We start from the raw sequence: 61,959 nt of genomic DNA on the forward strand, positions 1-61,959 counted from the left end.
TTTATCTCTTTATATCCTTACAAAACTTCCTAGCTATATAAATGTGGGGCTGGTCTTGTTGGTTATGTGGGTGTAATCCAAAATGTGCTACGGTCAGCACAGCTCCCCTGCTGCCACCCTGCTAGACCGCTCTGGGTGGGGCCATGACCGATAGCTGTGTGGGGGACCTTTTACCACAGATCCTAACCATTCTTATTCTTGGCATTTTTTTTTTTTCAGAGACCACCACCATACATGTGGCTTCTAACCAGACCGGTGAAATTAACAACAGCACCATGAAGCCATTATTAACTTCAGTACTGTCAAGAAATAGCACAGTTATCACTGTGAAACCTGCAACTATTGCTAAAATATCAACACCAGGAACCTCACCACACGTGACTTCTACTCCCTCAAAGTCTACTCCCAAAGCAAGTGCTTCCCCAAATTCAACCCAGACGTCAGCGTCCATGAATACCACAGCCCACAGTAGCTTTATGACATCTGTAATGAGTATGTATTAGTTACCTTTTTCTGTGCTGTGAGTTAGCTAGTAAATGCCACATTAAAGCCAGCTTTCCTTTCTACAAAAAATAGAAACTGTGAGCCCAAATTTTCCCTAACCCACATTCCAGCATTCTTACATAGAAATTCAGACTTCAGAATATGCAATGCTTTAAAATAAAGCACAGATATCTGTTTTATCTTCTAGATACAGCAACTGCTCGTCCTGACAAAGGCAAAGGATCGAAGTTTGATACTGGAAGTTTTGTTGGTGGTATAGTGTTAACATTGGGAGTTTTATCTATTCTCTACGTTGGATGCAAAATGTACTATTCAAGAAGAGGCATTCGGTATCGAACAATGTAAGTTTGACCATCCTACATAGTTTACATAGTTAGGCCAGTGTTCATCTCAAGGACAGACGTACGTTGTGTTTATGTGCACACTTGTGATTCTTACAAATGAACATATAACTACCTATAAACACGTTTGTACTTTACCTGGATCAAACACTACTTTACCAACATTTAGCAAATCCCTTTTGTTGGCTTTTCCCACTAATCATAAGAAATGACATGCCAGGTCTCCTCAACCTAGCGACCTAGGGGGTCTGCCCTGTACATGTACTTTTTTTTTTTTTTTTTTTGCTTTTTATGACAAGGACACAAAGAGACACAAAAGATTTCATCTGCTTGATTTTCCCTATAAGTAAACCCTATAAGTGTGGTGGTCTGTGGCTATAATGCTAGCTCTTTAAAGTAGCCTAACTTCCCCATTTTAACATTTCTGGGCTGTTTTTCCTGGTGTACATGACCAGGTCATAACATGTGCCCTGAGTACAGCCGAAACAGAGATTGGACTGTGGGCCTGTTTGGCAAACCCACTACTATATACTGGATATGCATGAAACTTAATGCTGAGCAATGGTATTGATTGTGAAAATACCATTTTCTATGTTACCTTTCTTACAAATAATAATTTTACAATAATTTAATTTTTTTCTATATTACAGCGATGAACATGATGCTATCATTTAAAGTACTCCACTGTCCAAGGAAAGAAGAGAGACTACAGCCCTATCAATTAGTTTGGTTTATATTTGCTTAAAATATTATTTTCTTAGAAATAGTATAAACAAGCCATGCACAAGATGAACAATGTATTTCATTAATATCTTGAAATTTCTCACTACTAAAGTTAAAGGGTGTGGTCTGGGTAGTTAAATGAAAATTTGGAGCTAACAGGTAATTTATCCAATGATTATACTTACTTTAGTAAGTCATAGCAGGACTAGTCCTACCTTTTGGGGTATGCGCATGGGAGTGAGTAGTCACAGTTGTCACGGAGGGGCAGGCTCCATGCGTACAGCTTGAGGAGCCTGTCACAGCACTCAGGATTTTCACTATCTCCGTTGCTCACATCAAGAACTTTCCTGTCATTCGAGCTGGGTGTATTCTAATTCATGCCTCAGGGTCCATAATTGAGCTGACCAGCTCTAACGCTCAATCTAAGGCAGCATCAGCATTTGGGGGTTTAAAGTTGATCTAGAAACAGAACTTGCACTCCAAATACAGCCTGAACGCCACCGTGCTTTTGTGCTAAAGGCTACCAGAGCACTGGAGCAGGTGGACTTTACTAACCATTTCTTTTCAGCTGTCAGTGTTGATGTTTCTTCCTTTGTGCATAACGTAGGCAAGCTACAGCTCTCGAGCTTCTCAAAAGATAACAGCAGCAGGAACCATAAGCAGACTGCTGCTGTCACACCATTGGAAACTGCTTTTCACAACCACGTGTCAATTTGAGATTTAGTGAACATTTTTAGGCAATGTAGAACTGAGCTGCTTTAATGAAAAGCAAACACCATTTTGTTTTGAAGCCCCATTATATTATTTCCAAGTCAGTGTTTAGAAGTCTATTGACAGCAGAATGCTGTCTTTTCTAAATCAGGGAATGTGAAGCTCCCAAGGCTACTGAACCCACAGGGTAGAAATGCTGTATTTTTTTACACTGTCAACTTATTCAGATTTGAGAAAACGACTTTTATATACTAAAGAGTATTTTGGTAAATTCTGGCTTCTTTATCCCTCTGAAAAGGAGCTCCTGGCGTTTGCAGGGAAATGGTGTTAGATCACCACAGAAGCCACACTCTCTGCGGCATTGTTAAGACTATAGTTTATATTCAGGTCAAACTCAGGGTCAACAAAGGAAGTAGTTACAAAACACTTATATTTCTATTGTCGAGGGCCAAAGTAAATTACAGCAATTTCTTAAAGTGTAGAAATAAGCCAAAAATGTCCTAATGACATACACCTGTGTTACAGTTAAAAAATGTGTTTCTTTTGTAATCTGCTTCTGGTTTTCTTAAGATGAAGATTCCTAAGAAATGTTGTGTGTATATATAAACATAATCATTTCTACTTGCTGTACATGATAGCCAACTGACATGGTAAAATGTGGAATGCTCAGACCTATATTAACACACAGAGAATGGAGGAAATGGAGTTAGATTAGTTTCAGATGAGGGCTGGTGGGAAGTTGATCCTTTCCATTTGGCTTGCAACCACTGCTTTCTTTTCTTTGCAAAATACAGTTTGGGACCCTGTGGCAGTGAGGCCCTTTTAAATTTAACTTGTCTTTGCTACATCCTCGGTCCTTGAGTACCAAGAAGAGCTTGTTGAATACTTGTTTCTTTAGCACTTTGTAGATACAGCCTACTATCTTAAAGCACTGCCATTTTTGCCTCTTACATCTATATTGATTTGGAGATTAAAAGTAATGTACTTATGTCTTTTATACTTTGTTACTTTCAAATACGAGGACTTTTGTTGAAGGGATCTCTTTTTAATCTGTAAAAATTGAGCATGTTTCCCAAGCGTAAGTTTGTCTTCCGAGTCTGGCTTGAGTAAATGCTTACCTTTTCCAACTTTTCTAGAGACTGTGTTTGTTGAGATCAAACAGTCCTCAATGTAGACGTGGCCCCTGGCAGAGCTACTTGGGCTTTACATTTTACTTGGGTAAACCCATAGGAGGAATAATTCAGATGTAGACAAGTGAGAGTTGGCAACATATTTTATGGTGTGACAATTTTGTATCTTCAAAAGAAAGACTAAAGCAGACTGTAATTACCCATTTTTCTATTATAATGGCCAATTTTGGTATTTCATTGTTACTCAGATCTATTTTTAGAATAAAATTTGGTCTCCATTCAAAGTTGTTAAGTGTTTTGAATGTGCACAGAAGTGCCTGTGTTGTTGCTCCAGTACATGATTCTGTTACAGGTACAGTTAAGGGCTGCTTTTACAATAAGGCCAGACTCTGATGGTTCAACAGAAATGTCCATTCCTTGGCACAGGCTTTGTAAATTTGCCAGTGGGTTCTCTCGTTTCTTCAGTATTGTTGGGTTCCATTTCTTTGCATCAAGTTAGCAGCCATCCACTACCACAAGAGGCCTGCCACCTCCACAGACACACCACATACCACAAAGCAGCCACTTACTTTACTCCAGGAACCAGAGACGCCATCTCTCCCAATCTTGCATAACCTCAAAACTGACCTCTGCCCATGTGCCCATACTCCAAGCCTAAACTCTGAGGCTGCACTGTACCCGCCTGTGCTGCAGGCATGAGCAACTCCCACAGAGCAGGCCTGCTGTTCCACAGACCCTCAGGCCAGGCAGACATTTAAAGCACCAGCTCAGCCTTCAGTGAGACTTAGACCTTGCTTCAGAGCTTGGCTCCAAGGCCTAGACATCCAACACCAATGCTACTGTCTTAGAAGGCCTCATGCCTGGGGCCCTGGGGCCACTGTGTAATGTGCCTGTGATACTAATACTAGCTCATTCATCACCAGAGAGAACTTCGACCTCACCTTTGCCCGTAGCCACCATAGCCATGTGCATGCTACCTGCCCTGTCCCCAATTCTTGGCTGCTTCACAAGTGCTGGAACCTAGGTACTCAAAAATTATCGACAGTGCCCCATCTTGAGAACTGTGCTTCATTCTCTGGATCCAGAGCACTCCACACACACCACCCTTCATATCCTAGTGATGTCACGTGCCTGCGAGCTGGACCCAGTGCTTAAAACGTCTTAGGTACGACCTCCTGTGCAAAGTGAATCCAGCAGACATCGCAAGTGAAGATCCACAAAGCCCCCAGCTACTGACAGTACTCCAGTACTCTGAGGACCCCTACAATGTCTGCCAAAACTGACCCAAGCTGCCAGCTACAGAGAATAAACTGTCCCTCACCAGACCATTGTACTTCTTGCCAGTTCCTGTTCATCCCCCAGTGTAAGTCCTTTGCCCCAAAGCCATCCTATAAAAGAGTAACACTAAATGCACAAAAACCAACTAGAAATATGACAAAGGAAACATGAATACCAAACAGCTACTTCTCAGGGGCTAGAGAGCTCCTAACCCTAAATGCACAAAAATAATTCAGGGTAACTAGTCTAAGGAAGATCAGAAGATAATAAACCGCTCAAAATTAAGTGACAAACTGCAATATGATGTGTTAAGTCAGCTTTACTGCAATAAAATAAATAATTGGTCTACATATAAAAGGCTCTTTTTTTAATTTTTTTTTTTTTACCTAAGTTATGTTAGGGGTAGGCTTCATCCATGATTGGTTGGTTACTTGCCTACTTTGGAGCCTAAAGCAAAGCATCATGGGAACATATAATAGAAGAAGCTGTTTCTGTGGTATCTGTGGGGAACTATCCAGGACTCCCTAAGATACCCAATTCCACCTCAGGTCATCACTAGATAATTATAATATCTAATAAAATGCAAACCGTTGAGATTTGAAAATAGCCACTGGTGACCACGTAGACACCAGTCTCGGAATAAAAGTTTATTGGATGCTGAACAAAGACTGACCAGTCAGAGACAGTGGACCTGTGAGCCAAGTAATGCTGTTTCCAGAGGAAGTTTTTAAAGGGAAAACCCACAACCAAGCAGGAAGAATAAGTTCTATTTCAGGTATAACATGTCTAGCCAAGCAAGAAGAATCAATTTTTGTTTCAAGTACATTGTATCTAAGTAGCTAGACAAAGCATTTGAAGCTGATTGACCCAGGGTATAGGGTAGAGGAGATTGGGGACTTTCCAGTTCCCCACCATTCTGAGAAAAAAGAACTTAGCAGGATATTGCAGTTTTGTTTAAGTAGAACATATATTAATTCAAGCAGAACATTCAACAAGTAATGAATTGTAAGTAAAAGGCTCTTCAAGTTCACTTTATGGAGACTTAAGACAAAAATGGCTTCAGTTGCCAGTCTGGTGGAACACGCCTTTGATCCCAGCACTCTGGAAGCAGAGGCAGGCAGATCTACAAAGTGAGTCCTGAACAGACAGCTCTTGTTAAACAGAGACACCCTGTCTTAAAAAAACAAAAATGAAACAAAAAAGGCTTCAGTTGTGCTTAAAAACAAAGCAGGTGTCAACAGAGGAGCTACAGTTACGCTAAAAACAAAAGAAGGTCTTATCACAGGGGCTATAGTTGTGCAAAATGTTAAAGCAGGCCTCAACAACTCTATATAACCAGTCTAAGCCACAGATAAGGACAACTTAAAGTCATCAAAGGAAAAAAATGTGAAAAAATGAAATCCTATGCAGTTTAAGAGCTAGCATCACAAGTGAAAATGCTGAATACAATATTAAAGGAAGAAAAAAATACTTAAAAGAAATAGCTAGAAACATCCCAAATCTGGAAAATGATTCTTAAAAATCCAGGTACAGAAAGATCCTAAGTTGCAAATCACATTTGATCCAAAGTGACATTACAATCAGATTGCCAAACACTGACAGGATCCTGAATGCAATGAGAGAAAGATGTACAATACCACAAAAAAGACTCTAATTTTGCCATCAAGACATCAGTGGGAAGCTGACATGCTAGAAGAGCGGGGTGATATGATCTAATCAAAGGTCTGAGGGAAAAACAAAAACACAACTAAATGGCAAAGCTGTCCTTCAGAGAGTGATAGAGACTTGCCAAAACAAAAGTGTGGGTAGTGTTCATTATTACATTATTAGGAGGGAGCTTTTCCAAGAAGCTGTGTGAGTCATTTGTTTTTAGAATTGGACGTTAGACAAAGCATTTAAGATGACAGCTGCACTAATTTGTTAACAGGTGTATGACATGAAAGGATAAATTATGACACAAGTAATAAAAATGGGAAGGAGCTATGGTGAAAGTAGAGTCTTTTATATAATCTGTCAAGGTTATTACCTAAAAGAAATAACCACAAAGAAACAATGGGTACATAAAAGATGAATAATAAAGCATATTACTAGTGCTGATACAGAAGATTACCTACCCAGCCACACAGGGAGACTGCAAGAGACAAAGGATTTGCAGGATCTAAATAATTAACACAATTCCTGCCTGTCCATATAATTTCAGTATATCCTGGAGAACAGAAGTGTTTCTGAGTCTGGACATTAGAATATTTGCATATGCAAATGAGGCATCTTAGGGATGGAACCTAACTGCTTATTATATACCTTAAGCACTAACTAAAAGATAGCTTCTATGATCTTTGTAGGGTGTCTTTATTTTGAGTGAACATATCACATGAAGTTGGGTATTAAAATTTCCTCATGTCACTCAGGAATTTCACAGGTTTTGAAGCATTTCAGGTGTTAAGAGTAGGGATAATGAACTTTTAAAATAGTTAATAGCTTAAATATAAACAAACTAAATCCTTTAATCAAACTGACTGGGCTGGGAAGACACTCAGTGGCACAGTGATCATTGTGTAAGCACCAAGACCCGAGTTTGGGTTCCCAGCATCGACAGAACTCAGGGTGGCAGTGCACATCCAGATCCCCATTGCTGGGAAGCAGAAACAGACCCAGACCCCTGGGGCTCCCTGGCTAATCTACCCAGAAGGATTTGAAGTGGGTGAATCCATTTGTCAAACCTCTGAGGGAGGAAAACTCACCTGTGATCCAGGTCTTGAGGAGGGAAGACACACCTTAAATCCAGCTTGTGAGGCAGGAGACAAAGGTTTTTGATCTGGATCTTGAGGTAGAAAGACACTAATGTAGGCCACACCTTCTGCTGGAAGTCTATGTAAGGACTTGGAAGAAGCTCTTGTTCTTCGCCTGCTTGCCCTCACCTTGCTGGCATATCCATTCCTTCACTGGTACTGGACCCTATATCTTTGGGATCCCAGCATATGCAGAAGACCACCTGAGACACCTAGCCTTGTGGGACAGAGCAACTTCTAGATTCTTGGACTTTTCATTGACTACTAGTCATTGTTGGATTAGCTGAACTGCAGCCTGTAAGTCATTCCAATAAATTCTCCTTACATATATTCATTCCATGCATTCTGTGACCCTGACTTATACAGGATGGAAAAGGGTATTTGTATATGCAAAAAAAAAAAAAAAAGGTACAGAAAAGGCTACATTTAGATGAATCAAACTATGTTAAAAACTGAAATGAAACAAGGTCAGTATATGGGTCAGTCTGTCAAGGGGATGACGTGTGTAAAACACGTAAATGTGTGCTGTACATACCTAACGGTGGAGATACTCAGTATCATACCCTCAATAATGACAAGTCAGGAAGTTAGCAGGGACTTAAACTACATAGTAAATGTGTTGTTGTAAATAAAATGGTGTTGGGCTATATAGTGTTTATTATTTGCCCTGTAATTGTTACGGCATTATTATTTAACCCGCTGTCACAATCATTAAGACACAGACACCTGTTAGATTTTATAATTGCCTTACTTACTTTGGGATGGGCAGTTCCACCTATGCTGTCACCATTCACCTCCTAGCCCCCATCTAAAGCCATCCACCTTTACCATTCCTGTTGGGCCCACCTTCCATCCATAATCCTATAAATGCTTGCATTCCTCATCTGGAATTTTCCATGCCATTATTGGAACCCTTCCTCCCCACCCACGTGGTTCCTTCTACACAATAACCTATTGTGGTGTCCTTCTTGCTCCTCTCTTCTACCCATCTGTTTCCTATGATTCTCCTGAACCAAAAGCCGGGGAACTTAGCCAAGCCTACCCCATTCTGCCCTGCCCAGGTACAGGCCTTTTAATCAACCAATCAGGAATAATGTCTTAGGCAGGATAGAGCAGTAACCAGCTCTGGAGGGCCAGTAATTAGCATCAAAACACAAGCATCAGACCAACCCCCAACATGAAAGAAAAAGAGAAATGAAATGAAAGGTCATGACTGCACCTAGGTAGGGTGGGAGAGAAAATTTATTACAGATATGTGTGAGAACACAGAGTCAGAGACATCTGGAAGAATCCATAGTGGACATGACCAGACTCAGCTGGGCCATTCGGGGAGAAGAGAAGAGATAGGGAGAGGGGACCAGGTGCAGCAGCCAGGAGGCCAAAGGCACAAAGGAAACAGGTAAACAAAACAGTTGGATAGAATATATATATGGAAAAGCAGCCCAGCCCATGCATTGGAGAGGGTGGGGTGTGCCAGCCAGGAGGGCCCTGTAACAGGCAGGGACTGAGGGATACAAGGAGAATCTGGTAGCCAGTGTCTATTTGGATGTCAAATAGGCACCTCAGCCATTTGTTCTGAATTTGAGCCTTACACTTAGTAGACTAAAAAGGCCTAAATTATAATAACAAAGCAGTCCTAGACGTGTATAGCAGTACTAGTGGTGATCTGAATAAAAATGGCCCCCGGAGGTGTGGCCTTTGAGTGGATATGGCTTTGTTGGAGGAAGATGCATGGCTAGGGGCTTTGAGGTGGAAACACAAGGCAGTTCACTTCCTGCTGCCTGCCAATTTAGATTTAGAACAATCAGCTCCTTCTCCAGCACCATGTCTGCCTGCATGCTGCCATGCTTTCTGCCACAACAATAATGGACCAAACTATAAGCCGACCCCAATTAAATGCCTCCCCTTATAAAGAGTTGACAAGAGCCAGGCTCGGTGCCTGCAATCCCAGCACTAACGGAGGAAGAGGCAGGCAGATCTCTGTGAGTTCAAGGTCAGCCTGGTCTACATAGCGAGTCCAGGACAGCCAAGGATAGAAGCTCTGTCTCAAACAACCAAAAAAACACAAAACAAAAGAGTTGCCATAGTCATGTTGTGTCTTGAAAGCAACAAAACCCTAAGACAGTACCTATATGTAAAAAACAAAACAAAAATCAGGATGTAAAATAACACAAAAATAGGAGAAAAGGTGTACAAATCATACATGTGATAAGAAGTTAATATTTAAATGTGTAAGGAACTCAACAATCACAAAATCTTTAAAAATGAGCAAAATAAATAGAACAAACTTTTTTTTTAAAGAATGCATACATACAAATGCCCAAAACATACCTGAAAAAGCCTGCTGTGCATAACTAACCATCAGAGAAAGGTACATTAAAACCACAGTAATGGGCAGGAGAGATGGCTCAGCAATTAAGAGCATTGGCTGCCCTTCCAGAGGACCTAGGTTCAATTCCCAGCACCCACATGGCAGCTCACCTGTCTGTTAACTCCTGTTTTAGGGCATCTGGTACTCTCTCACAGATGTGCATGCAGTCAAAACACCAATGCGCATAAAATAAATTTCTAAAATTATTTAAAAAGAACACTGTGAAATCCCACCTCACCTGTTACAGTGGTCATCAAATGAAAGGCAGGGTAAAGGTTCAGGCGGACTCATTGCAATGCTGTCACTGGGAAAGATATCAGCACAGCTGTCTGTTGTGGAAAACAGTAGAGGGGCACCTTAGAAAATTGAAAACAAGAACCATATGCTCCTTCAACCTCACTGAAGGTCAACACCTGAAGAAATGAAGTCAATGTGTTAAGATCTCTATATTGATAATGTGCCAAAGCGCCAACTGTAACCACATACGTCTAAGTGATGCTGTTGGGAAAGGCACACATGTGGAAAAGCAGGTACAGGAACTCTGGGCTTCCAACTTCACCCCATATCACACCTAATGCTGCTCTTCTAGTCAGGATTCTCCAAAGCGTGAAAACTTACAGAATGAAAACACCTAGAAAGGGGGTTTCTTAGACGGGCTTATAGGATGTGCTCTGCAGAGTGCAATAATGGCTGTCTCACACCGGCAGTGGCAGTCCACAGGCTGGGTGTCTTAGCGGCTCCAGTCTGGTGCTGAAGGCCTGGAGGGTTCCTGGAGAGCCACTGATTGTCAGTGGACAGTGGAACTCTGAACAAGTTGCTCCTAATAGCCATAGCAACAGGACAAATGAGCTCACCGGGCAGAGTGAGGGGGCGCAGATAAAAGCCAGATTCTTTAATCCTTGACCGTTTCATGTGACGGTACAGCTCACATTTAGAGTGTGCCTTTCTGCTTCAGATAATCTGACCTAAAAAAAAAATCCCTCTTAGGAGTACCCAGGAGTTTGTCTTGTCAAGTGGACAACCAAGATGAGCCGTCACAACTCTTTAAGATTTATTGTATCTTTTGAAGGAGTCATTGAGGGGCCTGGAGAGATTCTTAGTGGTTAGAGGTCCCAAGTTCCCAGCCACCATGGTGAGATCACAGCTCCCCGTAACGTAACTCCAGCTCCGTTTCTCTTCAGAGAAAAGCAGGCCTCCCATATCAAGTTGCAGTAAGACAAGGCACCTCCCCTTATTTCACCCCAGTATGAGGGAGAAAGTCCTGAACATGGGCAAAAGAATCAGTCCCTGTTCCAACTGTTAGGAGTTCCACAAGAAAACCAAGCTATACAACTATAACATATGTGTGGAGGGCCTAGGTTCCATGCAGGCTCCCAGGTTGTCGGTTCAGTCTTTGTGAGGCCCTATGAGCCCAGGTTAGTTGACTCTGGGTTTTCTTGTGGTGTCATTATCCCTTTTGGTTCCTATGCCCCTTCCTTCCCTTTGCAGGATTCCCTGAACCCCCACCTAATGTCTGGTTGTGGATCTCTGCATCTGCCTCATCAGTAGCAGCATAAGGCCTCTCTGATGACAACTGGGTGAGGCACCATGCTATAAATATAGCAGAATAGCATTAAGAATCATCTCAGTGCCTTTTTTTTTTTTTTTTTTTTTTTTTTTAACCAGTCGTGTTTGGTTCTATCAAAGGTCTCTGGGCTATCCAGTCTCTGGGTTCTGGCCCTCCAGGTAGTGTCACGGTGGGCTCCCTCTTGTGGCATGAGTCTCAAGCTGCACCAGTCACCATTTGGGCGCTCCCACAATCTCTGCACTCCCTTTACCCCTACACATCTTGTAGGCAGGACAGTTTGTAGGTGAAAGGTTTTGTGGCTGGGTTGGTGTCCCAATCCCTCCAGTGGAAGTCTTGCTTGGTAATACTGAAGATGGCCAGTCAAGCTCCATATTCCCCACTGCTAAAAGTCTTAGAGTCACCCTCCTAGATTCCTGGGAGTTCAGTTGTCTCTTCCAGCACTCTCGTATCCTGGTCCCTCGTATCCTGTCCCACATCCCCATCCACCCTTGATGTCTATGCTATTTCCCCTTACCAGGGAGAGTCCTATGTAACCCATAGTTATGTTTTTTTATTCCACAATCCATCACTCTTAAGACGCCACTTATCCAAAGTATGGGAGAACATGAAGAATGTCCACCAACGGGTCTTCCTTACAGTACCTTTTCCAAATGTGTACTTCTGAGGCTCACACTTCTTTATACTGCCACCAAAACATGTCACAAGCAAGGATGCACAAGCAGGTAAAGAATACAACTGTCTTCTATGCCAGGCATAAAGCTTTGCTAAAATAAGCTTTTAGCAAACTCACTTAAACATTCTTATTAACATTCTTATTAATGGTTGTATTAGTTTAATGAATTGATATTTAAAATTTTTAATTTCTAAGTGAATTTCAAAGTATGCAGGCAGTATGTTTTAAAATATTTAGGGGAGAAGGGGCACTGTGGAGGACAAAAGACAACTTAGAGGAGTTGGTTCTCTCCTTCTAGGGAGTGAACTCAAGACACTAAGCTCAGTGGCAAGTGTCTTTAGCCATGACCAAGGCAAGTTGTAGGAGGAAGGGTTTATTTGAGCTTAAAAGAATATGTCACCAACATTGCTGGGAAGCCTAGCAGCAGGCAGGCATGACAGCTGCAACAGCTAGCACTGACATCCTGAACCGAAAGCAGGAAGGAGATAGGAAAGCCAGAATGGCATGAGGCTTTGCAATTTCAAAGCCTACACCCAGTGAATGTACTCCCTCCTGCAAGACCACACCTCCTAAACCTACCATCAATGGGGGACCAAATATCCAAATGCCGGAGACAAGGGATATCTTATTCAAACTAGCACACTATGTAAAGATAAGAGACCTGACCCCACAAACCTGTCTTCTGACCTTCACGAATGCTGTGGTACACGTGTGTATACACACACACACACACACACACACACGTGCGCGCAGTGTTGAGTCACTAGTACTGATTGGCTCTAAAGCACCTAAGACAGACATAGCAGAGCTCCAGACTGGGTGACTCACTCAAGTTTGTTCTCCCACAGTCTGAAATAAAGGTGTTAGGGGCTTTGTTGTCCTGAAGCCTCTGTCCTTGCCTTACAGGTGGCAGGTTTTTCACTGGCTCTCTTCATGTGGCTTCTTAGAGTATACACACTAGAGCTTACCTGCACAATCTTGTTCTCCTTGATTACCCTTTAAGAGATTTATCTCCAAATACATCTGCATTCTCAGCTACTACTGTATCAGAACCCAGCACCAAAGTTCAACCCCAAGAACCACTCGGTTGCTTATAGCACCTACCACTGTGTTTGGCACATCACGGGTCCTCAATGCATACTAGCCAGCAGTAAGCAAAGGGCCAAATGGAAGGAGCACGGCAAGTCCTAAAAAGACTACCTTTTAAGAGAAGGGCACGTTTTTGTTTTTTAATTGCAGTCTGAGATGAAAGTCAGATGGCCTGGCACACTATCTCTTCATCTTGGGGCAAGCTCTAACTGGGCTCCTTTGGCTGACAAACTTCTAATTTTACTCCCTACCAAGCTGAAAGCCTCATTCATTAATAAGTCCAGGATGAAGATTAAAAAGTTTGGAATGTTTTAGACCAACTATGTATCCACAGTGTAAAAAAATATTTTTTTATATTCCCTCCATGGCAATAGGAACAGACCTTCCCTTGCTAATAGGATTTGAACCTAGGCAGTGCCATACACATGCGTGTATCCTGACAGAGCTGAGCATCTGCGGCTCTTAAAGAGAACCAGAGTTCCTAACTCTGGGAAGACCTTTAATCCAGAACCTTGATCCACCTCTATCTGGGCTGCACCTTCTGCTGGAAACCTATGTAAACAACATGGAAGAAGCAAGCTTTGGCTTTCTCTCTTTGCCTCTCAGCAAGTCCACTCCTTCACTGCCATTACAGCCTATTAGTGTCTACTGAAGAACAGCTGAGACATCCAGCCTTGTGAACTAAGCAACTAATAGATTCTTGGAATTTCCATTCATAGCCACCCATTGTTGGGTTAGCTGGACTACAGCCTATAAATCATTCTTAAATATCCCCTCACTATACATATACAGATTTGTTCTGTAAATTCTGTTACTCTGGAGAATCCTAATACAGAGAGCTTTGTTCATTTCATTATCTATCCCTGGCTTCTCAAAACTCACTACGTAGAACAGGCCATCTTTGCTGTCTTGGTTAGCATTTCTATTGCTATGATAAAACACCATAACCAAAAGCACCTTGGGAAGAAAAGGGTTAGTTTCAGTTTACATCTCTCAGGTCACACTCCACCACCAAGGGAAATCAGGGCAGGAACCTGCAAAAGCAAGAGCTGAAGCAGAAGCCATGGAGTTATGCTTGTCATGGTTAACTTAAAGGTAGCATCTAATAATGTTTATTATTAGCCCTATAGTTATTACAGTGGTATATCTAACTCGCTATCACAATCAGTAAAAGACAGACACCTGACAGATTTTAGAACAGCCTTAATCTTACCTGGGGCAAGGCAGATATTAACCCTCTAAACTACCTTTACCTCCCAGCCCCATACCGGGCTACCTCTTATCCATAATTCCTTAAGTACTTGCTTATTCTCTCACCTGGGCCAATTCTTCCATCCATGCCACGTGCTTCTTTCCATGCTAACCCATGGCAGCTCTCTCTGCTTCCTCCTGTACTTGACTCTTTCCTAAGACCCTTCTGTCCCCAAAGCCTGACAACCTTAGCCAGGCCTCCCACCTTTTGCTCTGCCTACGTGGTGGCCTTTTAATCATCCAATCAGGAATAATAGGGAACATTGCTTCTCATCACCTGGGTACCAGAGATCTTCAACATTAGTAACAATACCCATTGCAGGGCGGTAACAAGACCTTAACGCCCTGAAATCAGCATTTGAACACACAGCACCAGACCAAACCCCAACCAGTGCTATTCACTGGGTTGCTCCCCATGGTTTACTTAGCTTGTTGTCTTGTACCATCCCGGACAACTTGTTCAGCGTTGGCAACCACCTTTAATGGGGTAGGCCCTTCCACAATCATGAATCAAAAAAAAAAAAAAAAAAAAGAAAAGAAAAAAAAAGATGCCCCACAGACATGCCTATGAACTATCTTATTTGTTTTCTCATTAAGATTCCCCCTTTTTAACCCAGCATGGTAGCACAGGCCTTTAATCCCAAGCACTCAGGAGGCACAAGCAAGTAGATCTCTGAGTTCAAGGCTAGCCTTGTCTATAGAGCAAGTTCCAGGACAGCCAGTGCTACACAGAGAAACCCTGTCTCACAAAAACCAAAACAAAACAAAAAAGATTCCTTCTTCCAAAGTATGTCTAAATTTGTATTACCAAAAACCAACTAACAGAGATCCACCTGCCTCTGCTGAGACTACAGGTGTGCAACACCGTCATGCTCAGCTTTTTTTTCCTTTTAAATACACTTCAAACCTTCACAAGTCTAACAGACCTACATCTGGGACAGGCCATACATGGTTTGGTCCACAAAGGCACTTATCACTGCCTGTGTCCTACCCTCCAATCCTTTCAGCACCTATACACCAGGCAAGTAAACTGTTTCTTGAAAATTCTCACGCAGATTTATCAGAATTTTTTGATAGTCTTCACCCAATACTTTATTTACAAAGCATATACAGCTTGTTATTTAAGGGAATTCTCATGAATCCCATTATTAGAAACACTTTTTAATAACTTGTTTCATGAATTCATTTTTTTTAACCTAAAAGCAAGTGAGTGCAATGACGACTTATGAAAATTACTTTTAAATCAGGGTGGAAAACACACTATGATAACGCAAGCCTTTAAAAATCACTTTATTAATATGTTTCTCACAAACAGGAGAAATACTATTTACCAGTAAGAGAAAAATCCTATTTTCCACAGGGAAAAAGCACCAAGAAGCACAGGGAGCCCTAACTGCCAAGTGCCAGGGCCACCGATTTCCAGGACTTCTGAGCTCCACGTCACCTGAATCCACGCTTCCCCAAACTCCAAACCCAGTAACTCCTGAATAATACAAAGCAAGCACCACCACTCCTGCTACATACACACTCCCTAAGCTTACCAGCACAGATCTTCCCTTGCAGTCGCTTAAGATTAAATATACAATACTACCTTTAATGATGCAACATTACTAATTGTGAAGAAGAGCAGAGCCTGAATGCACTAGCTGAATCAGTAATTCGTCCTCTGTTCAGATGGCTTCTGGAGTCCAACAATACTTGAAGATCGTTCATTTAAGAGAGAAACGTGCGCACCGTGCCCTTGATCGTACCCCTGCAGATGGGGCACTTCCTCAGGGAGGGCGCACACTCCTGGCAGACCACCAGATGACCACAAGGAATGAACACAATAGAAACCTCTCTGTCCATACACACTTTGCAAGTTCGTTCTTCTTGCAATCTCCGCAACTGTTCTTCCAAAGATAAGCCTAAGAACAAGGGAGCACTAGTGAGATTCAGCCTTTAGAAAGTTAATAGAAATAATGCTGAAGTATGAACTCTAATTTACCTGAAACATCTTCTGTTGGAACATACTTCATATTCCTTTCCACTAAAGAAAAGAAAGCACACAAAAAACATCACTCTATCAATACAAAACTTTTTAGCCTAATATTTTTATACAGATTTTTGCTGTATTTCACAAAGAACAGTATCTAGACAATAAAATACATCAGTTTTTTCTTGGAATAGATAAAATGTAAAGATTGCAGTTTTTTTAACTGGATTTATTCTGCTTGCTCAACAGAGATGAACAAAACCCTGTGAGTATCTAAATAATTTTCCCAAAAAACTTACCAAATAAGTTTTCATACAATGTGGAGTCAATCTCCTTCAGGCAGTTTTTGAAGATGATGGCTGCAGCATTCCCCTTGACTAAAACAGTGTCAATCAGCTCTCTTGCTTGTAAGGGTGTCTGTGTTTTCTGTCTGATAATATCATGTTCCTGTTTAGTAATTACACTGGCCTCAAGAAGATTATCCAGGATAGGAAGGACACATGTCAACTGTTGAAAGAGGGCCATTCTATTCTTCCGAATTAGTGACAAGTCACCTTCATTTAAAAACAAGCAAGAAAAAAGTTCCATTACGTTTCAAATGCCCCCAACTACACCCACCAACCCAAAGCACAAATTAGGCACTAAACTGAGCTTAAAGAAGGAAAATGACTTGGTTGCACCTCAATGCTGGCATCTGAATCTTCCAAATTAAAACTCTGATATATCACAACAGCTCATACAAAAAATCTGAAGTCTATCACTGACAGACTCGCCTTCCAATTGTTGACAACAAGCAGAAAACTTTAGAGAGCAGTAAAACACATGTCCTCTCCTTCTTTCTTATGCCCCACCATGGAATTAAAAATTATTATTTGTACTATATTACTTTACTTGTTATAAGTACAGGCATACAAATTGTCACATTCAAAATGTCAATTAAATATAACACAACTATCTTCCAGCTAGGGAGCCTCAGGAAAATGAGAGTGGTTTGTGAAAGGCCACAAAATGAGTTGTTAAACCAGAGTATAAACTACTTAAGGTTTTTGGTTTGTTATTTATAGAGACAGGATCATGTATCCAGGTTCCATGTATGGCCAAGGGTGGCTCTGACCCTCCTGATTCCACCTCCCTCACAAGTGCTGAGATTACAGGCATGAACTGCTATGCCCAGTTTAGCAGTAGTGACGACGGGCTTTGGGAACACCAGTAATCATCCTACCAATCAAGCTCCATCCTCAGCCTCTCTTTCTGAGACTCCATACCTTCTACAGAACTACAGTGCTCAAGAGCTTAAGCTGTAAGTCAAGATAGATTCCACTTGGCTCCCAGACAAGTCTAGCCACTTAACAGCCATGTGTTCCCCTGCTATACACCTCAGCTTCCGAATCTGAAATAGTACCTTCCTTAAAGAATTAAGTAAAATGCACATAAAGCACTTAGCACAATACCTGGCACACAGCCAGCTCCCTTTATAATTTTATACATCTAATTTTACAGTAGTTTTAAAGAATGAATCCATCTTGTTCATTACCTCACTTCAGCGGTAATGAACATGCTCCTTGAGGATGATCAGCACTTTCCCATTACTTACCTCTGCTGTTTACAGACTTAAATACATGTAAGTATTTGTGGAGGATGTAATTATTTAGAAGACTTGTTCTAGGAGGTGAAGATGTAATAAAATCTACACAAATATCAAAATCATTTGTCTACTGTTCTTGGGTTAGGCAAAGGACCACAGTCTAGGATGCCAAGTTGAATTTTTGGTATAACAATCACCTACCAAGGAATTATTGGGCAAAATATCATATTAGAAACTATATTTGAAGGAACTTTATTAATAAGTAGATCCTTGCTATGCACCCTAGGTTGACCCTGAACTTGGTATATCCCTGCCTTACTCTCCTCAATGCCGGGACTGTAGGAATTAGACATGTTCCACTACAACCAGCTCTGACTCAGTTTTTAAATCCTAGAAATTGGAGTTACAAGTAGTTGTGAGACACCAGACTCTATGTGGGCAATGGGAACAAAACTTGGGTGCTTCACAAGAGCAGCAAAAACTCTTAAACCCGTGAGCTATCTCTCAAACCCTTTAAATCATACTTTTCAACATTTTAGCTATGTATAAAGAAGAACTCCAATATAGCTCAAGAAAAGACTTCACTGTAAATCTGGGTAGTGGCACATATATGTAATCCCAACACTTTGGAGATGGCAGCAGGAACCTCAGGGGAGTTCAAGGACTGCACTAGCTACACATCAAACTTGAAGCTAGCCAGGGATGGGTAAAGAGACAATTTAAAAATGCCTGGAGGAACAGGGATGTTACCAGTAATTTATGGGTGTGAGGGAAGGTTGTTGCCATGTAACATGTGCCTGAAAAGCTTTGGCCACCAGCACCACTATACCTGACGCCATTTCTTCAGTTTGTCTTTCGTTCTCCTCCTCTCTTCTTTCATCTTCAGCATTAAGAAGTGCTGAGACAATATCATTCACGGTCCTGTAGTTCTCACCAGTGGCCAGGATTTGATGCTGAACTGTCTGTTTCACCAGGCTTCTGCTGAAGCCCATTTCCAAAGCTGCTTTAACCACAGGCGTGTTCATCATGACTGCATCTTCCGAACTTTCAACAGGTCCAAAATGCACAACTGTTTGTAAACAAATTTGCTAATATTAAACTCCACAAATTTAAAATTGAAAAACAATGACTATGGCACCTTTACTTTCATATCCTGATAAGGGAGATACAGTATAAAGGCAGGTGCCTTTATACCATATGCATAAATTAAGCTAAATTAAATTCAATAAAAATTAAACTTTGAACAATTAGTGCACTCACTATTCATCCATAAAAACAAACAAAGAACAAACCTTCCATCAGCTGGGCACAGTGGCACACGCCTGTAATCCTAGCACTCAGAAAAAACAGGGATGGGCGGATCTCTGTGAATTCAAGGCCAGCCTGGTCTACAAATTGAGTCCAGGAAAGCCAAGGGTACACAGAGAAACTCTGAATCAAAAAACCAAAGGAAGGAAGGAAGAAAAAATTTACTTCCTGTAGTGCACACATCTTAGACATACTGAATAAAAAGATTCTCTTGGCAATAAGCTTAGGAATCGGATTTAAAATTCTACCTGTGTCTGTGGGATGGCTCAGTGATAAAGGCACCTACTGCCAAGTCTGACAACCTAAGTTCAATTCACAGGATCCATTAGATCCTAAGAATTAGAAGAGAACCAACTCCCTAAGTTGTCCTCCTTTTTAAAATGATTTACTTACTTTTATGGCACTGGTGTTTTGCCTGCATCTGTGTGTGTAAGGGTATTGGATCCCCTGAAACTGGAGCCACAGACAGCTGTGAACTGCCATGGAGGTATTGGGAATTGAACCAGGGTCCTCTGGAAGAGCAGCCCAGACTCCTGACTGCTGAGCCATCTCTCTAGTACAAAGTTGTCCTCTTAACCTCCACTCACTCACTGTGGCTTGTGTACCCACATAGACACAATAATTTTTTTTCTCTCAGAAATCAAGATGGCTCATGGTCAAAGTGTTTGCTATACAAGCCCCTACCCAAGTACAATTCCTGAAACCCACAGGAGGACTTCTAAAATAACTTTCTCTATGTCTGTCTCTTTTTCTTTCACTCACATGCATACACACAAATAATAAAATAAAAATTAATTTTTAAAAGATCTGCCCAAAGCAAAGCTGGGGGTGGTAATGCATGTCTTTAATCCCAGCACTCAGGGAAGCTGAGGCAAGTGGATCTTTGTGAGTTCGAGACCAGCCTGGTCTATAAAGCGAGTCCAGGACAGGCAAGGCTACACAGAGAAACCCTGTCTCGAAAAACAACAAAACAAAACAAAAAGGAGGGGGGCCTTACATAAAGGACTTGCATACATGAAGCACTTGAGTTGGATCTACACCAGTGGAGCTGTATCAGACTTAAATGAATGATGTCCAAACAGTGCATAAGTGACAGAAAATAATAAGGAAGCACAAAAATATAATGAAAGCATAGTTAAATACACAAAAGAAATGTTATTCTGAAGAGAGAAATGATGAGGATGAAAACATTAGGTGTAAAGTAGGAGTCAGGAAGCCAGAGGGAAGTTAGGAAGACTGTGTTGACAGGGTCACTGCAAGCTGGTACATCACATCAGGGCAAGTCACACCACATCACATCAACTCTTTACTGCCGCCTGCTGGAAAATGACACAATAAACACAAAAAAAGTGTTTTGTGTACTTAAAAGTATGACTGATAAAATACCAAAACAGCCTTGATCCCTGACACCTCTTCCAGACAATAACATTTAAAAATAAGTAAGACCCTAAAACTGAAATGATAAAGCAAGCCGTGGGAATGTCTGAAAGTGAACAGCAAGAATAGCCTTAAGCAGGACTAAAGCTTGACATGGTCAAGAAATAAAGATGGTGGTAGACAGCCAGGACAGTAGCTTTGCAACAGGTGCCTCTGTCACCCTACGTTTGCCAGAACACTCTAGGAGGATCTTGAGCAGAGGCTATTTCAAAGGTGACTGGTGACACTGCAGAGAAGGACTAGGGGTGGCTGCGATCAGGCAGCACTGGAGGACCCAGCACCACAGCCTGGACTAGGCTGGCAGCGGGTAGATGGTGAGTGTCAGGACATGCCACGGAGGCAGAACAGACTGCTCAGGAAATAGCCCAGCTCGTTCTGTAGCTGGGTATTATGAATGGAGATGGGAAAGGACAAAAGGACATCTCAGGAACCAAGCAGAGGAAACTAGTGTTTTGGCATGTCCACCGAGACAGCTCTTCTGGCCAAAAATGGAAGCATCTTTGAGATTTAAACATTAAGACACAACATTCCAGCCAGGTGTGGTAGCACATGCCTTTAAGCCAGTGCTCAGGGAAGCAGAGGCAGACTGATATGAGTTTGAGGCCAGCCTGGTCTACAAAGGGAGTAACAGGACAGCCAAGGCTACACAGAAAAACCCTATCTTGAAGGAGAAAAAAAAAAAGATTTGACATTCCAGCCTGGAATCCACGTGACATGACCAGAGCATAAAGTAAACTTCACCTAGTAGCCTACCACTTAGAAATATGAAGAAGGAGCTAGCAAAGGAGACTGTTCAAAACCATCCTAAGAGTGGTGTCAGAGAAGCCAACCCAAGGGGGTGGGCTGAGGACAAAGCTCAGTGTGGTGGAGTGTGCTTAGAATCCCAGCACTGGGAAGTGAAAGCCAGCCAGGATATACCATGAGATACTGCCAAAAGTGCCATTCAACTGTATCCAACGCCAGCTACCAGGAATAGATTTCATACAGCAGTTGTCAGCAACCATGACAGAAGGGTACTCTTACCTCTTGTCACTACCAAAGTATCAGTGACAGATTAGCAGTAGGGGACATAATTCAGAGGACAAACCCAGTCACAGTGGTTTATACCTGTAATACAGCACTCAGAGGCCGAGGCCAGAGCATCCAAAGTTCAAAGCCAGCCTGGGGTATATATATTATGAAACCCTGTATCAAAAAATAAATGAATAAATTTAAAAAAAAATGAATAAAAGAAAAGGGGGAAAAAAAGAAGAAGAACAGAGAAGAGACTACATGGGGACCAGCGGTTTGGAAGAGAAGACTTAAGAGTCCTCTATTTTGTCCATGAAGTACATGAATTAGGAAAACTGTGGAAGAGCTAGAATGCAACAGTCATTCTGAAGACAGGCAAAGTGATTTTTATCAGGAAGCAAAAGCAAGATAAAAATGTTAAGAGGCTGGATAATACACAGCATGGTGTAGCACGGCAATGTGGTGTAGAGAAGTGTGGCATGGAGTAGCATGGCACAGTGCCTAGCACACTCAGGGCTCTGGGGCCTAGCCTCAGCACCAGCCTAACTAAGCACAGCTATCTTCTACTGCACCTTTGCCAGTGCCTTTACATAGGCAGTCACCACATACTCAGGGACTCCTTCCTTTCAAACGTGACAAGTCTCTTAGCCACTGCAGAGTCACAGTTTCTAAGACCAAGCCTATTATCTGCTTCAGAATCAAAGTTCCTATGACTTTTATAGATCCAGGTAATCTTTCTCAAATCCAGCTACAAAGCAATGGTGAGCGCTGAAATGGTGAGGAAAAACCAGCATTCCCCTTTTGATACGATCAGCAAATAAAATGATAGTTATTTCAACCATCTTAGGGACCATAACACATACATATCATATACATTTAACTACTGAGATATGGATGAGTTCAGAAGTGCCACTATCCTTTTCTCTAATATACTTTCATTCCTAACATTCTTACAAAAATTCACAGTTATATTTGAAATATTTTCCTTCTTACTTGGAGGGTCAGCATTTTCTTCTCCTGGAGTGTCTGAAGTGGACAACAGCTATGAAATAAGAGAACAGTTGACAGGTTAATCAGAAATCTCAAACAGTCTTAGCATCATGGTCAGGGATTTGCTTTGTTTTAAGATAGGGCCTCACTGTTGCTGAGGCTGGCCTAGAAATCTTCCTGCCTCAGCTTTCCTTCCAAGTACTGAGCCACCATACCTAAACAAACAAAAACACTTAAGTAACTCAACACAGCCTCTCGGAAACTCCAGGTATGCTAGCACACACCTGTAATTTCAGCACTTGGGAGGCTGAGGCAGGAAGATCAGGAGTTCAAGGCAAGCCTCAGCTACATGAGACCCTGCCTCAATAATACATAATAATATGTATGGATTAAGTAATACATACATACTTTATTTTGTTCCACTGTAATTCTCATACAGCTCTAACTTTTATCTATATGCAAGTTAAAACTCAAGTGTATCTTCAATTTTAGAGAACAGGAAGATACTATAGTGGTTCTTTATTCCATTTAGAAAGTGATAGTTCATTTGGGTAAGTCAAAAGGTCCTATCGCCTAACAAGCTGAGTTTTTTGTTTTTGTTTTCTAGAAAAGACTAAGACATTGAAGATACTTCTTTAATCCCATTTAAAAGAAAAATCCTGTTTAGTGGCAGGACATAAGATTTTTTTTTTTTTTAAAGTAAAAGTAAAAAACATTTATAAAGAATCCTGAACAGCAAGCTAGCAACAAAACTATCAAGGACACCATTACTATGGCTACATGATATGTAACTTAATTCCAGCTCTTCAAGCACACACCACAACCTCAGGTGTATCTTTCTTCCTAAGCACATTTTTTTCCTAACTATAGTGCTTAAAATCACTATAAAATTAGGACAAGGTGGTACATGCCTGTAATCCCAGCACTTGAGGAGGCAGAGGCAGGCAGATCTAATCTCTGAGTTCAAGGCTAGCCTGGTCTACAAAACAAGTCCAGGATAGCCAAGGCTACACACAGAGCAACAATGTCTCGAAAACAAAACAACAACAAAATAATAATAATAAATTCAAATTCTGCCTCAAAAATTATGTAAACAGAATAAAACAAATACAAATACAAGCATCACCTCTACAATTTCTGTAATATTATTATTTCATAGCATAATTCAATGCTGTATTTTTGTTTGTATACAGGGTATATGTACCTGTTCACACAAGTGTGTGCAACTATGTGTGCATACATGTGGAGGACAAAGGTGTTGTTTTAAGGCAGGGTCTCTGTCTCATTCAACCTGAAACTCACTGAGTGGTTAGATTATCTGGCCAGTGGCCTCCAGGGACTCACCTGTCTCCAGCACCACAGGGTTACTGATGCATGCTACTGCACCCAGCTTTGGCTATGGTGCTGGGATCTGAATTCAGGACCTCATACTGCATAATAAGCACTTTATCAAATGAGCTACCTCCCCAGGTCTCACATAAACTTTAAAAATCAGTTTACCTGTTCAAGAAGATGAGGATATCTAGCTTGAATCTCATCAACGAACTCCTGCCCCTTCATTCGTATCAGGAACTCACACCTAAAATGTGAAACCGAAACCATTTTAAATTACTTCATATCAAAAATTAACTGGTTATTCTACAGAAGTGACTTTCAAATCTTTCATTACACCCCACAGCAAAACATTTGCATCAAAACCCAAGAGATTTATTATGTCTAACAGAAACTGAGTGTCACACATCAGCACACAGTCTAACAGAAACTGAGCTGTCATATACCAGCAGCCATCTTGTTATAAGGTCAGAACAAGTCAATTTTCATTTGCTGAAAATTTCAAATTGATTTGCTTTAACCTGTTTCTAAACTTTAACATGCTCCCCACCCTATGGAGTTTGGCTCAGAATATATCCTAATTAGATGGTCTGCCAAATAATTTTAAAATGTTCAGTCAAATTTCTATATAACGAAAATTCCTCTGGAAATTCCCCAACTCTTGAAAAATCCTAGTCTTGCAGGGTTTTGAATATATAAACCCTAGCTTCTCCTGTGTTCGATGCTATTTTTTCAAATCTCACTTTACAGAGATAGCCCTGTCTGACAGAAAATTAAAGCTTGCTTAATTTGATCAAAGAATTTGGCTAAAGGTCCTTACTCTCATTCAGTGTAATTAAGCCACAAGTTAAAGGAGAGCTTGCAAGAATGCTGTCAGCAATATGGCAAACTAAATAATACTAATCTTATCCCTATCGAAAACCAAGACAGTTGTCCTTGAAGTAAACTGCCCCGGAAGGGCTAAGTAATCCAGTTAAGCTAAAAAGAAGACAAAAATGTGGGTGGTGGGATGTCTGAACAGCATGCTCAAGGCCAGGGGCTCAACCTGGATAATGAAGAAAGGAAGAAAGGAAGGAAGGAGGGAGAAAAGAAAAGAGAAGAGAAGGGAAGGGGAGGGGAGGGGAGGGAAGAGGAGAGGAGAGAAAAGAAAAAAGGGAGGGGAGGGGAAGAAAGAGGAGACACAGAAGACCTACTGGGAAAGGCAGGCTTAGCCAAGATATCTGGAAACAGGTGGGCTCTAAGGAGGACAGCAGTCTGGCAGATACCACCATAGTTCCTAGGGGCCTGCTTTGGTGAGATACCCAGAACCTTTGCCACTGAAGATGTCAACAGCCTGAAGATAGCACAGACCTTCAGAAGTTTCTCTAGCATGTACTGGTCCTGAATTTAGAACCTCCTCTGCCAGGGAGCAGCCAGTTCCCACCATTACTACTGAGAAACTCTGGAGGCAGACACTATCTGCACCCCTCCCTTTAGAAAGGAGCAGCTGCTGCAACACTCTGAAAGGAACCACCTTCCTCCTTAAACCCTGCTCTGCAGCCCAGGGCCTGCAGAAGGCCCAGGCCACATGTCAGAGCCATCTCACAGGCAGCGGCAGTCAGCGCTCTATCCATGCATTCACACACAGATGGCTCTGTGGCTGCTCTTCAGGCTGCTCCCAACACCGTGAGGACACTCACAAGCCAGAGGAGGAATCACCAGGGTCCCATTGGCCAGAATGTTTCCCATGACAAGAAGAGACCAAGTCTTCAGCCTGCCACCAAAAGCTCTGCTGCTGCCCTGGACACTAAGAATCTTCACTGACAATGACTTCGGCTAACGGAGCTGCAGAGAAGAGGATCCTGAACTTCCTAGGGAGTCAGAGGCTGACTGTTCCTGACAAGCCCAAGCCCTAACACTCACCCACAGGTAAAACAGTCACAAAGCCTAAGAAGCAAGGTTACGAGAAACTTAAAAAAACAAAACAAAAGTCAAAACAACAAAGGAATGAAATAATTTTCCAAGAACCAGCTCAATAAAAGAAAGAGAAAGGTGCTTACATACTGCCAGATAGGCAATTAATAATACTCATCTTCAGGAAGCTTGGTGAGTTTCAAGAGAACAAGACAGATAATGAAAGTTACAATCAAAGAACACAGTAAGCAGCTCCAGAGAGCATAGGGAAATAAAACAAATAATTTACAGGTGAAGACAATTACATAATCACTTTCAGATGGCTATAGACTGTAATGGTAGCGTGTATACCATTAAACTCTAACAAAGGTTAAAAAGAAAACGCTGGGGCACAGATTCAATCTAAGTACTAGCCCAGCCCTGCCCTATAACTATACTTACCATTGTCCTATTAAAGACAGTATTAAAAATACCTGTAGCTATAACTATCATATAAAAAATAAACAATGAATTTACAACTTAAAAGATACAGTAACATCAAAACCATAAATGTTGGAAAAGAGCCTGGTGGTGGCGGCACACACCTTTGATCCCAGCACTTGGGAGGCAGAGGCGGGTGGACAGAGGGGCAGCCTAGCCTACAGACTGAGTTCCAGGACAGCCAAGCTACACAGAGAAATCGTGTCTCGAAAAAAACAAAAACAAGTTGGAAAGGACAGAGGCAGTGCATTTGTATGCAAATGAAATCAAGTTATCAGTTTACATAACAGACTGTTTTAAATCTGATGGAGGCAATTTTTCACCTGAGGTTCTCTCTTCCCAAGTGACCCCAGTTGTGTCAAGCTGACAAAAACTAACCAGCAGAATAAAAGTTAAAGGCATGAAGTACAGTAAGTCCTGACTGTCCACACTTCTCCTTCTCCACTCTTCCTTCAGAGCACAGATTATAATGCCTAGCACCAACATATTACTTTAGAGGCATCTAAATATTTGATAATTAAATGAACGGTATATACTAAAATCTAGTGATAATGTTGATAGTTTGTCTTTACTGAGATTAAAGATAGTCGAAGCTGAAAGCTGTTCAGAGCTGCACTGACAAAAGCCAATCCTCAGTCTTCTCCCTTAGCTAACTATTTAAAACAGTGTGAAGAATTCTATTTTACAAAGTATAGCAATTCAAAAGCTAGAATTTAAAATGTTTTTCTCTTTTAGATATAACAGCTAAATTTCAAATTATAACTACAAGTCCACTTAAATGGTTAAGTCGTTTAAAGTTCTGACATTTCAATCCAAACATGTGACACCAGCAACCTTAAACTTTTTCCAGGGTATGGATGTCTGTGACACTAGCCTGGGAATTCTTAGATGCTACAAGGCAGACTGGAGGCAACATGCTTTCCCCTACTACACTGCTTTGTTTTCAACAGTGAAGACTAAATTTATACTAGCACATTATAGAGAACATGGTGGGTTTTTTCAAACATGTTCTTAAAGACCAAACTCCAATGAGTCCTGTATCATTCTGAAATCACTGTCAAATCTTTTGAATTAACAGAACCCTTAAACTCTAGGGGCCTTCAAGAGGGTTCAGCATGTGAAAGTGTCTGCCACAAAGCCTGATGACCTGCGTTCTAGCCACAGGGCCCACATGGTGGAAGGACAGTTGTTCTTTGACCTCCACTAGCAAATTATGAATGTTTTCTTCTGCCCAATAATTTCTTTGCTTATTTTTTTTTTTAGACAGTCTTGCCTCCTAGCTGAGTTGGTCTGGGATTCTCAATGTGGCCCAGCTAATGGTGACCCTGGATTCCTCCTGTTTTAGCATCCCAACTGTTAGAATTATAGGATGCACCACCACCACATCTGGCCATAATTAACATTTTTAAGTAAATAAAATACAGCAATTTTTAGAACAAAAGAGTCAAAATCTTTCTTTTTGTTTTGATTTTTGAGACAGGTCTTTCTTAAGTAGCCCAGGTTGTTTTCAAATTTGTTTCAGACTCCTGAGTGTTCAGATTACACCGGATCTGGCATATAAAATGTATTGTGATATGACTTCATGATTTTTTCAGACAAGTCTCATTATGCAACCCTCGCTGATGTGAACTTTCTATGCAGAGCAGGCTACATGCCTTTCCCTCCCAAGTGCTGAGATTAAAGGCACGCAGGCACAGGTACACTACTCGTCCTATTATTTTACACTACTAACAATTTCAACAATGTGTTGATCCATTATAAACAGTTACTTCAAAATTACTGTTCTTCATATATCATACAAAAGCCACAAAGGTCCCTGTAATTTCCTCAAAGAGTCCAACAGATTCCTCATCATCAAGGAAGGGGTGCACAGGTCCAAACTTTATTGTATGAGTCTACTTATATGTGGTATCTAAAGAAGAACAATTCAGATATAGCGAGTAGGAAGGCAGGTGCTAGGAACGTAGGATAGTTTCAGTTTGCAAAGATGAAAAGGCTCTGGAGCTGACTATAAGACAGTACACATATACTTTATGCTACAGAAGAATACATTTTTAAATGGCTAAATTGGTAAAGTTTATGTGTTTTATCACAATAAATAAAAACACCTAATATAGTCCATTCATTTTAGAAATGAGGTCCAAGTGCCCATAGGTAATCAGTTTCAAATACAGAATTTCCAATTCTATTTCACTAACAACTGTACTCCTCAATCTATTCTAAGCAATACAAAAAATTAAGAGCACTTTCCTATGAGATGTGAGGCCCTGGGTTCAATCCTCCATACCACAATAAATAGTTTTATACGTTTTCAAGACCCAAATACCAAGACTAGCAAGGTGTGTGGTAACACACACCTTTAATCCCAGAACTCAGGAGGCAGAGGCAGGCAGACGTCTGCCAGCCTCATCTACAGAGTGAATTCCAAAACAGCCAGGGCTACACAGAGACACCCTATCTCAAAAACAAACAAACAAACAAACAAAAAGAACCAATTACCTTGGAAACCACTTGGCATGTTCTACCCAGGGGTCATCTCCAGATTCCCAGCACCTCAAACCACCATCACAACAAAAGCATTTGACATCATCATTGCGATCTAAACAAGAAAAAAGAGCGGAAACTGACTGCATGTATATTCCCATCAACCAACTAGATGAAACTCTAGTTCTGTTAACTCCTTACCTACATAATAAAATCCAGCACTTGCAAGCTGCTCAGGCCGAACAGGAACACTAGATGGCCAGTACAGAAATGTCCTCATTCGAGCAGTGTGTGTCTGCATACTCAAATTTGATATACTAAACCTCTGTGTTTCTGAAGAATTTTCCAGAAATGGACAGTTGGGAAAATGTCTCCGGTGCTCTGACATAGCATCATCTTTCGGTTCCCAGTTGCTAAGTTTCCCACCGCAGGCAAAACAGGCCACCCTGTCTCCAGGCCCTATGTAGTAGAAACCAGCTCTGGCCAGCTCTGCAGGTGACAGAAAGCTTAACGGCCACATACTGTAAGTAAGAAATCTGGCCTCTTCAGAACTCATGGCATAGCTGCAAGGGTTCGTCCTTGATGAGAAGTCTTCCACTGCTCTAGAATTAAGAGGGTCTGAGGCCAGGCTGGACTGAAGGCCATCTTGTGGCCTACTTCTCACAGGAGAATTATTCTTAGACAAGGGCTGCGGCCTAGCTGAGAGCAGAGTCTGCACAAAGCTGCAGCTGGGATACAACTGTCTGTGCTTTTCAACAGGACTGTCCCCTTGTTTCCAGTTGTCCAGCATCAGACCACAGCAGAAGCACTTGACCTTGTCATTCACACCCGTGAAGTAAAAGCCAGCACGAGCCAGACTCCTTTCCGAGACAGGAACTCCGGCGGGGAAAGCAGAGTATGTGGACATTCTGTAGAGTTCACATGAAAAGTCGTATGTCATTTTTTCTTTGCTTTCTTTTGTCCAATTTGACAAGATTGTGCTATCCTCCATTATTCTGTTTGGTTTTGGTGTAAGGTACCTCAGACTACTCTGGGAGATACTTTTGTGCATGAGTAGTAACAGTATCTCTGACGCTTAAACTGTTATGTGAAGCTTATCTTCACTTCACACTAAGATCTCTGCCACAGACAGGAATGAAACGGCACACACCTACCTAAATAGAATTCATTGCATTCTGACTGGATTTACATGAATTCACACTCACACAGCTCAAATCTGTCTCACTTTCCAAGACCCTATACTACTCAGGACTCTATGGAATCAAATGAACCTCTTCTTCTGGGTAACACAAGAGCTATTCCATTTACTTTTCATTACAAGTTATGAAATCCAGACACTAGGTCAACTGCTGACTATATGGGGGGGGGGGGTTCCCTTTTTCCAGACTTTTTTTTTTTAACCAAATAACTAAATTCTCCTTCTGGTCCTATTTCCTAAAAGCTAATGTCATACAGCTCATCCTCACAGTATTTCTAAAGCGGATTCTGTTAACCTCGGTTAACTTCTGGGGAAGTCAACGCAAGCTTTATTGAGACTCCAATATTCGTAGCAAATGACCTTGCTTAATGCCTAAACTGTCGCTCTCTCACTGCCAAACCTTACATGTATCACTATCTTAACTCCGGCGGTGTCTAACATTTTAATACAGCTGGCTAGCAGGCAGTAGTTTGTCCATAAACTTACCCAGACTGCATTTTATAAAGATCACCTGTGTTTCACTGAAGGCCCACTGCTATAATTAAGGACGAATAATTTACCAAGATATAGCTTTCTCCTGTTATCACAAATAACTAACGACCGTGTTTTGCCACAGCATCTCTGTCACACAAATGTACCATACTAGCCTTCTTTTTGAAAACTCAGTATTTTATAACTATTCATACACAAAAGCACGCCATAGATTTCAAACTGCATCTTTTTATAAAAGTGTTCAGATTTCCGTGACTGGGTTTATTTCTAGGGAAACATCGGAGAAAATAAAGACTCTTGAGGGTTGTATATCTGAAAGGAAAAAAAAAAAATATTTTAGGAAACTAATTGTACAGCAATTATGGCCTCCTCAATTTATTTAGTCATGTCTAAAAATGGCATTTTCAAGATAATAATCTTAACTACAGCCATTCCCACCCAACCAGTCAACTTAGAAAAAGGTCTAAATCAAAATACATGTTTGCAAACACTTCCCAGAACACTAACAATCCTTGTCTTTAAAATGCGCAGCTTTGCAAAGTTTAAAAAGTAAAACTTTGAAGAATGGACATTTCCACCCAGAAAAAAAAAAAAAAATCGGTCTCCGATTTCACGTTTGTTCATTTCATTTGTTGTTCATTTATTGTTAGACAAAATACACCATACACAGGGTATGGGTGCCTTTATTTATTTATTTATTTATTTATTTATTTATTTATTTATTTATTTGCAGGGTCTCATTCTGTAGATTAGACTAGGGAAAAAAAAAAATCAATGTAACCCAAGCTGGTTTTCAAATTTTCTAGAGTTCTCCTGCCTCATCTTCCCCAGTGCTAGAATCACACTATCACCAGGCTCCTTTCGTCTTCTGATGTAAAGATATTTTGTCTCACTGGAGACAAAAGGCACCCAGGGATAGTAGAAAGTCTGAGGTTTGCTGATGTAGTGCTGTGTTAAAAATTTGCCTCGAAGGTAAAGGACCCTGGTACGTAGATACATCTCATACGTATAGAGAGAGAAGATTCCTGAGGTATATCTCAATCGTAAGGCAGGTGAGATGCTCCAGGTAGCCTGAGCAGCCAAGACTAAACTGACCTAGATCAAGGCACCGTTAACGCAACTCGCTGAGGAGGACCATTCCCTAACAATTCCAAAGCAACCACCAGCATCTCAAAAACAGAAAAGTACAACTGCCTGTAACACGCTGGCCTGGAACAAGGGTAGCACTGCGCGCGCGACCTAACCACACCGGGCGTCCCATCTCCAGCAAGCACCCAACTGAGCTCTACGCACACTGCAGGGGAGCGACACGGAGGGTGGCAAGACAAGCAACAGAAAAGACACGTTTCCCAGTTAACCCACGGAGTTACTCCTCACACCGCGACAGGGCGCAGTTAGTAAAATATCTGAGAACCGCGACCTCCCCGCCGCACAACTGCCTCGGGTTAAAGGCATTAAAGGAATGCCGCGGGCTGAGCTTAAAACCCGGCCGAAATTCTGAAAGCAGGCGAGGTGGCGCACGCTGGCAATCCCAGCACCTAGGAGGCTGAGGCAGGAGGCCTGCCGCTAGTTCGAGCCCAGACGGGGCTGACTCAAAAAAATAAATAAATAAACCGAAAGAAAAAGAAAGCAAAACTACAAAGCAAGCGGTGGTCGGGAGGCCCTGAGGACACAGGAGTTCTTACAACACGGGCTGCACTGGTTTCGGGGCGCCAAAGGAGGCCCGCTCGCTCGCCGCGTCAAGCCGGAGGACGCTCCCGCGCGCCGGGGAACCGCAGCGCCGGACGGTTCGCCCGCAGCCTTCCCAAAAGCCCCCGGGGCCAGCTGAACGTTGCGGACGCGCGGTGACGTCAGCACGGCGCGCGTCACAGCCTGGAAGCGCGCGGGGGCTGGTGGGTAGACTAGCCGCGCGCGACTGCGCCTGCGCCTGCGCCGGCGTGTTGGGCTTTCGGAAGCTGAACATCCGGGCTTCAGTGGCCGGGACCGAACAAAGCGCAGCTTTCGCGATCGTCAGTGCTTGTAGCCGCTAGGAGTTTCGGGCTTTGATGTCGTGTTTTAACTCGCGGCGGTGACTCTTTAAGGGCGGCAACGAGGAGCCGCTGCTCCCCGCCTGTCCTAGACCCAGGCACTGTGGCAAACGTGGCCTCGTAGCTCTCACTGCCATGTGAGCTGGCCTCGGAACGCCAGGGTACAACGGACTACACTCGTGTGCGTGTTCAAAAACAAGGCTTTCTTTTGTAAGATAGGCTTTAATTTAATAAGTGGCCTCCTCTGGCAGGCCAGCATGGTGGCGCACACCTCGAATCCCAGGAGTTCAAACCCAGCCGCGGCTAGCACACTAAGACTACCTAAGAAAGTGATCATTCAGGATAACCAAATTAAACGCATCAGGCCATGAACAAAAAGATAGGACTACAGCTTGGAGGAAGGCACAGTGGGAGGCACAACAGTATAATGGGGGAGAGTATGATTAAGGTTCATTATTGGTCCTTGAAGAAACTGAAAGAATTTTAAAATGAAAAAATAAAACCTTGATTTCATTGCTCACTGTCACGTGAGTACCCGCCCCCACCCGGACCCTTTGCTGCCCCTCCTCCACACAAAGTGCTGCAAAAGTATTAGCGTGCAGGGAAGTGTTTTTTTACCGCCCTTCCCCGCTGGGATGTTTTGATTTTGTTATTTGGTTGTTTGGAGTTTATCTAGTTATTTGAGGAAGGATTTTTCTATCGGGCCCAGGCTGGCCTAGGAATTAGCGTCCAACCTCAGCCTCCTGCGAGCTAACTTTAGAAATGTAGGCCACTATGAGGGGTGTTCCTACGGTTTAATTTACGATGGGCTAGATGGCCTAAACCAATGAAATCAGATCTTCTGTCCAGGGGAACTCCAGGGGACAAACATTCAAAAACTTAGAAATAACAGGCCACTAGATTAGGCAGCCAGGGGAATTCCGGGACCCTGAACCACTTCCCATTTCCTTTCCCCATCATTTCTGGCCTGCAAGTCAGTCAGTCACAGAACAGGCTGTCTTCTGTTCTAATGTTGATAGTAAAAAGAAAGTATTTGTAGCAGTTTGTGATACAGAGAAAAGACATGTGGTTTTCAATGACTAAGTACTTCCAAAAATACACATGGTGCCAGAGTTTTGTTCAAGTCACTACTTCTCGGAAAGTTACAGAAAACATTCCCAATATTTGTGGGAATCTAGCAAGACTTGTGTACGTTGAATTCAAGAGTATGTCTTTTTCAGTTCTTGTCCTAACCAAAATATGAGAGAGTGAATCTACTTCACTATATAGGAAAATTCCAATCCCCAAACTCAGAAGTGCTGGAATGTATTACTCCTTTTTTAAACATTGTATATAATCTTGGAGTCCAGTCACATCCAGTCAAATAGTCAGTGTTGTTAACCGTTTATTTACTCAACTAAGACTTTTCCTATTGCCCATGTACAGTCTCCAGTAATTTTGAAAAAATACATATATATGTTATAAAAACATTTGTTAATGTGGTTATTATGACATCTTGTGTCATTTTATATACAAAAAGTATACAATTCAAGATAATTTTGAAGAAAAAATAAGATTGAAAAGCCTTCTGCAACATAAACTGTATAATAAAAATAGGGGCTAGAGAGATAAACAGTAGATAGAGAGAGACACTGCTGCCTAATTCAGTTCCTCAAATCCACACCTTGGCTCACAAGTATCTGTAACTAGAGTTCCAAATGCTTTGACACCCTCTTCTGGCCTCTGTGGGCACTGCATGCAAGTAATGCAGCGCACAGACACATTCAGGTAAAACGCACACAAAATATATAAATGAGTAAAAATGCAATTTTGCAAGTGTTTAGTCGTATGCTTTTCTCCACTTTCTAAATTGCAGAGTCCACTCAGTATTAGCACATTGAGACTAATGTTAGAAGTACTAGTGACACATGGCATAGGTACACCAAAATATAGTCAACTTAAATATTTGATTTAAAAAACAAGAGGCAGGGATAGCGGCCCAGGTAGGAGGATTGCGGGGAGATCAAGGCCAGCCTGAGCTACACAGTTCCAAACTAGCTTTGTTACCTTTTATCTCTGTCTCTATGGTATAAGAGTACATACCGCCAGGTGGCGCATTGCAAGAGCCCGAGAAATAGACTGTTCGCAACCTGCAAACTAGCATCTGAGGCTGGGGCCACAACAAAGGCAGCTTCCTGACGTCTACTCTGCCAGGCATCAGATAACCCTGCAAACAGCAGATCTCAGAGCCATCCTGGCAAGACACCGGCCTGTTACTGAAGAGGACATGAATGGGGACGGCAGGAGAACTTGAGCCCTCCACCTCTTTCCTGCCTGCCAAAAGCAGTAGGGCCAAGACCTAATTCTTTGTGTGTGTGTGTGTGTGTGTGTGTGTGTGTGTGTGTGTTTTGTTTGTTTTCTTTTCAAGACAGGTTTTTCTCTGTGTACACCCTGGCTATTCTGGAACTTGATTTGTAAACCAAGCTGGCCTCAAACTCAAAAGATCTGCCTGCCTCTGCTCCTGCCTCCCAGTGCTGGAACTGAAGACATATGCCACCACACCTATGACACCTATGATGATGAGGAGGAGAAGGGAAAGGGCAAGGAGGAGGGGGAAGAAGAAAGGAGAGAGAGAGAGAGAGAGAGAGAGAGAGAAAGTAAAGGTTATCCTGTAGCCAAAGATAAAAGTATTACCATAGGCTTGGCTCAAGGACCAGACAGAATTCAAAAGATTTCCCATATCAAATACAGAAGGGTTATTTCTAGGCTTACGGTGTATGCTAGAGCATTTGAGGCACTGAGTTTAAACCCCAGTACTCCAAGGCAAACACTAGAATGAGTTTTCTATAGAAAAAAAAAGTATATACCATTGTGTGTTCAGCTACTTTCCCTTTGGCAGGCATTTGGGTAGTCTCCAACCTTCCACAAACACTGCTGTAATTACTGGTTTTGAAAATGCGTCTCTTTTTTATATATATAATATTTTACTGGGAATGGAATTGTTAGCTTCTTGTGTAAAGCAATCGTAACTTTGCTGGACACATTCATCTGAGGGAATGCTGGCAATTGCAACTCGAGAAATAATTTGAATGGTGTTGCCTATCGCTTCCCCAGAAAAAATGTAGTCATCATTTTGTTGCTGCTGGTGGTGATGGTGGTAGTTTTGGTGGCACTGGGGATAGACCCCAGGGCTTAATGCATGCTAGGGAAGCGTTCTAAGCCTAAGCCAACAACCCACTGCCTTTATTTTCATTCTTTTACTTTACTTTGTGTGGGGGGGGGTATACATGCCATGTGGCGATCAAAGACTTACAGGGGTCATCCCTCTTCTGCCGCATGTGCTCACCTGTGGCAAATGCCTTTACCAGCTGAACCATCTTACAGCCCCAACAAACAGTGTTTCAACGAGGTCTTAAACATTTTGTTCTTTCCCGGATGAGAATGAAAATGTTGCCTATGCGCCAGCTGCAACATTTTGTATTTTGTTGTAAATATTTTTAAGAATTAAACAAATATAAAGGTGGTGTGATGGTACACAGGCATAATCGAACCAGCTGGGAGACTGGTGCAGGAGGACAGTGTGTTTTACAGCAATCTGGACTCTATAGCAAGTTCCAGGCAAATCTGCATGATGCACTGTCTCAAAACCTTAGAAACTATTGAAGCAAATAGAATGGTGTCTATTAATAGTGGTAGGAAAGCCTCAGTAAGTCATAAAGGCAGGAGAGTGAGACCTCCACTCAGTGTTTCCAGGTTCTTGAGAGAGGAAGAAAGAATTCATAAACAAGACAAAGTAATGAATTAGAAAGAAGTTTATATGCTCAAGGATGAGTGTGTACGTGTGTGTGTGTGTGTGTGTGTGTGTGTGTGTGTGTGTGTTACTCACACAAAGGCCAAAGGAGGAAGCCAGAGGTCCTGCTTTCTCACTCTCCACCTTATTCCTTTGAGACAGATCTGTGATCCTGTCTTCTGCTCCACATCGCTAGAGTTAGAGGCATATGTGTATCCCAGCTGTTTACTTGGGTCCTAGGGATTTGAACTCAGCTCCTCAGGTTTTTACAAATCCTCTTAACCACTGAGCCATCTCTCTACCCTGTTATTGAAAATTATGTTATTGAGCTAAATATCACTTATTATTAGCTCTAATTATTACAGTGATATTATTTAATCCCCTATCACAATCAATAAGACACAGACACCTGTTAGATTTTATAATTGCCTTATACACCTTGGGCTGTGCAGAATTTCACCTAGGCTGTCTCAATAACCTCACCATCCATCTCTCAGCCCCCATCCAATGATGGCATTAACCACCTTAACCATTTCTATCTGGGCCTATCTTCCATCCATAATCTTATAAATACTTGCTTATATTTTTCATCTTGGTGTTTTTATCATCCACACCATCCTCAAAGTCCATCCTCCTTGCCCACATGGTTCCTTCTCCATGCTAACCTTTCATAGCATCCTCCTTCCTCCTCTCTCCTATCTCTCTGTCCTTTTCCATGATTCTCCTGTCCCCAGAGCCCAGGAACCTTAGCCATACCTACCCCAATCTGCCCTGGCCAGGTTTTAGGCTTTTTAATCAACCAATCAGGAATAATGTCTTAGGCATGTTTACACAAAAAGGATAGGTAGTAACCAAATCTTGAGAGCCAGTAATTAGCATCAAAATACAAGCATCAGACCAACCCCCAACACTTAACCTGAATGTAGCTTTAGAGAGAGTAGAGACTGCAAAGAGAATGGCAGGTAATCCTGGAGAGGGCAGTATGAGAGGAAAATGATTAAGAACAAAGCCTAATGATATATATGGATGAAAAAGAAGGAATTCTCCACCTGAGGAGGGTTTACGCCTCTTGCCAAAAATTCCCAAACTGCCTGCAAATAGACTAGAACACCTTTTCCAAGAAACTCTCATGACAAGGATGTGAGACCCATTGTGACATTGAATCTCCACCGTCAAATAGGTGTGGCTGTATGTGCCTGTGATTCTAAAAGTTAGAAGCTGAAAGCAGAGGCATCAGGAGTTCAAGGTCATCCTTGGCCACATAGAGAGTTTGAAGCCAGCATAAGATATGCAGACACTGTCAAACTGAAGAAAAGAAATAAGAGGTATTGTAAAGGAAGAGACCTTGGCTTCAACTCCACATAGAGTAGAGACAGCTGGAAACGTATACCTCACACAGATTCAGAGGATGAAGAAGTGCTAGAAGAATACATGAAGGGTAGAAGGCTGCTGACAGACTCGGGGCTTCTTTGTCAGGGTTAGAGAGTGAACTAGGCAGGTAGGCTATCAAGGGGGAGGGATGAGGATCAAGACTTGTAAAGAAAGCTCAGAAACAAGCCTAAGATTTAAGGAGAGAGCATGACAGTATACCCCAGATGATGTGTATTTCCAGAACGACTGAAATAGTCTATGTAAAAAATTCAAACAGAACCTTAAGACACTACAAGTCTGCAAACTGCAGCTACATCAGAATTTTTTACCCCAACTTTCATTTACTTTTCATTCAATAATTATTTTTTAATATTTATTTATTTATTTATTATGTATACAGTGTTCTGCAGGTATACCTGCAGGCCAGAAGATGGCACCAGATCTCATTATAGATGGTTGTGAGCCACCATGTGGTTGCTGGGAATTGAACTCAGGACCTTTGGAAGAACAGCCAGTGCTCTTAACCTCTGAGCCACCTCTCCAGCCCTCATTCAATAATTATTATCTAAAGAAAAAAGAAGGCACTCATATTACAAACCTGTTTCTTTATTAAACGTTTCCAGTGATGGTCATGACTGGGTCCAAGGTCCTGCTACGACCGGGGTCTGTGTTGATGTCCATGGCCCATGTGACCACTGAAGGCCATGCAGATATCCGTGAGCTGTCTTGCCACCTGAAACAATGTCGATCAATGACTGTGGGCCACGCTGTTGCCAGAAACCATGTGGAGACCCAAGATCCGTGCTCTGCTAACTACTAAGAGCAAGGAAGCTACTTTAGCAGTGATATCAATGACTACAGATCACAGTTGCGAAGGGGGGACATGGAAGGTTTGTATGAGAACCACTACCCCCACTCCCAGCCCCCAAAAGGGTAGCAGCTTAAACAGGAAGTCATTAAAGAGAACTCTTCAAAAGAGAAGTTAGCTCTCCACAACAGATGGCTTCCAGCTTGGGGAAGGGTATAGGAAGGGAAGGACTCAGTTCTAGTTAAAGGCCAAGGCCACTGAGAATTTCACCATGCTCCAGTGAGTATGTAGAGAACACAAGTTGGACTTTTTTTGTGGGGGTCATCACATGGGTGGGGGGCAGACATGAAAGGACTGAGAGGCGACTGTGATCAGGGTGTATGATAAGAAATTCCCAAAGAATCAATAAAAATATTATGTTCAAAGAAAAAACTTTCCAGGACTGGAAATGCAAGCCAATTAGTGGAGCATTTGCGTGGCACTCATGAAGCACTGGGTTCAGTCTCCAGTGGCACATGAAACTGGACACAGCAACACAAACTTGTAATGCCAGCGTTCAGGAGGTGAAGGCAGATGGAACATAAGCCCAAGGTCAGCAGCCTCCACCTCTACACAGTGAACTTGACGCCGGTCTTTGTAACATGAAATCCTTTCCCTTCCTGGTTTGATTTTCTAATGCTGAGATAAATACCATAACCTAAAGGTACTGTGACAGGGGACGTCCGGCTTATAGGTTACTCAGATTACACCATCTTCAAACCTATATCAACTTCCCCACTTCCAACTCTGAGTGCTGAGATGATGAACAGGAATCATCACATTGAGCTCTGGAAATATTATTTAAAGGCTTAAATAGTCTGTGTCAGGTTGACAGAAAACTAATCAGCACAATCTCAGAACTTCAGAAATGTTTGTGTTTGTTTCTGTTATTTTGAGACAAGGTGCCAAACTCTTATCTAGCCCAGGGTGTCCTGGAACTCATTACAAAGCCTACACCATCTTAAAACCTACACCAACTTCCCTGTTTCCATCTCTGGAGTGCAGAGACGATGAACAGGAACCATCACATCGAGCTCTGGAAACATTATTTAAAGGCTTAAATAGTACACTTTAATCATTTACTGTGCATTAAAATCTCAGCAATTCTAGTTTCAAAGTTGAACTCAAAGTCCAGATGCTAACTGTATTAAGGCCTTATATGTAGGCCCTATTTGTTCTCTTCTTTATAGCAGGCTTGGGATCATTAGATCAAAAGCTAACCTAACCCAAACTTGAATTTCACTTGAGTTGCTTTGCTCAGATTATTGTCATTATTTCCAGTCTGCTGGACCAGGGAGCTGAAGGAATGGGGCAGACTACAGTCTGCTGCTGTAGACAATTTGACTTCAGTTTCAGTTTACTTTTCTACACACATGAAACAAAGAAAGCAATGGTCCAAGAAAGATGGTTTGAGTTCAGAAAAATGTAAATTAACGTCAGTAAGCACATACTTTTCCAGAACTTTTTCAGGACAGACCAATTTAAACATAATTGCCTTGCACATACCATAGATTATATCTGGGAAAGCATGAAAGCAAGGCAGAAGGCCATATCCAGAATCAGAGTACACTGACCAGATTGGGTTCAATAGCTGTGATCTGTCATCCAACAAGAATGATGTCTTATAAACTGAATGTAGGTGTTTGTCACAGGAGGCACAAAATCACAACCAAGAACAACTTAGAGGACAAAATGCACCTGAGGTTAAAAGCCCTCTGCCTTTTTTTTTTGCTGGAGTCTCTCTCACCATGGGTCATTCTTTCAAACACATTCCAACAGATTACCAACCATGTTTAGCCATTTAGAGCCTCCCTGTTGTTCAATACTCAATGAAACCACAACCAGTGACTGCAGTCTCACCTTCTGAGGCTGACAGCCATAAGGAATACCCTAGGAACCTGGGGCTCCACTTGGCTTGAGCGAGACTGTTCCCTGGACAAGGTACCTAGAAAGCTGTTGGCAAACTAGGTACTCCCTGTCGCATCACACTGCACATATACCCACTTGAAACAATTGTTACTCCCCTTAGCAACCTCTTGATAATGTTTCATTTCTATTCAAATATATCCCCAAACAGGAAGGATGGACCAATTGGCCTAAGACTAGTTTTGGGTTCTTGCCCAGTAAGGCCACTGTATCCCTTGAGTGGACTATTAGGGAAAATCTTCTCTTTATTATCTTATGTTGGATGTTCATTTGCTTAAAATCAGTAGGGATGTAAGCAAAGGCTTACATAAGCCAACCCTGTAGTCAAAAAGGGGAAGCCTTACCAGGGCCCTTTGCAACCAACTTCCTTTTCTGTTGAAACCTACAAAAGCCCCAACCAATGGGGCCTTGAGTCTTCTCACTGACATTGCCCACTGTCACTCTTGACACTACTTCTTCCTTGCTCTACTTTGAATGAAGTACCCTATCTGCATTGCAGTCTATTTCATTCTCAACAAGACACTCAGAAATCTGCAAACTCCCAACCCAGACCCAACTCACCAGTAATACTTTCAAGCTCTTCAGTCCAGGCTTTCCATCTTGCTCTTTCACAGTGCACCTAGACCAGAAAGACCCCAGTCTGGTTTCCTTCTGAAACCTCTCCCATCACCTTCCTGTCTGAGCTCCATGCTCCCGTTCTAGAAGGGCTTTCCAAGGAGAGACTTCCTGTTTGCCATGCTGCCTGCCCAGCACATCCAGATAAGGCTCCTGGCACGCTCTGCCACTGTCCTATCTGCTCATTGTTGCTGTGATAAAACTGTGACTAAAACTAACCTGGGGAAGAAAAAGCTTATTTTGCTCCAGATTATGGTCCATTATTTAGGGAAGCCAAAGCAGGAACCTGGAGACAGGAACTGAAGCAGAGACCATGAAGGAACACTGCTTGACTGCCTTGCTTCAACCTGCTTTCTTAATACCATGCAGGACCATCGGCCTAGAGAACGTACCATCTCTTGGGCTGGGTCACTCCTATATTAACTAGCAACTTTTCAAAAAATGCTCTACAGGTGTGTCCACAGGCAAATCTGATGAGGGCCACTCTCCCATCGAGACTCCATCATCCTAGGCGTGTCAACTTGACAACTGAAGCTGTAACAGCTAGCCTGTGAGCACATACTTCCTTTGATTAGCTCCCAAATCCTTGAACTTAAGGGTGGCCCTCAGATAAGAGCTTGCCTGCTTTGTCATTTCTCTCCTTGAGTAGACGGTCATCAAGTTCCCTTCTACATGTCTTTAAAGATCATTCCCTTCCCCCATCCATGAGAAACTCATGCACGACTAAGGAAATATCATTATAAGAAATAACACTGGCAAACACAAGACTAATACACCTGCTCATTCTGTATGCATTTCCAGTCAAGGAAGCATTGAACCAGTCCCTGGGGATTAAATGTCATGCTGCCAACACCTGCCTTTTGATGGGGCTGCTGGGGATTCGAACTCAGGTCCTCCTGCTTTTTTTGTCAAGCACTTTACTGATTGCACCTACTATGGTAGGAATCTGGGTGAACTATCCTGCCTAGCATCATAACAACAAACAAACAAGCAAACAAATAAATAAGAACAAGAATACTTGTGCTGCTTTATTAATTTTTCCTCACAAATTCTTTATTAAAATTCCATATTCCTAAAATGTCATTTAATAAATAACAGGAAGTTCTATGCATAAAACACTTGGGAAATCTGTGTTCCCAGTTCTTAAGGCAACTCGAAAATATTTCAAATTTTGAATCATAAATGCCAACATCACAAATCTTCTCTAAGAATTACAGGAGTGCAGGCAATCCCTGCTTTTCAGGAGTAAGAACAAAAACCTATCTGTTGGCATCTGAATATATGAGCACATATGCTTTAAACGCAGGTAGTACATAAATATGTTTACAGAAAACAGCTTTCTGAGTTGGAAATAAATAGCACTTTTAAGGAAACCAATTAAAATTAGTATGTAGTTAATCCATTTGTTCTTGTGTTTAGACAAAGGCTTTTCTTTTGCCCCTTCTTTTTTATTTTTCCATTTCTTTATTTGTTTCCTTTGAGGCAGTGTCTCCTGCAGTCCAGGCTGAGGATGACTCGGAACTTCTGCTCCTCCGGCCTCCCCCTCCCACGCCAGGCTAGCAGCTGTGGACCATCAGTTCAGGAAAGAAACGTGCGCACTGTGCCCTTGATGGTACCTCTGCAGATGGGGCACTTTCTTAGGGAGGGGGCACAGTCTTTGCATACGACCAGGTGGCCACAGGGGATGAAGACAATGGACACCTCTCTGTCCATACACACTTTGCAAGTTCTTTCTTCCTGGAGTTTCCGCAACTGTTCTTCCATTGGTAGAGCTACGAAGAGGGGGGCATTTTTTTATTTTAAACACAGGGTCTCTCTGTGGAGCCCAGGCTGACCTCTAACTTTGACGCCCCCACCTTTAAATTCCAAGTGTTGCCCCACATGGCATCATATGTTGCTATTACCTGCAATGTCATCTGTGGGAAGACTCCTAATGTCCTGTTGCGCTGGGCGAGAAAAGGGCAAAGCATTACTGTGGAACCAAGGCTGGTATTCACTCTAAAAAGTTCGCCTGCCAAGTGTTAACATTTGTTAATTGACACATAGAATAATGTAAACAAGCTGGCACTGAACTCACAGTCCTCCTGCCTTACCCTCCTGAATGCTGGGATTACAGGTGTATAGTAAGTACCATGTCCAGCAGCAAATTTATGTATTTACTTATGACAGAGAGAGAGAGAGAGAGAGAGAGAACGCACTCAGGAGTGTGTTCACATGCCCAGAAAGCCACAGTGTACATGATAAGGCCAGAGGACAACTTTCAGGAGTTTGGTTCTGCGGATCAAACTCAGATCATCTGATTGTGTGGAGCTTACAGGGCAAGCACTTTTTTTCTGCTGAGCCATCTCACCAGGCCCCCCCAACCCCCACACAGCAGACTGTAAATACTTTACACTTCAAGGGGGAAGGCTGGGGAGATGACTCAGCAGTTAAGAGCAATGACAGCTCTTCCAGACAACCCAGGTTCAAATCCCAGCACCCATATGGCAGCTCACAACTGTCCATAACTCCATGATCTGATATCCTCACATAAACATACATGCAGGCAAATCACCAAAACACATCAAATTATATATACATATATGTGTGTGTGTTAGACTGAGTTATTTTCAACAGTCCACAATTACTAATAAAACCCTATTTTCAACTGACCTAGAAAGTTCCCCCAGATAATTTCCTAGCAATTACCAAATAAATCTTTGTATAACACAGGGTTCCTTTCCTGAAGGGAGTTTCTGAATGAGGTCGCTGCTGTGTTTCCTTTCGCTAAAACAGTATCAATCAGCGTTCTCGCTTGCAAGGTCTGCGGTTTCTGCTTAACAGCATTGCACTCCTGTTCAGTGATGGCCCCGGCGCTTAGGAGACAATCCAGGAGTGGTGTCACACACGTCAAGTGTTGTAAGAGCATCATCTTGTTCTTCCGGATTAATTTTAGGTCCTCTTTATGAAGAGAGAAACATGTTCAAACTCTGCCCACAACTTCTACATAATGCATGAACGAAATCATATATGCTTGTTTATCTAAAGATCTCATGTAGCTCTTGGCCTCCAATTCACCATGACATTAAACTTCTGATTTTTCTGCTGCTACCTCCTGACTGCCAGCTTTCCAGACAGATGGCACCATGCCCAGTTTATGCAGCACTAAGGGTCAAACCCCAGGCTTTGTACATGGGCAGGCACTCTGCCAACTGAGCGATGTCCATAGCCCAATACTTATCTCTTGGTATTCTATTTTCTACTATAAAGCTATATCTATAAAATGATGAATACTAATATGAGCAGTATGAACAATTATTTTATACATAAGTTATTATATGTAATATATGTATATAGAGAGAATCACATTATAGGGCACATATATGGGACCACAACAGTCATGCACTTTTGTCTCAGCTAGAGTGAGGAGAGCAACCAAAAGCAGAAGAGAGCGACACTTGCCCAGAGGAAGGTGGCTTCGGGCACAGAACATGGAACAGGGTTAGCTAACAAAGCTAGCACGACGGACAGCTTGCCCTGGGGGACGGGAAACAGAATCTGAGAACTCCATAAACTGGGAAGTTGCTCGGGAAGATAGTTCTTGCGTGGGTAGGTAGGGGACTTAAACATGAATGTGTGCATTAAGGCAAGTGGGTGGTCCATGCCTATCATCACAGCACTTGGGAGATGGAGGAAGATCAGGATTCAACTACAAAGCAAGTGTAAGGCCGACCTGAGCTACCTGAGACATTGAGTCAAGGAGGGAGGGGAGGTGGGGGGGGGGATGACTCAGTGTGAAGAGGTCAGGCAAGCACTCACACGGGTGCACTCACACACGCACACACATGCATGTAACATACGCACATGTGCACATACACCTCTTTAAAATTTCTGAACCCATTTGATAATATTAGTATGTTGAAATCAAGTCTTTAAGAGAAAAAAATAAAGGCTTAGTAGTTGAAATGATCTGTGTGCATATACATAAAACAAAATCATGCATATAGTGATTGTTTTGGACTTGCAAAGGTTACAAGAACCAGTTTGTTTGTTTGTTTGTTTTAAATTCCCATGAGTAATTATATGCAAAGCCAACCACTCAGCCTAAAAACATAAATTTTAAAAAAAAGAGAGAGAAGATTGCAGGACTGGAGAGATAGGTCAGTAGCTGAGAGTGCTGACTGCTCTTTCAGAGGACCTCGGTTCAATACCCAGCACCCACATAGTAACTGAAAACTGTCTGTAGCTCTAGTTCCAGGGGATCCAGTGCCCTCTTCTGGACTCCACAGGCACTGCACAGGCACAGACAGGCAAGGTACTTATACACATAAAATACAAATCAATAAATCTAAAAAAATTGTTAAAGTCGGCTCATCATCCACATTTTTTAAAATTGCTGAGTAATTCTGGTATATTTTTAATAGTGTGTGTGTGTGCACTACAGCATGCATGTAGAGGACAGGAAAACCTGTATGAGTGAAGTCAGTTCTCCTTGCATCAAATGGGTTGTAGGGATCAAGCTATGGCAGTCAGGTTCAGCAGGAAATCCCCTTACCTGCTGGCCGTCTCCCTGGCCCTCCACAGTGCACTTCATTGTGAAGAATTGTTTTCAGAATTTGAATTTAGAATATGAAACATAAGAAAGAGCAGGCTGGCTGGGCATCTTTTTAGAACTTGCATAGGGTGACAGCACGTCTCTCTGGAGAAGGACCTTGTAACCCTGTACCTGACTCCTTTTCCTCGGCGGCCTGCTCCTTCTGCTCTTCCCTTAGCTCATCTTCTGCATCAAGCAAGCCTATCACGAGGTCGCTGATGGTCCTGTAGTTCTCACCAGTAGCCAGGATTTGATGCTGAACTGTCTGTCTCACCAGGCTTCTGCTGAAACCCATTTCCAAAGCTGCTTTAACCACAGGCGTGTTCATCATGACTGCATCTTCCGAACTTTCACCAGTTCCAAAATGCACAACTATATGGAAAGCGGGGTTTAACAGACATTAGCAGTGCCCATACACATTTCTGTTGTGGCTATTGTTTTGAGAATCCTTCTAGGCCAGCCAGGCTAGCCTCAAGCTTATTGGGTAGCCCAGGCTGATCTCAAATTCATGGTAATTCTCCTGCCTCAGCTAGACAGCCAAGTGCTAGGCATAAACCAGCACGCCCGCTTCACCTACCTTTTAAATAGAAAGGTCCTGCAATCTCAAAGCATAAAATCTGAAAAAATGCATAGGCATTACAGTGTATGCACCTTACTAACTTTAAACGACATATGAGAATGTGGAGGACTATCGCCTTCACACAGCAGCCTGCAACCACAAGAGAGAAGACAGAGAACGTCAGGGATCACCTCCACCAGAAGCAGGGCTCCAGTCTCCACACTGAATAAACTAGTGGGTTTTCTATATCAAATACATATCCACATATTTGTTTTTTGTTAGTACTTATCAATTATATACGATGTTTATTGGGATATGTTCACACACACATATCACATACTTTGATATCTCTGGTTCTTTCCATTCCCTGTTTTAATGGCTGAATAATTTTCTGTTTTTTTTTTTTTTTCCTGTCTTCTTTTCTGAAGAATAAAGTCTAAGCATACAAGCATGGGTACTGCCTCAACTTCCCAAATGCTGAGGTTAGAGAGGTGCAGGACTCGTCAGTGAGCACCTTGGCTCAACCCATAACTTCACTATTGTGTTTTCACAGTTTTAAAAGAAGCCAATGCAACCCGCACCCACTCACCCCAGGGTCCTAGAATACTGCCCTTCCGGTACTCTAGGAACCACAACTCAGTGGGTTTGTTTTTGTTTTGTTTTGTTTTGTTTTTTGCATTTCAAAATGCAAACCTTAACCTGAACACCATTCCCTTTGGGTGACATCTCAAATCCAGCTGAGGCTTAAACATTCTGCTGCCTCATTCCCTGCTAGCTCCATGCCATAAGCAGCCTCAGGCATGTGCCCCTTGCATTCTGCCCTAGAACTCACAAACTGATAGCTCTTAGGCAGATCCTGCCCTCAGTGCTGACTGACATCAGCCAGCCTCACACAATTACCTGCCTACAGCTCACTCTTCTGGCCAGACAAAATTTTATCCTGTTCAAAATTTTGAATGTTTCTGTGCCATGTTGCTAAGGCCTCTGATGTTCTCTTCGTATGGAATATGCTTTTCCCTGTCAATTAACTGATTCCTCTTTTTTTGGACTCTCTGCCAAGAAAAGTGTTTCCTCCAGACAGCCTTTCCTTTCATTTTTCAGTTTGTCTTGTTTTGTTTCTGTTTGGTTTTGGTAAGGGTGTGTGTGCCATTCAGGACAACTTATGGAGTCAGTTCTCTTCTCCCACCACGTGAGTCCAAGGACTAGAACGCTGGCCGTCAGCTCCTTTAGCCATGGAGCCACCCGCCAGCCCTGTTTTATCCTTTTAAGACAAGGTCCCACTAGGTTGGCCCGGAACTCACTGTACATCCCAACGCTAGCTGTGGCTGTATGGCCTTAGCCCTCCAAGCACTGAGGTTGCAGGCCCCGCTGCACACAGAGGCTGCTACACCTGACTTCCAGAAAGGCTTTTCTATTCCCTGGACTTAGTTACTTGTCTCTACACTTCTCCTTCAGATCCTGTTCTCTTATCTGAGCATTCATCTGTTTCCCTAAAATCATGAGAGAACAGGAGCCATGCTTATCATGTTTTCTATTCTTTCCTTGGAACAGTATCAACAACAAAACCCACAATAAAACTGTGTTGCATTGGGGCTGGAGAGATGGCTCTAGTGGTTAAGAGCACTGACTGCTCTTCGAGAAGACCCAGGTTCAATTTCCAGCACTCGATGGCAGCTCACAACTGTCTGTAACTCCAGATCCAGGGGACCCAACACCTCACAAAGACATACTTGAAGGCAAAACACCAATGCACATAAAAGTAAACAAAGTATTAAAATGAATTGCATTGAGTCAAAGCACCTCTTGAAATGTTTGCTCCATCCACCAGGGTTCAAGTAAGAGGAAAGTCACATTGGCAATCTGAGCCTCGGGGTCCCAGTGAAAGGGTGGAAACACTATGCCCCACCCTCTCTAGAAACAGGAAGAGGATGCCAACAGCTGAAGGCACAGTACATTTGTTCCCACATTGGCACCAACATGGTGAGGCTAGATGTATGTAGTTTGTTTAAAGTGCAGATGCCCAGACCTGCGGGTGGAGCTCAGGAAAAGAGGTTATGACTGGCATGCCTAAGGTCCTAGGTTCAATCCCCAGGACCATCAAAAACAAATACCAGAAACAGCTGTACATAGAAAACTCAAGACACACAGGAACATACACTGATGCAAGCTGTGAGGTCTGAAACACGAACTAGACATGTCCACTGTTGTTTACAAGTTCTCCAAGCAACTCTGATGCACACTGAAGTTTAACAGACAGCAACAGGGTGTGTTAATGATAAACCACGTGATTAATTATAAAGTAGAGATCCACATGAGTGTGCATTTCCTATTATGACCTTTCAATCTTTTTTGTTTATTTTTAGGACAAGGTCTCACATAGTTCAATGTGACCTTGGACACAGGATCCTTCCACCTCCACTTCACAAATGCTGGCTTATAACCCCACCTACTTCACCTTCATTCTCAGTACAGAATGGTTCATTTTAATGCAGGAATTATGATCATTATACATACTTGCTGCTTCTGATTTTTCATCTTCCGGGGGGGTGTCTGACGTAGATAATAACTACAGAAAAAAAATACACATGTTCAAATATAAGCCACGTCACACCTCTGCACTGAAAATTATCAAAAGACACGCTTTATTTAACCTACTACAAACTGACTTTGTCATCAACAATCCTTTTTTTCAGTCAGAAGCAATATTTCATTTACACCCCCCCACCCCACCCCAGCGATTTGAATAAGGAGGTTCTAAACTAACAGCTTCCATGGGCAGTGCGCCCTGGTGAGCAATTCTGTCCTCCCTGGAGGGACAAGCTCATTTCCTGGGAGGCAGCATGCTCGCTGGGACAGACTCCCCAGTCAGTGCCTCTGGCCACAGCAAACAAGCTGTTGAACCTCGGGCTAGGAAATAAGGAGCAAATAACTTAACAAATGCTTTCTCAAATTATTTAAGAAAAGTTTACACAGTAAAACAGTTTGCCTCAAATGTAATTTACTATTTAATTTCCTAATTTCTTCAGAGTTGAATTTATTGCTAGTTGATTAGACAACAGCTTAAACAGAAATACAAGAAATATTATCTTTACAGATCTGTTTTTCTCAAAAGAGAAGTACCTCGCACAATAATGCTGAGGCTTGTCAGGAAAAAAGGGCAGTGTTTTAAAACAGCCTTCACCTTTTCACTAAAACACTACTGTTACTTATTCTTACAAATAATTAAAAAAAAAATTTTTTTTTTGAGACATAGTTTCTCTGCTTAGCCTTGGCTACCCTGGACTCACTTTGTACACCAGGCTGGCCTTGAACACACAAAGATCTGTCTGCCTCTGCCTCCCTGACTGCTGGGATCACAGGCATGTGCCACCGCGCCCGGCTAATTTTTAGAAATAATTTATTAAATAATTAAACATTTAAAAATAAACAAATAAATTTCTGTTGGGGATAATATTTTTTTTTAAAAGGAGGCCTTTCCCACCTGTTCAAGTAGATGAGGGAAACTGGCTTGAACTTGACTGACAAATTCTTGTCCTTTGATTTCCAGCAAGTACTCACACCTAAAACACAGAAACGTTGGGAGTTATTTAACAAATCAACATTGTTCATTAGCAGCTTCATAATGTACAGTTAGTTAATTTTATATGATAAAAATTTAATTTAAATTTAATGTTAACGTTAAAAAATGAAATGAAACTTAGTAACAAAGCCATATATGGGTGCTCACCTCACATGAGGTCTGCTTAAAGGCCCGGGTGGTAGAGTGCTGACAGTCAGATTCTTAACTTTAGAAGAATAAGCCGCAGCCACCTTTTGAAGGTTTTTAAGATCCATTTTTTTTTTTTTTTTTTTTTTTTTTTTTTGTCTATGTGTATTTTTGTGTCTGTGCGTGTGAGTGCGGTGCGGTGCCGAGGAGGCCAGAAGGATGTGGTCCTCCAGCAACGGGGATAGCAGGCGGATGTGAACTGCTTAATATGCATGCTGTTACCCAAGTGTAGTGACCACTGAGCCATCTCTCTAGCCTCTGAGTGTGAAGTTTTGAAAGTGCTGTTTGAGGCCTGCATGAATTTCACTGACCACTAGTCATACAATCTGGCTGTTTTACAACGTTAGTTTTACTATTTTCTATTTTGTAGTTTTATCACAAGGATATACTGTGCCTCTGCTAATCTTGAAAACCCTGAGAAGTTTATGGTACACTGGGCAGAGCTCACCTGACCGTCAAGAGTAGGCTGGTAAAAGTATTTCTCAGGAGACTGAACACACACATAATAGCCACACATTCCCTTGGACTGCAGCGAAGGCGAGTCTGTGTAGGGGAGGATTAGCCACTGCGCTGTGACAGCTGAGACACTGAGGGACGGCCAGGAGGAGCCCCCCAGAGCTAGCTACTCAGAGCTCCTCACTGCCTTGTGACCTCCTAAAAGTTCCAAAAATACCCTTACATGAACATGGAAACGTGATGTCATGACGACTTTATGGGCTGAAAACACACAAAGATGGACTTGAGGGAAGAATGGAGACACCCAATACAATTCCTACACTGATAGGTTTGCTGATCCCTAGACAGGATAGCTCCATCGCTAAATTTAAGTACAGAGTGAACCACAGCAGCATTGGCACAGACACACTTTCTTGTTACTCACAAAACTACTACAGTGGAGGCTGGCAAGATGGCTCAGCTGGTAAAAGTGCTTGCCACCAAGCCTGAAGACCCGCGTTCAAATCCCACAGGGTAGGAGAAGAGAAGCAGCCCTCAAAATGTGTCCTCTGACCTCCACACCACACACACATAAAACAAATAAGTAAATGTTAAAAAAAATTTTTTTTAACTAGAATGATAGAATGCACTTAAAAAAAAAAGAAAAAGGTGCCTGTAGAGATGTCTCAGCAGTTAAGAGCACTGGCTGCTCTTCCAGAGGTCCTGAGTTCAATTCCCAGCAACCACATGGTAGCTTACAACCATCTCTACTGGGATCTGGTGCTCTCTTCTGGCGTGCAGGTGTACATCCAAATAGAGCACTCATATACATTAAATAAATAAATAAATAAATAAATAAATAAATGTTTTTAAAAAGTCTGTGTGGCCATTGATGGTGACATATGCCTTTAGTTCCAGCACTCAGGAGGCAGAGTCAGGTGGATATCTGAGTTCGAGGCCAACATGGTCTACAGAGTGAGTTCCAGGACAGTCAGGGTTACATGGAGAAGCCTTTTCTAGAAAAACAAAACAAACAAACAAAAAATACTATGTGAATATCCTTTATGATCTTCCAGTGTTTAAAATCTGAAGTAACGGAGCTGGAGAGACGACTCACCAATCAAGAGCACTGGCTGCTCTTCCAGAGAAGACAGGTTTGATTCCCAGCTCCCACCTGTTGGCTCAGAACGATCTAGAGCTCTAGTCACAGAGGATCCAGCGCTCTCTCCTGGCCTCTGTAGGCACTGCACACGTGGAACATAGACATGCACGCAAGCAAACCACTCATACACATAACAATCAAATCAAATCTGCAGACCTTCAGAGGCAACGTGGCTACAAAGGAAGATAACGTAGCTCATGAAAACCAGAGAAGATGCAAGGAGAATTTCAAAGCAGTTACCTTGGAAACCACTTGGCATGCTCCACCCAGGGGTCATCTCCAGATTCCCAGCACCTCAGCCCACCATCACAGCAAAAGCACTTGACATCATCACTGTGTCCTAAAATTCATTGTGAACCAAAGCTTGTAAATATATCAAATTTGCCTATTCGCATGTATAATATAACCCACGATGGATCTCTAAGATTCTTGGATTAAGTTGCTTACCTGTGTAATAAAAGCCAGCACTGGCAAGCTGCTGAGGTGGAACTAGCGCGCTAGAAGGCCAGTTAAAGAACGTTCTAATGCGTGCTGGGTGTGTCTGCATGCTCAGGTTAGAGACAGAGTATCTTGAAGCAGATTTACCCAGAACTTTTAAGAACGGACAGTTGGGGAAATGTCTTCGGTGCTCTGACATAGCATCATCCTTCGGTTCCCAGTTGCTGAGTTTCCCACCACAGGCAAAGCAGGCCACTCTGTCTCCAGGTCCTATGTAGTAGAAGCCAGCTCTGGCCAGCTCTGCTGGGGACAGAAAGGACAATGGCCATGTTTGATAGGTGAGTAATCTGGTCTTCTCTGTGTTCATTTCAAAGTGGCAGGGACTTGCCCTCAAAGCAGGGCAATCTTGATTTGCTCTGAAGTTCACAGGGTCTGAGGGAAAGCTTGAGTAAGAGCCACTGAAATAGCCAGTGTTCTCCAGACTTGCAAAGAATGAAGGCATGGTGCTTGTCGCTGCAGAAGGGAGGGGAGGCTGTGGGCTGGCTTCCAGACTGCTGGCTGGATTCAGAGTCTGCACAAAGCTGCAGCTGGGATACAACTGTCTGTGCTTTTCAACAGGACTGTCCCCTTGTTTCCAGTTGTCCAGCATCAGACCACAGCAAAAGCACTTGACCTTGTCATTCACACCCATGTAGTAAAAGCCAGCACGAGCCAGACTCCTTTCCGAGACAGGAACTCCGGCGGGGAAAGCAGAGTATGTGGACAGGCGGTACAGCTCACATGAGAAGTCGTACTTCAACTCAAAGGAATCAGCGCTCTTCATCAGCCTGGTCAGGAAGACACTGTCTTGAACCACGTTCATGATGAACCGATGGGGAGGGAAGGGACCAGCCTTTCTCTGGGGAGGCAGTTTTGTGCATGGCTTTTGGTCAGTTTTACTACTAGGCTGAACACCTAAAATAAGAACAAACTCATTTTTTTTTCTTTTATATATTTTGGGTTTTAGTAGGATGAAATTCTAAACCCTACCCTGATACATTTTAAGGCATAATTATACACAACCATACCTTTGTATAATCTTCATGTATACAGTAAAAACTAGATTCTGACAGTCAATGTATGATTAAAGTTAACCCCATTCGGAAGCGTAGTACTTGGGTCCCTCTGTGCCAGGCATCTTGATGGGCAGATCTGTTTCTCTTTGCTGCTGGAATGCACTACCAGCATTCACCCAAACTGCACTAAAAACTCTGTGTTTCATGTAGAATGAGAACATGATTTAAAATAATAAACCTCTTCAAAATTTGTTTAGTTTTTGTTTCCTTTCAAAGGACCAAGATTGAATTATTAATTGATCTTCTACTCAAAAAACCTTTTCTGCTCATCTGGGTAGCAGCAGAAACTGAGCCCAGGGCCTTGGGCACAAAAAGCCTGTGCCTTACCCCTCTGTGATCTGGAATGACTTTAACTTTTTGGGGGAGGAAAAGGGGTCAAGACAGCATTTCTCTGTGTAGCCTTAGCTATCCTAGAATTTGCTCTGTTGACCAGGCTGGCCTCAAACACAGAGATTCGCCTGCCTCTGCCTCCCGAGTGCTGGGTTTAAAGGCATGCACACCACTGCTGGCTTAAGCTTCAAACTTTTAGTTTTGGTCAGAAATTATCTCAGAGAGTGTTCCTTGAGCCCATATATATCAAGGGGGAAAAAAGTCCATTGCCATCTGAACAGCAAAGACCTTCAAAATTGAGAATTTCTCACATAAAACTTATTAGCCATTAGCAAATCAGTTCTACGTCAAGGAACAGGGGTTTGCTGCCACTGGCTGGTGTGGCTTTCTGCAGTGCACAGATATAGCAGGTTCCCTACCAAAGACACCAATTCATCATCTCCAGGTGGCAGGAGAAACATCACATTTGTCAGCAAGAGTCTCCCTCAGGATAAATCCTTGTATCTGACCTCACTACCCCTCACAGGATTATGAGAACTTGGGTCATTCTATGACATTTTCACTCTGAATAAACTGGCTCATTTATCAAAATAATGTAGCCACAGCCATTTTAATCTTTGCAGTCTATTTAAAAGAACTACAGGGCAGGCCTTTAAAATGCCAGTGGCCATCGTGGGTGGACAGTTTCTCGACTCTCATTGTCTGTCCTACTTCCTCTATGTTTGCTGTGCCTACCGGAACATTTTGTCCCTGTTTGTTCTCGGTCACCGCTGAAGTCTTGCAACATGTCAACGACCTGATAAGCATACTTCTGTAATCTCTCAAAGGGTGACTACAGGCACTCTCATTCTGGCTCTTTCTTAAACACAGGCACTTTTTTGAAACTTCCTGCTGGTGGGAGATTGCCAGGCAACTTTCAGAGGGCTGCTTCAACACTGTGCCCAGCCCCAGAGCAGCTCTCCCTCCCAGGAGTCAAAGGCACAACCCAGTCATGATAACCACAGGCTCAGAATGAGGACTTTTAAACATTGGTCTGTCCATGCACAAAACTACCTCCCAAGATCAGACTAAGTCCCTTTTGAGGTTTTAGGCCTCCATTTTGAGATGTTTTGGTTTACAGAAGAAACGGAGGAAAAAAAAGCTAGAAATAGTAGAAGGGTTTGTGTCCTTTGTAAACCTGTTTAAAATAGAAAAATTAAAGTCAAATAACTAAAGGTTAGAACACAATGGTCTTTTTTCTTTTCTCCCCTCACCATCCTCTCCCTCTTTTTGGAGACTGGGGTTTCCCTTTGTAATCAAGACGGGCTCAGGCTCATCATCTTCCTAGCTGCATTTCCCAAATGCTGGGAGCACAAGCAAGTGTCACCAGGATCTTTTCCTTAATATATCTTCTCCAAAATAGTGACTGGTATGTAGCAGGAAGCTACGCTAATCTGGGTTGGCGTTGGGGTTCAGTGGAAGGCACTTGGATAGCACATACAAGGCCCTGGCCTCAGTCCCCAGCACTGAGAGAGCAATACTGCTCTGGGTGCCATCAGCCAAGAAATCTCACATAGCACCCAGGAGTCACAAACCAAAGCTCATGGACAAATATATACATTTTTAAGACAAATTATATATATGTAACTACATATAGATTAGATACATATTATATGTAAATATTATAATGTATAATATGTTTAAATTATATATTTATATTTGTCTTACACAGCATGACGGCACAGTACTTCATTACGTGTTTACCTCTTTCCTGAAAAATTAATATATACTTTGCACCCAGTTTCCCAAAGTTAACATCTTATATAACAGTAATACAATTACAAAACTAGGGGGAAATCCCCTTCTATGCCTGACTGTAAGACAAGCAGGTGCTCTTAACCACTGGGCCATCTGCCCATCCTCAATTTTCTGAAATCTCTGCAGTCATTTCTTAAGAATCCTAAAACTTTAGTTTGTTCTTCTCATATGCCTTTTTGGTTTCTGGTTTGCTTTGTTTTTTGAGACAGGTACTCATGCTCAGGCTGGCCTGGTAACTCACTGTGTAGCCCAAGTTAGCCTCAAACTCACAGTATCATTATCATTGAGTTCTAAAGTTACAGGCGTGAGCCACCAACACAGCTTTTGTTTTATTAGAATTACTAATGTATGTTGATTAAACAAATTAGTGTTTAACTAATTTGTGTGTGACTGTGACAATTATACATATGCACAGATTGTGTTTTGACCCTTTCTTAGCCCTCTCCTATTCCCATAGTTTTTTACTGAGTCCCTCTCTAGAGAAATGAAGGCCCGCTTGCCTTTATTCCTCTACCTTCTTTTGCTTAACATGATTTCCTGTTCCGTCTGTTTCTCCAAATGATACTATTTAATTCTCTTCACAACTGAATAGTATTTCAGTGTTCACACACACACACACACACACACACACACTTTATCTTTACCCATGTATCTGTTAACAGGCATCCAGTTTGTCCCATTTTGAAGAGTGGTACAATAAACAAGAGTGCGGTGATCTGAACGAGAATGGCCCCCACAGGCTCATATGTCTAAATGTCTAGCCTTGAGTTGGTGAACTGTTTGGGCAGCATTAGGAGGTATGCCCTTGTTGGAGGAGGTGTGTCGCCTGACCACGCCTGCCTGCTGCCTGCTGCCATGCTTCCCAACATGATGATCATGGACTCACCCTCCAAAACTACAAGCAAGCCCCATTAAATGCTTTCCTTCACGAGTTGTCTTGGTCATGGTGTCTCCACACAGTAGCAGTAAGTACAGTGACTAAGACAGCAGGTACTCAGATGTCTCTATGGTAACCTGTCTTACACCCCTCCATGGACAGCAGACCAAGGAGCAGAGCTGGGTAGTTCTCCTTTCAGTTTCTTGAGGGGCTGTTACCCTGATTTCCAGAGTCTAGACTAGCTGACCATCCCTGCCCCAGAGGGCTTTTGTTTTCTCCATGTCCTGACCAGCATTTGTAGCAGTACTTCTATCCTTCACTGAAGAGACCCAAGCTCACATTCACTCGCTTGCTGTGCTCCTCAGTGTTGTGCAGCCCTCTGCCTACCCTCGTGCGTACAGTCTATTGGCCACCTCACAGAAACAAGTGCCCCGCCATGGACCTATTCTTTCCTACTGCTCTGAAAGACTCCTCTCCTCAACCCCTGCAGGACGCTAGTCCCACCACACAGTAATCATGCTTCTCCTTCCAAATGAAGACACCTCGAGAGCCATCCTTCTACTCCAGCCATTCCTGGGTCTGGCCCTCTCTCCACAGCCGCGCCAACGGAACACTGGCTTATAAATCACATCTCCACACAACCACAGCTCGTCCACAATCTGCCCCTGAGCCCACTTCCTCTTAGGCATGTCCTGCTCGACTGCCTTGTCCACGTCAGTGTCCAGTGGCTCCTTACAGATGAGCCTGAGCCCCACCCCTCCCCCCGCCAGTCTCGTGGACCCAGGGCCTGTTGGGTGTCCCCGCCCTGTGGGACAGTCAGCTGGGCCACCTCTCTGACACTTCGGGTTAAATGTGTCTTTCTCCCTCCACCTTGGACTATATCAATTTCAGAATAGGAAGTATGCTTTCATTTCTGTAGTAGCCACCGGTCCCGGAGCCTGATACAGTTGTGTGAGACATATAGCCTAGGGTGGCCTTCAAGTACTGATCCTTCATCGTCCACCAACCAAGTGCTATGGCTACAGGCCTTCACTCATAACTTCTCGCTGAAGAATTTCTTAGCACAGCTGACTGAGTCCAGCATGTCCAAAGCACCTTCATTAACTAAGTTTCCTCTGTGACTGCTAACTTGGCCTACTGGCTGCTAACTCCCAGGCTCTGGAGTCACACATCAAGAAAGAGTGTCAGTCCCTTTTTTACCAAGAGTGTGACGCTGGGCAAGAAAACCAGCAAGCGGCCTGCACATCTGAAATCCCAGCACACCGGAGGAGAAGTGAGTATGTCATCAATGTCCTGTTGAGTTCTGAGGCAGCCTGTCTACTTAAGTAGTTCCAGCCAGCCAGGGCTACTACTGTGAGACCCAGGAAAAGCACATCAGCCTCAGTTTCCTCAGCGCAGAAGGGAGGTAAGAATGGCACCCACTTCTTGCAAGTGGTGATTAAATAGAAAATATGCATATGCTAAGTCTTTAGGGCGGGGCCTGGCATGCGGGAGACGGAAATGACTCCAGCGATCTACTGGCCAGATGAAGCGCACTCCTGAGAAACTGGAGGCAGTGACTCAGGCCTGTAATCACATCCCCACACTCAACGGGTTAGGGAAGGAGGATTTTCCGGAGTTCAAAACTAGAATGTTAGAGTGTGAGATGGTCTTCCGAAAAAGAAAAAGCCCTAGTAATTTTTTTTTTTTCTCTATGAGTTTAGCACTAAGAAAACAACCAATCCCACTCTGAGCTTCCCCCAGGCTCATCCTTAAACTCCCAGGTTCGCCCAGTGTCAAGTCTCCCAGATGCTTCCTCAAGCAGCCGAATTAAACCGCCTCACGCAGAGGGGGAGACAGACCGGGCAAGGGAGGGAGGGAGGATGGGCAGCCAGGGTCGGTGGTGTGGACAGCCTGCGGGCAGGACCACTGAAGCCGGCTGGGCAGTTCCTCGCTCGGCCACCCGGTGACCCCCGTACCCGCTCCCCACGCGCGCGTAGGTACTCACCGCAGCCCGCCTGCCCTGGCTCCGCCGGCCAGCCTCGACCTCGGGACTCCGCGGGTGGCACCCGTCCCGGCCCGCGGGGTGCGGCTGCGCGTCACGGGGCCTTTAAATGCGCGGCGGCCGGGCCGCCGCCCCCGCCCCGCCCTCCCGCCGCGCGGGGCTTTCCTCGCACCCGCGGGGAACTCCGGGGTGAAAACCACGCGCTCTTCCTGCGCACCCCGAGGCAACCCCGGCCGGGGATTTCCGGGACCCTGCGGTGCGTGACTTCCTGGGCCCGGCTCGCCTCTGTGGCCTTGGCTCAGAGTTTCTACTTCAAGGTGGCCCGGCTGGCAGGAAACCCTGAAAACCGGCGTTCAGCCCTGGGCCCTTCCTGCCTCCAAGTCCCTCGCAGTGAAAAAGGCCACAACTTTCCAGTCTACAACTGCTAAAGTTTTAATAGAGTAAATTTGACGTTAGGGGACAAAAGCCTGGGTAACTTCTGTAAAAGTCTCCCCTCCCTGGCTTTGCTTTTTGTTTCAGTCAAGAAAGAAGGAGATGAAAGGAACATTTTTAGAAAACCATCCTTTTCAGTTCATTTTTGCTGTTTTAAAAGATCAGAACTAGACCTGAAGGCAGCAGCAAATGCCTTCAATCCCAGCACTAGGAAGGCTTGGGCAGGTGGATCGCTGTGAGTTCCAGGCCAGCCTGCTCTACAGACTGAGTTTCAGGATAGCCAAGGCTACACAGAGAAAGCCTGTCTTGAAAAATAAACAAACAAATCCGAAAACAAAACAAACAACCCTTGACTCCAGGAGTCTAACTCTTGTCTGTCTTCCTCCATCTTCATCCGGTTAGCATCAGACTTAACTTTAATCTGAGGGTTTGAGACTTGCTCTCATCTTGAGCTGAGCAGCTGCTGTGTTTGGATGTCTCTGGCAGCCCAGTTTCAATAGGAACTCTACCAGAAGCGCTAAGTTTGTGATCACGTAGAGATTTCTGCCTGCTTTTGAGCCTCTTTTTGAGGACAGAATCACAGCCTGAGATGAGGGCAACAGTTTGCATAGTTGGCAGTTTTACTGCTGGCGTTTTGTTCTGTTTTGTTTTATTGAGGTGTGGTGCCATGCCTTTGACCCAGAACTTTACACGCTGGAGCAGAGGACAGCTGTGAGCTCTAAGAGTTAACGCTCTGCCTCAAAATAGATAATAATTAACCATGTTCTCAATGGATAAGCCCTAACCTGCATATGGTCAGGGACACCATAGCTTTTATTCAATGCTTCCGTCTAGAGTCAGCAAGATACCTGAACATCATAGGTGCTCAGTACCCTGACTAAAATTGGGCCAACCAATCCCCTGAGTTTTCTCCATTCTCAACCTGCACTCAAATCTTTAGAAGTAGAGCCCTTCTAACTCTTTGCTACCCCAAGTATGTTTACTCACTAGATATGTTTACCATCTAAAGATATTATTAACATATTAACTCATTTTCAAATTATGTGTATGGGTGTGTGTGCAGTTCTCACAGAGGTCAGGAGAGTCGGTAGATGCCCCGGAACTGAATCCACAGAAAGAAGGTGATGTGAGTGCTGAGAACCGAACTCTGGACCCTTGTAGGAGCACACACTCTCTCTAGCCCTGAGCCGCCTTCCCAAACCTATAGGTTTTCAAGCGGAAACTATTAAGGGGATATTTGGAGAAATGTGGAAAAGCAGGCACAGAAGCATCATTTCCTCTGCTCAGCCAGTTTCCTTCTCCCATGAGAACTCAAGCCAGATCAGAGGACACAGATTGCACCTGGACCCTGGCTTAGCACTCTGGACACATCCTCAGTATCTTATTAAATAATCGAAATATTTCTCTGTCAAACGCCATCATGATTTCTTCCTAAATGAGAACTACACATCATAAAACACCATAAAAAAATAAGCCAGGTGGTGGTGGCACACGCCTCTAATTACAGCACTCAAGAGATAGAGGCAGGAGGATCTGAGTTCAAGGCCAGCCTGGTCTACAGAGTGAGTTCCAGGACAGCAAGGACTACACAGAGAAACCCTGTCAAGAAACACCTCTTCCCCCTACCACAAAAACCATAAAAACTTGAGTTCAACCCTTCCCACTATAACTTTCTTTTTTTTTTGGGGGGGGGATAGGGTCTCTATATAGCTCTAGCTATCCTGGAATTCACTCTGTAGACTAGGCTAACCTTGGACTCATAGAGTTCTGCCTGCCTTTACCTTCCAAACTAGAAAATAAAATTCAGCTGGAGCCATCAATCCTGACTCCAAAGAAACTCAAAGTGCCAGCGACTTCATGACATCCTATAAAAAGAACATAGCCAAGGTCAGGCACAGTGGCAGCGGCAGGTGGGTCTCTGAGATTCGAGGCCAGCCTACTCTACTTAGCAAGCCCCAGGCCAGCCAGAGCTGTAGAGTGAGACCCTGTCTCAAAAATAAATAGATAGATAAATAAGAGCAGATTTGTTTTTAGGAAGTCCTCATGAAGATCCAACTGAGCAAAGAAACATTGTTTAATATTCTGCAATGAGAAAACTTGCCTCTAAAAAAATTGCAGCTTACTTTAAATTTATCCTGATGCTAATATAATTAAATAAACTTTATCTGGCATCAAAGTACATGGATTTTAAAATTTTTATATTGAATTTATTTATTTGTTCTGATGTGGATGTGTGTGCATGCACAGCACACGTGTGTGGAAGCCAGAGGGCAGCTCGTGGGGCTTGGTTCTTTCCTTTCACCATGGGTACCAGGGAACTGAACTGACATCATGTGGCTTGGTAGCTAGTGCCTTTACCCCCTGAACTCCCTAGTGTAAGGTTCAGGGTCTTTAAGTACATCGCTCCGTAGAATTTTTAAAGTTTATTTCAGATAAGGTTTTATATAGCCTAGACTAGTCTTAAATCTCTGTTCCTTCTGCCCCACTCCTCAAGTTTTGGGACTGTAGGTACACACTGCCATGCCTGGCTTATGTGGTATTGGGGATGAAACCCAGGGATTTTCACTTGCAAAGCAAGCACTCTACCTACTGAGCTACACTGCCATCCTACATCCGTAGGTTATACTTATTTATTTATTTATTTATTTATTTATTTATTTATTTAGTTAGTTAGTTATTCATTCATTCATTCATTCATTCATTCATTCATTCATTCTTGAGAGAGAGTCTCTCACTCTGTAGCCAAGGTTGGCCTGGAATTCACTATGTAGCCAAGGCTGGCCTTAAATTTATGGAAATTTTTCTGCCTAAGCCTCCCATGTACTAGAATTACAGGACTGAGCCACAGTGCCTGGCCAGCTCTGTGGCTCTTATCAGATGAGTGTGCTCAGATAGCCAACAGCCAGATTAAGAACAGGACTTTTCTATGACCTCAAAATCCCTCTGTTGGCACTTTGCCCCTCCTCGGCCCTCCCTTCATGTGCTCTACCGTCAGTATGACCCCCTACCATCCCACAAGCCACAGATTCTTCCTCCTTTTTTCTTTCTTCTTTTTTGATTGCTTTAAGTAAATCTCTGGGTCTGAGAAAGGAATTGAGTCCAAAGAGAAAAGGAGGCTGGGTCATAAAGAGGACACTGTCCTGGGGAGGGTTAAGGCAGCTAAGGACGGAGAACAGTGCAGCTGTAAGGGGCAAAGACAAACAGGCAGGAACTTCACTTCCAGTGTCCTCGAGGCCATGGGGGCCTCGAGAAGCTGCAGGACTTAGCAGGCAGCAACTAGGGGGAGGCAAGGAAACCCGCAATATAGAAGACCAGGAGCACCAG

General features: G+C 42.9%; 3 protein-coding genes across 7 annotated transcripts in view; 1 reads left to right on the forward strand and 2 right to left on the reverse strand.

The window, feature by feature from the left end:
- The window catches only part of Tmem123 (transmembrane protein 123), a 29,626-nt gene extending 25,933 nt beyond the window's left edge, over positions 1-3,693 (forward strand). The window contains exons 3-5 of the mRNA XM_055615630.1: positions 220-492; positions 692-845; positions 1,496-3,693. Of these exons, the coding sequence (XP_055471605.1) occupies positions 220-492; positions 692-845; positions 1,496-1,520 (452 nt within the window). The 3' untranslated portion in view covers positions 1,521-3,693. The remainder of the gene's footprint in view (positions 1-219; positions 493-691; positions 846-1,495) is intronic.
- A 12,007-nt stretch (positions 3,694-15,700) lies between these two features.
- Birc2 (baculoviral IAP repeat containing 2) lies at positions 15,701-38,395 on the reverse strand. Of its 4 annotated transcripts, XM_055615583.1 has the most exons (10): positions 32,298-32,436; positions 30,807-30,924; positions 29,124-29,830; positions 28,938-29,037; positions 24,234-24,312; positions 22,737-22,785; positions 18,817-19,056; positions 16,702-16,956; positions 16,415-16,456; positions 15,701-16,334 (listed from the first exon to the last, which is right to left on the reverse strand). In XM_055615583.1, the coding sequence occupies exons 3-10, from the start codon at positions 29,827-29,829 to the stop codon at positions 16,141-16,143; spliced, it is 1,665 nt and encodes a 554-aa protein (XP_055471558.1). In that variant the 5' UTR covers position 29,830; positions 30,807-30,924; positions 32,298-32,436; the 3' UTR covers positions 15,701-16,140. The 4 variants fall into 4 exon arrangements, with proteins under 4 accessions (XP_055471558.1, XP_055471560.1, XP_055471559.1 ...); XM_055615585.1 differs by lacking the exons at positions 30,807-30,924; positions 32,298-32,436 and adding an exon at positions 38,378-38,395; XM_055615584.1 differs by lacking the exon at positions 30,807-30,924.
- Positions 38,396-42,170: 3,775 nt separating this feature from the next.
- Positions 42,171-58,295, reverse strand: LOC129682940 (baculoviral IAP repeat-containing protein 3). Of its 2 annotated transcripts, none has more exons than XM_055615526.1 (9): positions 58,207-58,295; positions 52,110-54,722; positions 51,903-52,002; positions 49,781-49,859; positions 48,814-48,865; positions 45,873-46,112; positions 43,856-44,107; positions 43,072-43,113; positions 42,171-42,939 (listed from the first exon to the last, which is right to left on the reverse strand). In XM_055615526.1, exons 2-9 carry the CDS (start codon positions 52,960-52,962, stop codon positions 42,746-42,748), a joined length of 1,812 nt encoding a protein of 603 aa, XP_055471501.1. In that variant the 5' UTR covers positions 52,963-54,722; positions 58,207-58,295; the 3' UTR covers positions 42,171-42,745. The 2 variants fall into 2 exon arrangements, with proteins under 2 accessions (XP_055471501.1, XP_055471502.1); XM_055615527.1 differs by having other exon boundaries at positions 52,110-53,054; positions 58,207-58,287.
- Between the last annotated feature and the right edge of the window lie 3,664 nt (positions 58,296-61,959).

Source organism: Psammomys obesus, unplaced genomic scaffold (genome assembly GCF_907164565.1).
Source record: "Psammomys obesus unplaced genomic scaffold, mPsaObe1.curated_primary_1811, whole genome shotgun sequence".
NCBI lineage: Eukaryota > Metazoa > Chordata > Mammalia > Rodentia > Muridae > Psammomys > Psammomys obesus.

Coding starts and splice junctions, on each gene's coding strand:
- LOC129682940 (XM_055615526.1), bottom strand. CDS start 52,962: ATGAACGTGGTTCAAGACAGTGTCTTCCTGACCAGGCTGATGAAGAGC. Junction 46,113..48,813: donor TGAAAAATCAGAAGCAGCAA/GTATGTATAATG, acceptor CTTTCCATATAG/TTGTGCATTTTGGAACTGGT. Junction 43,114..43,855: donor GTTATACAAAGATTTATTTG/GTAATTGCTAGG, acceptor TTTCTCGCCCAG/CGCAACAGGACATTAGGAGT.
- Birc2 (XM_055615582.1), bottom strand. CDS start 29,973: ATGCACAAAAGTATCTCCCAGAGTAGTCTGAGGTACCTTACACCAAAA. Junction 22,786..24,233: donor ATCCTCATCTTCTTGAACAG/GTAAACTGATTT, acceptor CTTATTTCATAG/CTGTTGTCCACTTCAGACAC. Junction 16,335..16,414: donor TCCAACAGAAGATGTTTCAG/GTAAATTAGAGT, acceptor CCTTGTTCTTAG/GCTTATCTTTGGAAGAACAG.